General features: G+C 42.3%; 2 protein-coding genes across 6 annotated transcripts; one reads left to right on the forward strand and one right to left on the reverse strand.

Moving 5' to 3' along the window:
- The first annotated feature begins 3,927 nt into the window (after positions 1–3,927).
- On the forward strand, positions 3,928–29,276 carry CARD19 (caspase recruitment domain family member 19). 5 transcript variants are annotated; one of them, XM_074913873.1, is made up of 7 exons: positions 7,668–7,682; positions 8,431–8,523; positions 14,166–14,308; positions 16,210–16,363; positions 20,740–20,799; positions 22,625–22,696; positions 24,365–29,276. In XM_074913873.1, exons 3-7 carry the CDS (start codon positions 14,198–14,200, stop codon positions 24,475–24,477), a joined length of 510 nt encoding a protein of 169 aa, XP_074769974.1. In that variant the 5' UTR covers positions 7,668–7,682; positions 8,431–8,523; positions 14,166–14,197; the 3' UTR covers positions 24,478–29,276. The 5 variants fall into 5 exon arrangements, with proteins under 5 accessions (XP_074769972.1, XP_074769976.1, XP_074769973.1 ...); XM_074913871.1 differs by lacking the exons at positions 7,668–7,682; positions 8,431–8,523 and adding an exon at positions 3,928–4,026; XM_074913872.1 differs by lacking the exon at positions 8,431–8,523 and having other exon boundaries at positions 7,592–7,682.
- An 8,720-nt stretch (positions 29,277–37,996) lies between these two features.
- Positions 37,997–57,369, reverse strand: NINJ1 (ninjurin 1). Its single transcript, XM_074914538.1, has 4 exons — positions 57,150–57,369; positions 47,210–47,444; positions 42,275–42,436; positions 37,997–39,232 (listed from the first exon to the last, which is right to left on the reverse strand). The coding sequence occupies exons 1-3, from the start codon at positions 57,219–57,221 to the stop codon at positions 42,282–42,284; spliced, it is 462 nt and encodes a 153-aa protein (XP_074770639.1). The 5' UTR covers positions 57,222–57,369; the 3' UTR covers positions 37,997–39,232; positions 42,275–42,281.
- Positions 57,370–71,508: the final 14,139 nt, after the last annotated feature.

A 71,508-nucleotide genomic window follows, 5' to 3' on the forward strand; every position in this document is an offset into this window, starting at 1 on the left:
GTATCCCCTTGTGTATTTCATATTTTCACATGTTAAAGTGCTACAAACTACATAAACAAGCCCTCTCCCTGCTTATAATTTAATTGATGTATGTTACAGTAGGACAGGATAATTCTTCACAGATTTAAAAATGGGCAACGTCGTTTATCAGAGCAATTGCTTATGTGCATTCCCTCACCTGGTATTTTGAAGCCGTTTTCCTAGAGTAGGCAGATCTGCTGAGGCTATTGCACTGGTCTGTTAATCTTTGACTGCGTGCAGAAAATTGAAACAGTTTTTAAGATCTTATGCTAAATACTAAACGGGATGGTTTTTAAGCCAGCTGACATCCTATTTGCTATAGGAGGGTATCTGATCTTTACTTCCTTTTCAATGAAAATTCATTCTGTGAAACAAAGGAAGGAACGCGTTTGCCATTCTGGAAACCTGGAGTGCCTGAGCCTGGCCAGTGCCGAGTACTCTGCATGGGGAAAGTCCTTATAGAAGTATCTCCTGTGGGGAACATCTACTTGTATTTGTGGGATATCACAGAGTATAGTGTTGCCAGATCCTGTGACTTTTGCACAAGTCTCATGATATTTCTTATTTTCTTAAGCCACAAGTGGTAGAGTTGGATGAATATGTGAAAATCACAGCTTCTATTTAAAAATAAATGTCTCACACTTGTATTTGAAGGGAGAAGTTTCCGTCCCAAAGTGTCAAACAACAGAAAAAACACAGAAGTCTTTTAAGTTTCTTTGATGGTAATGACATGATTTGGGGGAGGGCTGACTCATGAATACCTGAAGTTGTCAAATGTATGTATAACCTTGACATGTCTTCTGTGTTTGAAAGAAAAGGACAGACTACATTTTGATCTGGATGGAGAAATGAAGGTTGAGGTGGACAGCAGAGTATCTACCGTAGAGTTAACATTGCTTTCATGCAGCCTTGCACATGGGATTTTGGCCATGTAGGCTTTCTCCTGGACACCTGCCCTGTGGGTGTTATCCTGGAAGTCTCTAGAGATGTTGGTGTCCTCAGCATGTTCTGCTGCTGTCAGTCTAACTTTTGGTGAGGGACTAGTATTGTTCAAGGTTTCCATGAGAAGCCCACACCCAGAGAAGAGGCAGGACTGCAAAACTGATGGGGTGTGACATCCTGCAGGAGGTGGCCGATACAACCAATCTGAAACATCATGACCCAGGAAAGCAAGAGCCCTCTGGTTACACCAGACATTGTCTGTAAGAACAGGATGTAAATGGCTGATGGTTTGGGATGGAGAGGAGGCAGACATCTCTAACAATTTTGTATCATCCCAGTCATCAGTGATGATTCGGAAGCAGAGTAACTGAATGAATCTGCTCTAACTTATTATCAGATGTAAATGGCTTTTGCAACTATTTTTTTTTTTAACAATGTCATACAGTACAACTTTTTAATAACTTTAGCAGATGTAATTGAATCTTTTGTTTGGAAGGACTAAGAAGAAAATTTGGCAACATGCCAGCTTTTGAGATGACTTATAGTTGCATCCTTTCATAATGTTGATAGCTCAGCAAGCAGCTCTTAAACTGCGGTACGGATTTTATTTCATTTAGGGATTTCTTAAGGGTTCTGTGGAAGTTTCAAGGAAAATCCACATACATGGTACCTGATGACATCTGATATGGTTTACAAGTTATCTGCAGAATTTGCACTATATTTAAGTACCATAGTGTAGTAATCCTGGTGCCCAGAAAAAACACCTGAGGAAAGATTAAAAAGCAATGTCACCATGAGCACCTTGCAGGCAGAGGACCTCCAGCCAGTGCAGACTTGCATGTTCCTCTGAAGCAGGCTTGCTTCAGAAAGGTGGTTATACTAAACTGCATCTAAAGGACTGTTTAATCTTCAGTACATTTAGTAATTCTTGAGAAGTTTAAGAATTTTTTTTTTGTTTGGGAGTAGGATAGAGTAACTCACAGATAAGCAAAAGTCCAGAAAAGCTAGTGATATATGTTTAAAATATCCTTGGGACTCGTTTCACTTCACCTTGGGCCCATTTCCCCACAAGAAACAGCTTGACAAGCCAGACCACAGGCAAGAGCCAGATAACAACCTCCAACAGGCATGAAGTGAGGTTCCTCTATGACATTTTAATAAATTTGCTGTGTGGTGGAGCAGTACCTCTCAGATTTAGGGTGGTATTTTGAGCTAAACCTCATAACACATGACTGTGTAAAATCTGATCAAATCCTGTCCCCCTGAAAGTGACATAAGAAACCTCATTTGTTTCTTCCTTCAGTAACACGTGCAGGTGATCTTTTCTACTTATTTTTTAGGGACTGTTATGAAAAAAGAGACAATTGACAGAGCCACTGCTGAAAGGCTCCAGTACAATTATTCCACAACCAATAGCCATTTCTTTTGTCAATGCACCCAGACCGTATCAGGTGGTGGGAGCACTGCTAGCACCCTGCACATCAAGATGTTTTAAAAGCCAATGATTTAAAAGCTAACACTAATGCCATGGTGGAAACATGAAACTCCTCTGGCACAGCAGCAAGTGAGGCAGTGAAAGTTCATCTGGTGTAGAGCAGAGCAGAAGCAGCTTGTTCCCTGGATCCCTGATGCTATACTTAAGCATGTGTGTGTTCAGACTTCTCATGTGCTCCAAGGTCAAGGTTATACAGAAATGCTCACAGTAGTGTTTCCCACTAGTCCCATAGGAGGTGTGTTGCATCTCTGAGCTGCAGTCTGCAGTGGCTTCTAATCCATGTCCAGACACTGGCCTTTAATTCATAAAGCCTGTGGGGTTTTATGAATTAAAACTCCATCCTTTCTGTCCTTGCTGGCCCGTGGTGGTCAGGTGGGGCACTGAGCTGGCAGGGTGGTAACTTCCATGAGAAGACATTGGAGTCAAAGTGGTGTTGTTCCCTCCCTGGAGCTCTGTTGAATGTCAGTTTGCCAAATATGTCAGCTGTTTATTTATGCATCTATTTTAAGAGGAGGAGCTCAAATGGCTTTATTTGCTTCCTGCCTTCAAAGGATTTCAATGTTTTGGGTTTTTTAGGAAAAAAAAAAAAAAATTGAGTGTTTTTCCCACGTGTATCATTTGATTTGTACTTTACAAGGATCTGAATAAGTGTGGTTTTGAACATGTATGTGAAGCTGAATATTCATTATCCCATGTACAGCCTAACAGCTAACACAGTAACTTCCGTAATATTTATCAAGCTGACTTATGATCGGTATTCAGGGGCTTATTCTATATGCTGACTTTTCCATTGTGTCAGGAACAAGCACTATGCAGTTTTCCCATTATCTGTATGGTCTTCTTGGCTTACTAATGCTGTCAAAATTTCCAAGGATAGGGTGTCATACAGCAGAAATGGGGTGCATGTAATTCACTCGTGTAATGAATACAAGAAATTTAAACTGACCAGGAATTTCCAGACCTGCGGATGCTCCAGGCTATGATTTCACCCAAGTCAGTTGTGTTCACATCTAATAGTTTGGCTTAACTGGTCAGGAATAAAGAGCTGAGAACTTGCAGCACAGTTTCTGCCTTTGTGTTTGGAATCAGAGAATAGTTTTTCTTCCTCTCCTTCTAACAACTGAGGAAATAAAAGGTGATTATCCCAATAATAATGCTGTGACTATATAAATAAGACTGGAAAACTACCCATTCTATATGCAAAGCAATCGTAGATATTATAAGCACAAAAAAAAAAATCCCGTAACTTTGAGTAAACAGCCTTGTATTTCAGAGCTGATTACACGTCCCTTAAACCCAACAGCAAACTGTCGCTGGCTCCCAGGAGGGAAGGAGCAGCCCTGCATCTGCAGTGGCGGGGTCGGTGCTGCCGGCAGCCGTGACCCGCTGCCACCCGCCAGGCCTCCGCCAGCTGCGCACAGCCCGACCCGCCGCCTCCTGCTGCCTGTCACTTCTCCCGCTGGCAGTGACCTCTGCTCGGCCAGGCAAGGACGGCACTGCCCCGCTGCTGCACGGGTACGGGCGCAGCCCAGACCTGGGAAACCGATGGATGATGCTCTACAAGACATGTAAGTGCACATTTGTCATGAGAACTTGAGCAAAATGACCGGTTTGAAAAGTCCGGATCTGCAGGAACAGGAGTGCGGAGCCAGGAGGGGCAGTGGTCTGACGTGAGTGGCCGGCCAGTCGCTGCCTTCCCATTATTTTCTCCTTCTTAGAGTCTGTTTTTATAAATGATTCACTAAGACTTGCTGAAGGGAGCTTAGTGTGTAATCTGAGCTTTTAAGAAATATTTAATTCTATTTTCTTAAGCACAAAGAAAGACTTTGTTAAAGGAATTCCCTGTACTATCTGGATTTAATTTGTTCCTAAAGAGATCCAGTCCTCTTCAGCTGTGGGAAAATGAGAAACCATATTGTGATGTAACAATTAACAGATAAAACAAGAAAATGCTACATGCTGATGCTGCCAGGACAAGGGTAATATTTAGTAAATCAAACAATTCACTCACATAAACAAATCAGCCAGTTTATCAGGGAGGAAGCAGGAATGGCTTTTGGAATTAGCTAACCAGGAAATATATCTGCTCCCCGTTAGACACTGGGAAATAAAACATTGTTGGACAGGTCACTTAGCTTAGCCACTAAATTAAGAGATAGAAATCTGAACTGAATCACAGAGTTCCGGAAACAAGCCGGGCTCTGTCGGTGCCGCACGCCTGCCATCGGCAGGAAGCGAAGGCTCCGCACAGTGCCGTTCGCTCTGGGAGCCGTTTGAAAATCAGCGTAAGGAATTCCGCCAAGAGCGTGACGCTTTGGTCGTGCTGTTTGCGTAGGGCTCATGGCTGTCACCAGTACCGAGCGTGTGTCCTCCCTGTCCCTCTGTGCTCTTTGACTGTCATGGGTCACACCGTGGCAGGGCATTCCATGGCCCAGCTCTGGCCCAGCGTGTGCCTCCCAGGGACGTGTCCCACGCACGGAGGGGTGTCCCTCTGCCCCCTCTGCCGTGGCCGTCCCCAGGACCTGCCTTTCCCCTGCAAACCTAACGACAGGGCTGCAGAAGTCTGGCATGCCATGGGCATGAGGAGGAGATATATTTAACCCTTGATGCTTGTATCGTTTTCTGAGTCTACAGGACAAAAATATCTCCAGGCAATGTGGCACTGTACACCACAGCAGTCCTGAATGATTGATTTTCACTTCTATTTCACTCACAGTGCTTGGAAACACTGTCTGCTAAAAACATTTAAGATTTATATTAGAGATTTCAATCTATACCACATTAAGATGACCAGGTTTTCAATTCTGTGCCTTAGATTCTGGTAGAGATTCCAGGGAAACTTGTTAGCACTGAATTCACAACGGTATAAAATGGTCATAAAAACAAATCCTCAGCATGCCATACTACTGCTGCTTCTTAGTACTAGGCAACACCTCTTGCTGTAATATTTTAACATACGTAGGGAATGATCTTAAAAATAGATGATGAAAGGACCTATAAAATTACAATTTCCTTTCCACAAGGTGCCTGTTTCTGTTACTGCAATACATTGCCAAAAATCACTGATACAGGCATGATGAAGGACTCCATCTGCAATAATAATAATAATAATAATAATAATAATAATAAAAAAAATCTATTTTCATGCTGTTCAGAAGATCCAGATTCCTGAGGGTAAATGGAATAAACTCAGGATGTTTATACTCTATTAATCTTCCCAAGGACATGCACCATAAATGTCACAACATTTGACAATACTAAAAATATTTCATTGAGGTTTTTCCCCATTTTTCCCTTACTGGAGATAAAGAAGCTGCTTTTATTTGTAGTATGGAGGTAGAGGCCAACATTTTCAAGAATAAATGTGGGGATGCAGGTGTCTCCTTTGTTAATGGAGGTGCATATGATCATGTAGGTCGCCGCCGTTCAGGCTGTGCTCGCCAGGAAGGTCTCTGCAGTGAGCTCCTCGGAGCGCGGCACAGAAGGGGCAGGGGTGTGAGATGTGGTGCTGGGGGGGGACACCGCTATCTTTGGAGAGTTGTGCCAGGCTAGAAACTCCACCCTGGCAGGGAAGGCCAGGCACCGAAAAAAAAGGCAAGCATATCAGAGAAAGAAATGACCCAGAAGAGGCTTCAGAACTGTGTGGCTAACCCTGCCAGCCCAAATTCTGCCTCAGGACACGCTAGAAACACGCCCCAGTATGCCCCAAGCACATCTCTGGGGTTGTGCTGGACGTGACACTTCCTCCGCGAGACCACGAAGTGGCAGCACTCGCAAACTTCCAGCAAACTCTTTTTTTTTTTTTTTTTTAAATCTCCCGAGCTGGATGGAGCTGTCTCTCATAAGAGAGTGTACAGCACGTAACCAAGTGCAAAGTCAGGCCCTCACTAAATCCTTTCTTATTTCCCACTTGGCAGCTCGGGCAGCTTCAGAATTCCTGGCCTGTCAGTCAGGACGTGCCGACTTCCAGCTTCGGTGCCGCAGGTTCCCAAGAGGCCACAACACTCAAAGCAAGGGGCCGGATGCTTTATTCTCTCTGTTTCACCAGTCCAGGTGTATTGGTGTAGCTTTTCCACGTGCTTGGGTTAAGATGGCACGGAGACAAAGCTGGGCAACCTGTCAGGGTCTTGTGGACTAGCGGTCACCCACACAATGGTCCTGTTTCCCAGCTAAGGGTCCGTCTTGGTGCTCGGGGACTTGCTACTTAAGAGAGGCAAAGTGTTTTAGTGCTTGTGTGAGGCAGTTGTGTGCTTGAAGTGTTTTATGTGCTGGTCCGGAGGCAGCTTTCCCTACTGTGATTTTAATCTCTTCGGAAGATTTCTGTCCCTGTTAAACATTTTCTTCATGGTTTCAACACAAATCGTAATTACAAATCACCCTGTGCCTTTGCCCTTTCCAGTAGTATAAATCTGCCCTTTCCAATACATTATAGAAATACCAGATTTTGCAGTAAAAAACCCCAAACAACCAAACTGCAGTAATAAATAATCTATCACAATTTGGGAAGCTAAGGTTCAGCTTCGCGGCTCTGCAGCATTTATACCTAGGAAGGCATATTGTCCTCCATACCTCGCTGGGTAATTAAATGCTGATGAGATTTTTTGCAAACGGGAGTTTTTAAAATGCACGGATTTCATCGTACTTCTCCCCTCACCAAGTTAATCTATCACATTAATTAGTTGTTTCACTGCAAGCCGTTCTCCGAGGGAAGCTGTCCCCGCTCCCCGGACTTGAACACCCGGCCGGCAGATTTGCCTTACCCGTCGTAGCTGCATCTAAACAAACGTGTCCGGTGCTGTGGCACAAGAAAAACAGAGATGGCATTCGGATATTATGAAAACGTAGATGTGGTATTTTGAACAGTTCAATTACTTGTGGAAAACTGCGGCGTTACTAATTATGCCTGAATCGTCCCAAACCTGGCAGCTGTGCCAGCGCAGATCCCCCGTCCGCGCTGCAGGGCCGCGGGCTGGATGCAGACGGATGCGGCCGCTCTACGGGAACGAGTTTCACCCCTCGAGGCTGTCGGGGCCGCCGCACGGCGCGGGCAGCCCGAGGGCACCCCCGGTGCCGCCGCTTCCCGCCGGCAGCGTCCCCTCCGGGCCGGGAGGCGGTGCCCCGGCAAGGCCGCACCCGCCCGGCCCGCCTCGGCCCCGCCGCCATCCCCAGCAGGAAGGCCCGCAGCCCGCCGGCGGGCCGGGCACGGCCGCGGCTGCCATGGCCGGTGAGTGCGGGGCGGGGAGAGCCCGGGGCGGCGGCGGGGGGGAGCCCGGGGCGGCGGGGACGCCGCCTGAGGCAGAGGCGGGCGCTCTGTGGGGCGGCGCCGCTTCGCCCGGGGCCCGGGACCGCAGCCGCTCGGGGGCTGCCGCGCGTTCCGCGAGGGCGAGCGTTTTGGTGCCTTCCGCGCCCCGTACTCGGGCCGCCGCCGGCGCGGGGGGCGGGTTGAGTCGCGGCTGGCCCGCGGGGCCGGTAGCGCGGCGTAACCCCGGTGCTGGGCGGCCAGCGCCGCCCGGCCGTGCCGGCCCTGGCCGCAGCGCCGGGGCTCGCAGCTCGGCTGGGGCCGGGGCCGCGGCGTCAGGGCGGGCAGGGCCTGGCTCGGGGGGCGGCAGCCGGCAGCGGCGGTCGGGCCTGGGCCCGGAGCGGAGCGGTCGTGTCCGCCCGCCGGGGGCGGCGGCTGTGACCGCCCTGCCTCGGGGTGCGGCCGGGCTGGGCCGGGCTTCGGCCCTTGGCACGGCAGCCGCCCGCCGTGTGGCACTGGGGAGGAACCTGCCGCTGGCGCCCGGCCTCCATCTTCTGCTCGTCAGGGCTCTGCCGCTGCACCTGCCCGCCAGCTCCTCGGTGCCGCAGGGTCTGCGCCAGCGTGGTGCGGAGCTCGGAGCACCGGGAGCGTGGGTGAACTAGTGCCACGCCTGAGTATCGAGAGCACCTTGATATCTTGCTCACTGTTTTATTAGTTTTTCTATTTTTAAAAGATATTTCAGATAAAGATGAGTTACTGGACGTGCTGTGACAGACTCTTGATTTCTGGTTACTAACTTGCCAGTAGCACCAGCATGTGGCAGGGGGTGAGTGTGGCTGGGGAGTGGGGCACGTTGGCTTTCACCGCTGGATCGCTGCTTCCAGCCCAGGAGGGGCGTTTGGTAACCAGTGCAATCTGATCACCGTCTGTGCAGCCAGGTTCCTTCTCAAATCCTCAGCATCTCTTTCTCGGGCTCTTGAAGGGGAAAAGCCAAAACCTAAACTAGTGTTAAGCTTATGTTTTGCTCAGAGACTTTGACAGCTCTTTCTTGAGATGCTCCGGCAGGGAGTTTGCATGGACACATACAAATGGCAGGTCACATGCTTTCAAGGTTTTGGTTGTCAGCTTGCCTTTATCAATTTTTATGAAAATCATCCAGGAGTTTTACCAGGAAGTTGCAACTTGTTTTTTTGTTGCACAGCAGATAGCACTGAGGTTTCTGGGCTGGATGTTTACGAGTTACGTGTGTGTTATGGAGAATGTCTGAGGGATGTGTTGGGGTTTGTGTCTGTTGTATTTAAATTTATCTGCTTGTGATAATCCTGTCATTGCTTGGTAAATTAAAGGAGGCTTTTAAGGGGAAAAAAAATAAAAGATGGAACCATAATAAATATACAGTAGTGTCAGAGACAGTATCAAGAGTCCTTATGTAAATATTGGTAGAGTTATTAATCGGACAGGTCTACCTGCATGCCTTAAGGCAGTTGGCAGCATTTATGCTCCTAGGGCCCAAGTGTGGATGAGAGCGATTATATGTCACAGCATAGCGAGGAGGGGCTGATCGCAGTCTATGAACTTGAAATGCAGCTGGATGTCTTCATTTACTGTAATAAACATGAAGTGGCAATGCAGACCCCAGCAGGTCCCAGGGGCCCATGTGGTTTTATCCAGAAGGGCAGCAAAAGTAGATTGCAGGGGATGGTGAGAGAAAAAATCCCATTCGATATTTCTTGTACGGAAAACAACGTGGAGTCTTTTATGGTAAGAATAATTAAGCATCCTTAAAATTACAAAGGGGTTTTTGACAGCCACTGTAAACTGAAAGTTATGTTTTGTGTTATCAGTGTGTTGTGCTGGTGACTAGTGGCACCTTTCAGGGACTGGATGCCTCACCACAGGCGTATGGAGTAAGACTGCCAATGCCACAGCACTTGTCTGACGTCCTGGAGGCTGCCAGGGTCTGGTATGCCAGTGCCTGTGTTAGGAGCTGTCTCTGAAAAACTCTGTGAAAACACTCTGCTGGTAAATTAGGAAGAGCTTTGGGAAGGGTGGTTCTGTTGCCCTTCACATTTTTCCTGCAGGTGCAGTAGAAGACAGTCTGGCACGTTAGGGCGGTTGTTACTTCCAAGACCAGAATATATTTCAGCAGCCTTAAAATGCCAGCACTTAGTATAATGGCTGGGTCATTGTGTATCTATTGCCAGAAACCTAATTGCCCATTTGGAAGGAACAGTTGAGATGTGTCATTTTATGAAGAGTTGCAGTAGGGGTGATTTTTACCTGCAGGTGAAAAATGAAAAATTATGAATGTGTTGTTTAGTTACAGTCATTTGTTGCTTGCGCATTTATCATCACCGTTTTTATGTATATTACTCTCTGTTTGAGGAGCTGCTGACTACAAATAACCAGTAATCTCTTGCTTTTCTCTGATATCTCTTCACTATATGTTCCTTCCGTGTGTGTGGTCAGGTGCAGGCTGTGTATGTTAGCACGGCGTGTGTACGCTGTATGCCAGAGGCCTTTTGTACTTTGGATAAGAGAAAAAAGCAGTTGTGTATGAAGTGTTGTGGGCTTGGTGTAATCATGACATGAAATTATTAGTCATGTTTTCTTCTCAGCTGTCAAAGACGGTTCCTGAGTTTCCTGTCAGTCACTTTGTCAGGTTTATTTTCCCTGAGCAAATACCGACCTTTTTAAGCAACCTTTAGGTCAGCTTCAGTGAGGTGGTACCCAATCTCAGGTGTATTTGCTGTGTCTCTTCAGTGAGGCTGAGCTCAGTCCACTGCCAGCCCTCCAGCTGTGTCAAAACCTGCAGACTCCTCCACTGCAGCTGCGTGCTTGGGCAGATTTGTGGCTGGGTCCAAAGCCTGTGCATGGGATTAAGCCCAGTTCAATTAACGCCCTGGTGGAGGAGAAGGTGTAACTGCAGTAATATCAGATTAACAATTCGGAGTTAGGTGCAGTCCCTGTGCAGTCTGAGGGCGTTAAAATGATTGGCAGTGGCACGCCTGCCCTGTAAACTGTGGTTAATTGACTTGTTCTCCCGATTTTGCTGCTCTGAATTTTCTGGGCAAGTACTGGCTAACAGCACAACTGTCCTTGTAATGCTGGGGTGACACCTGCTTAAAAACAAAGTTTTCTTAGCATGAAGATTTCAAATTTTCCTCACAATAACTGTCGTCTCATTGAGGCAGTGGAGGAAAATCAAAACGATATGCAAAATATCCCAAACAGCTGCTCCCTAAATTCTGAAGACCTGACAGCACATCAGTAACCTTGCTGCAGTCATGAAGTTACCTGGTTTGGGGCTTCTGTTACTTTAAAATGTAAATAATGGGCACGTTCAACATTAAAAAGCTGCTGTTCGTGAACAGTGATTATAAAACCTCATAGCACGAACATGTTTATAACTGGGCCATGACTGACAGTGCATGGGAGCAAGTCCGTGCCATAACGAAGCTGCCGGAGCTCCTGGGGCAAGCTGGGCCCAGGAGCATTGTGTGTTGGCTTCCAGAAATACACACGCTGTGCTTTCCAGATACCCTTATCACTCCAAAGCAGGGTGCCATGTTCCAGCTGCTAGGATTGGTGGGGCTTTTTTGGTTTGTTTTCTTTAAATTTAGTAACTGGGGCACAATTCTGCAGTGTTGGGTGGTGTCAGTGGGAAGTTTCACTTCTCTGGTCTATGAGAAGCCTGAAGGCAGTTCCTTGAATGGTTTGGGCAGAGATTTCTCAGCGTTAGAGGAGAGACGAAACATTTCAGAAGAGGGAAGTGAGATACTGGAAGGGTGAGATATTTCTGCTCTGATTAAGCTAGCAGAGCTCGTGTGTTGAGCTTGATAACTGCTCTTATGGAAATTTTAAACATTGCACCCCATTCTAAATACTGTAATTTGGAGGAGGTGACGGTGCAGGCAGGTGAAATGTCTCTGTAGGAATGGGGAGGAAGCAGACATACTTCATGGCGCTTCTTAAAAATGGAGCATCCCATAGGATGGGACAAGCATCTTGCAGATGCCTGAGCCAGGCCTAAGACCTTGTCCTTGGCAGGCACAGTTTAGCAGTAGCCAGAGAGACCAAGAGCATTGTCTCATTTTCTTCTTGCCGTTTGGTTTAGATGTGAAGAAAACGGCCACTCCTGAAATCTCAGAGAGGCTTATGCCCTGTAATGCTGTGCACCCGCATGCAGGTTTCAGATGGCAGCAAAAAGCCCTCAGTAAGAGTGGTGATGGCTTAATGAGTGTGTTTAAATGAAAAGTACCGTGAGGACATGGAGTGCTCCTGACTGCTGAGAAAATGATCTTGGCTGAAATTCGATCCTCGGTTGGTCACAGTTAACTTCAGCGGTGTAACTGCTGCATGCTGCCTCTGCCGTATTAACAAGGCAGCAACAGAGCAAGAAGCAGGGAAGGAGGTGACACTTTAGGCCTGCTTTTATTTTACTTTGTATACTCGTTCTGCCGGATTCTTGTCATGCTTTTAGCACTTGCTGTGATTCGTTGTTTGAATGTCACAGTGTTGTTTGAAGTTTAATTGCTCTGCTAGCTGTAAGACCCCAATTTAATGCTTGTTTTTTGTAAGTTTGCAGAAGGTACAGAGTTGTGGGTGACACTGAGAATCACTGCAAATCATGTAGCTGAGGCAGAAGGAGGAGAAGGCTGCAGGGAGTGTGGCCCTTCATTCCCAGCAACTTCAGTCTCCTGATCCTTGCCTCAGCCTTTTGTGCATACCAATAAGTTGATTTGAAGAGGAGAAGTTTGATCTCAACCCTGAATCAGATAACGTGGAACTTCTTGCAAAAGAAGGGAGTTGCACAGCAAATCTGTCAGGGCAGTATGTTTCTGACAGTACACTATAAAGTTGCCTTGACAGCGAGCCATGGAAAGGCAAGGCATTAGAAACACATGGAAATAATATGGTGTTTGTATAAAAAGTAAATGTCACTGAAATCCTGTTGTGCCTGTAGAATCACAGCTCTCTGCAGTTTCAAATATGGTATGTTCCTGTTTGAATAGGAGTGACACTGGCGCTGGAGAGTTATTAGTGCATGATAGTCAACTAGATTTTCCTGAACCCCTTTCTTGTAAATGCTGTTAGTGCTTCACAGATACAGAAAAGGAACAGTGTAATACAAAAAAAACCAATCATGATATAAAAGGGGCAAGGGCTGTGTGTAGGTGCAGTGCATCATGCCAAAGTTTTCTGGCTCTTTTTCTTCATTCGTTTACAGGGCACAAAGGGCTGATGGTTATGTATTTTCTGGTAGCAAAATACCATAAAACCTATGCATTTGCTTTAAACAGGGAATGTGATGCGGGTGGTGGTATTTTGATTCTGTTTTCTATGCTGCTCACTTATAAAGTGCTGTACTGACATCTTAACACTTATTTCAGACATGGTCATAGATATTCTTTTTCTAAATCTGGTAAGGGCACAGTAACCTGTGGAGCCGCTCTGTGCCTTTATCTTAATCTAGGAACTATAGACAAGCAGCTATAGGGAAAGCGTGCTGCTTCAAAATGCATTGCTGTGAAATTGGAAATGGTGCCTAAACCAACAGCAAGTCTGGATTTGTGTATTTGCAGGTGTTTGGGTTAATAGAAAAAGATGTGGTTTATTTGTACGTGTATTTGAGTGTACTTCCATGGTAAAAATGTACTGCTTTTTGACTGCCCTTCCTCCCCACTCCTATGCAAACCGAGGGCAAAAGTCCTTCCCTAAAAGACTTCATGGCTCTTTGGCAGAGATGCTGTTCCTGATGCTCCAGTTCTGTTTCAGTTTCGGCAATTTCTGCTGGGCACGTTGCTGAAGTCTCCCGTTAGACCAAAGACAGCAATAAACTCTTGGAGGGTGGGGTGAAGTTAGGGCCAAATCTCTCCAGTCAGCCAGCCCCCAGTTTTGCCTGGCTATGCAAGCACTGTGCTGCAGTCCTCAGGTGCTAATCAGCAGGCAAAGACCAGCCTTGTGCTGTGTACCAGTATCAGTAATGTACGTAATTTTAACCCAAATGTATGTCCTTTTACCGTTCTACATCAGCGAGAACCTCTCTCTGTGAAGTATATATTTATATAAAAAAATTTGTAAAACACATTACTTTTAAACTCCATAATCTGTCTTCATAAATGATAGAAATTTTATCTTCAGTGATTTGACAAGTTTAGAACTCTATTTGATTAGATATCCATCAGTGCTTGACATCTTAATAATTTAGAACCTTCTCCCTTTGGAAAGAGAGAGGCAGCACAAGTGACTGGCCAGGAGTTAAGATGTAATTTTAAGTGGATGGGTCTTTGAAAGCATGTGACTGTGCTGTGTTTCCCTAATAGACAGTTGAGCTTTCTAAAATTACATGATGGTGGTAATTTTATTTTAGCTAGTTAACCACTGTTAGGAAAATGAAATTTACAGAATTTAAATGTCTTGCTAATTAACTGCTGTGGTTTGTTCTTTGTATTATTTTCTCTCTAGATCAGTCGTATTGTCATCGGCTGCAGCACGACATGTACTTTCTTACAAGCAATAGCCGACTGAATGAGCAAGTGGTTGATAAAATTATTCTTCAGCTTAACAGAGTCTACCCCCAAATTCTTACCAATGCGGAAGCAGAAAAGGTAACGATGAATTTTACTGTATCTCTGAATGTTGCATTCTTTTTGCCGGTCAGTAGCTCAGCTGCCCTCTTCCTGACTTGACTCTTGGTGTACCACATGAAGCCAATCTTCCTCACCTCTTACTTGCTGACCAGTTGTATCTGGGATCTCCTATCGGAGAAGTCACAGGCCTGGTGTGTTCCCTGTGCCCAGTGACTATGAGAGACAGCCCCTCTTCAGCAGCAGCTCAGTGCCATGGGCCCTGCCGTGATGTCTGGTGCCGTGCATGCAGAGACATGCTCTAGAACTGCTCTGTGAACTGCACCCGTTGGGTGACCAAATGCCCTGCATGCCTGCCCCCTCACATGAGCCTGCCTGGAGTGTCGTGTTGGATGATCTGTGCTGCAGCCAGCTGTGTCCACAACATCATCTCTGTGAGCTTAATCTGATTAATGTGATTAATAACTGACTATTGGTAGAGAAGGGGGTCATTAGTCCCACCTGTAAGTGTGGGAGCTGTGGGAAGTAGATGGAATTAGAAACATCTTCCAGTGGTGCTGCTATGTATGAAGGTGGGCCACCCTCCGTGATATGAAGCTTTCAAAAATGGGTAGCTGTTTTTAGGGAGAACGGTATTTTAACTTTGTGTGGAGTGAAAGTTAAAGTCGGTTAAAAGCTTCCCAGATCCTACTTACAACAGTCTGTACTTGCCCTCTGCTGACTTCATTGTTTGCACAAGGCTCAGGGTCTGGCATTTCCTATCTTAACATTAAGAAAAATAGGTCTAATTCTGTCATAACCAAACTGTGTGGGGATGAGTGGTGTTTTGGTGGTGTAGAGCAGTGCTAGATCATCAGCTGAGCCAGTCTAGCCACTCAGTTGTGATAAACAGTGTGACATGCACAATTAAAGATCATCTCATTCCCTCAAGAGCTTCAAAATAAGTATATAAAGAATCTGTGAAACATAATTTGCACTTAGGAGACAGAAGTGAACTGCCTTTGCATAGTTCTGGCAACTCTGAGTGTTTAGGAAGCTTACAATCTCAGCTTTGTCTGGTAGACCTTGGAGGGATTTTGTCAGAGTAAAGAGTGTTTTATAAGGTGTGTTGCATTTCTGTTTCCCTAGAGCAGGAATTGATCCTAACTAAGTATACTACAAAAGTTATCTACTGTAATGGTCTGAAATATAATGCTTTGCTGAGAGTGGCTTTGGATGTTTTCCAAATAAGCTGAAATCAGTTTGATGTGTGTCAGGCTAAGTACGCGTTTTTATTCTTTTTGTAAGGTCTCCTAATATTCATCACACTTGGGCTACAGAAAAGAAGTACTTTCTTCTGCAGCTGCTTGCCATGTTGCCTGAGTAATGAGAATTCGTACATGTTGCACTGGGTACACAGCAGTTAATTGTGCTGGAAACAATAAAACATGTAATCTTGGGATGATGTACACTCCGATATTGGGACTAATATAAGCAGTATAAAGTACCTTTTTGGGTGATCATTACAAGACATCTAAGGGAAAACTTGAAAACATAAAACTTTATTATAAGATTTGTTGATATTTTCTATCACCAGCTGTCAAAATCAAATTGTAGCATAGCAAGTATCATGTTAGTTTGAATGCAGAGAAAACCTCAAATGTGGAATAGCTGCCACTTTATCAGGTCAGAAAAAAGAATGAGGAAAGGCAGAGGCAACATGCTCTCCCTCAGTCAGTGCTGACCGGATGGAGCTCAGTGTCTTGAAGACTACTGTGCAATGCATGTATGTCCTTTCTAGATTTCCCTATTTTTTTTGGCCCATTCTTTAAGCAAATATAAAAGAGGCTCCATATCTTCACTCCCTGGCATACTGTAAAGTCATGTAAAATTGATCTCCAGCTGTTGTAATCTCTTTTCTGATGAGTGCTTTTCTCTTACAGTTCAGGAATCCAAAGGCATTACTTCATACCAGACTTTCAGATCTCATAAAGCACCTTCAAAAGAAAGGAGACAGACACTGTCAAGAGTTTTACAGAGCTCTACAGATCAATGCTGAACAGCTGTATAATGACCTGCCAAGCAGGAAGATCTTGAGTAAGTTGATGGAGTTGTAGATTTCCTCATCAAACTATTACTAAACCTCGTTTCAGATGAGGTTCAGGTTATTTAAGTAACTTTGGGGGTATACCCTAATTCCTTCTGACTGGAATTTTCCTAAAGCCAGAAGGGGATTTGAAGGGGATTTGACTGCATAGTTCTTGTTTGTTTGTCAACTAGTGTGTGCAATCCAAAACTCTTTGATTGTTTTGAAATATGAAATGTGTCTTTAAAACAGTTTAAGTGCAACAGGTAAGACAGCAATATATCTCCTGTGAAATACAATTTCTCTTTTCATAACCATTACTTCTTAATGGCTTGTTTATTTCCTCTGTGTTTATTCTGACTTGTAGAACGTAAGAACATTACCAAAGCTCAAATTTGTTAAGCTCAAAACTCTGGTGGCCCAGAAGCTTGGCTTCCCCTCAATCCATAAATCTCCTAGTTGTGTGTACATTAGCATGAAGCAAATATTCGTAGGCCCTTGCAATGCTGAACTGTGATGTTAATCACTTAGGGCTTGTTTTATGCAGCTGATGGGCCTGACTGATGTCCATAAAGCTGCCTCCCAAATATACGTGTATGTATGTATGTACTTGAGAAAGGCTGGGGCTCAAACAGATTTGATTCTGTACTGCAAAAGAGCTCATTTCTTTAAGGAAAAGTATCAAGCCTGACTTGCCAACCTGGGGTAATGCTTACTATGTGTTGGTGTTTCTTTTTTCTTTTTTTAATTTTTAAAATTTTTTCTCATCTAACAAACTGGAGAAAATAACAGTATTCCAAATGGCTGGGAAATATGTTCCGGCATCCTGCATACTGAAATGCCTTGAGGTTGAGGGAAAGCTCCCCCATTTAACTTAATGAAGCTGCAAAGGGACTGCAGTTCAAGACATTCTTACAAAGTATCTAACAGCACTGATGCTTCACTGGTCAATTCATTTCTAGTTGTAAGAAACTCCAGTTAGGTGCCAGGGGAAATTTCAGACATGTGGGTCAAACTCCAGTGAGATTCAAACCATTACACCAAAAGTCCATAGGTTTTAAAAAAACAGTTTGGCCTCTTTTGTTTCTGGAGTGAAAATGTAAAATGGTAATTACTTTTGAAGATACTGCATTGTCGAGCTTTGTTTCATCTTTCATTTTGAAGGAAAAGTTTTATAGGTACCCAGCACGAATATGTACCAGTGGAAGACTGCACCATTCTCCTGCCTGCCCAGGGAGGCTGCAAAGTTACACCAGGTCCCCACATCCGTACCTGAACCATTTAGAACAGGGAAAGTCTGGGCCCATCCGTGCCTCAGAATCTCAGAAGAGCACAAATCCCAATTGATTCAACCTCACAGCAGCTTCAAGGCAGTGCTTTCAATCTGATACTCAACTTGCAGAAGTCATGCCTTTTGAGGGACCAGGCTCTTAAATCCAATAGCCTTGGATCTATTGTTTTCACTCGAATAGAGCTCAAGAGCAACAGGTTTTTCTGCCAGGCTGACTAGAAGGCAGCAGACAGCCTTTATAAATTAAGAGGAACTTACTAAGTCTTAGTGTAGTCACTAAGAATAAAATTTCAAGAGTGTGTTAATGGTTTAAGAGTTTAAGCTCTGTTAATGTTCAGTAAGACCTTCTACAAGCCATTTTTGAAAATGTCTCTTAACATACATGTACACGGTAGCCAAGGCCTGACTACATCCCATATAGATGGTCTGAATTCACTTGGGTGCTAGAAATAGTAGAGCTGTGATCAAGTTCATCCGTAAAACTCACATTGGAAGTTCTGCAGATATTGTGAACGTGAACTCTCACACTGTCTCATGCTGTTGTCACACCTGGACAAACCAGCTGAAAGGAAACTTGTGTAGGGTGTCCGCATGATGCTTTCACTTTTAGGTAGAGCATAAATCTGCTCCTCCTTGCACCTGATTTATGTGGCTACTTCTGAGAGCTTTTACATGGGTTGCCCCATGAGTAGGCAGGGCTAGGGCTTCTCATGTTCAGACTGTGCATAACAAGTACATGTGCTAGAAGTGCTTCACAGAAAAAATAGAGCTGTTTGTGGTGCCTGAAACTGTTTTGCTCCTATTGCATTGTGCAAAGGGACTCCAGTAAGCATCGTAAGTCATTAAAGTCTCTGTATCTTGGTACACTCTCTTGTGTTAAAATCCTCAGAACAATGAGAATAATTTAAATAACTGAGTTAAAATACTAGTATGTGCTGAGATTCAGCAGTTTCCTTATATTGACCTGAGAAGGAAATAATGAGATGATTGTGTTAATAAGTTTGCTGCTTTTTATGAGTTCTGTAACTAAAACAAACGTCTGCATTCTGGATTATATGGTCAATCAACATCTGTGCAGCATTTTAAGCTGAAGCCAAACCCAACTTTATTCTTCAGGAAAAGCTTCCTTTTCAATATGAGGTATTATCTCTCATTTAAGTGACCTTGAACATTTTGAATATTAAAGGCATTATCCTTCAGACCTCTAATCTGTGAGATTTTATGTTACTCAAATGTTACTCATAGCGGTAGTTGTTAAATTTGCCAAATTTAGCACAGAGCATTTACTGATTTGACAATAGAATTTGTAAACATGAGGGAAAAAGGGAACTCCCTAACATGGGGACTTTGTTGTAAATTGAACTGAAACAAGCAGCTTTATATACACCTGGAGAAATTATTGTGAGGACACTGATGAACTGGCCAGGCAGATTTCTATAACAGATTGCATGCAGCTGTACATATGAAAAATGTTTTCTACGGAGGAAATCCTTTCAAAGATTTCTTTTTCATTTTAAAAACAACCTTAAAATTTTGCTAGAACGAGATTTCCTTGCCTCAAGTATAATATTGCAAGTGAAATGTTTAGTAATGTCTCAGAATTCCCACTAGAGGGTGGGTAAGGCACACAGCATGGGCAGCTTCAGAGCTATAAGCCAAACAGGATCTTCCCAGTGACTCAGAAGATGGTTTCATTTCTCTCAGTGCTGACACAGACTAGAAGGATAAAGGATCAGGTCAGCCCCCCACAGCAATAGCCTGACAAAAGTGCAGAGCTTTGGATGTGCTCTCCTGTGAAGTGTGAGGATTTCTTAGCTAGAGTACGTAGGGAGGACATCCCTCTGGCCAGGCAGGCTGTGTAAGCTTTCCGTGGCACCGCGTGTGCCGTGCATACTGCGCAGCAATCCTTTCTGCTTCAGCGACTCTCAGGCTTTGCAGCAAAGTGCTTCAGATGTTTCTGTTCTGCTTGAATGCCACACTATGTCGCCCCGCCGAGAGGGACGCGGTTAGCGTGGGAGATGGATGCTCACCATTATCTAATGTTGGCTGACAGGAGGTCCCCTTTGCAGACTTGGTGTACTGGGCAGTTTTCCAAGGCACCTCACTTGGGTCCAGATTGTCATGTAGAAGAAGGAAATCAGTTGAAACCAAACAGTCTCAAATTATTCCCTATTGACAGCCAAATTTGGAGCTCTCCCTTCCTTTCTTTGCCTTTTTTTTTTTTTTTTAAACCCTTTTGAACACAGAGTTTTGACTAAGAAAGTTGTTTTGCAGATTGGTGATACATTAAAGAAAAGTCATTCCTCTGCCATTTATGGTGGCAGCGGTGTTCTTTGGTGCAGCTCACATATTCTGCAGACAATGTTATCTCCATGTTCATATGGCAAAGGCACCTCTAAAAGAGCTGCAAGTCTTTCTGTTCAAAGCAGAAACTGCTTTATTGCTGCTAACTACTGAACACCTTGTCTTAAGGTCAAGCTCCTTCTCTACTAGAATTTGCAGAAAGATAGAGGCAAAAATTTTTTGCACCAGGTGTTAGCACATAGTACCTACAGACTTTGAAAGAAGCTGTCCATGTCTTTAGCTGAGATCAGAGTTTAAATAAATAATCTGTGCCAAGCAGTTTGTTTCAAGTGCTTCATCTGCCTGATATATTCATGCCCAGAGATCTACTGAAGAACAGAAAGAACAGTGATGCATTAAATTATAGGGGTGTTTTCAGATTAGCACATCTATTAACAAATAGTTTGTATTTATTACAATAAAAATTTCTGGCATTATGGAAGGATTAGCTCCTGCTTTTCTCACTTGGGAAACAAGTGTAATGTTACTTACATGGTTAGTGCTTGACCAGATCAGAGATGTTGCTGCAGCTATTTTAGTTGCATTCAGGTGGCTGTGTGACTATGTCTTTTGATTGACATATAGCCAGATGTAACTATAGCAATGATTTACCTTTGGAGGGGTTAATATTTTATGTCAAAATTGTATATTTTTCTGAAATGTGTTGTTTAGCACCATTTTGCATGTGCTGAGTATGTTCGTTTGTTTGCCTGAGCTGAGTACTAACTTTTCATGTGTTGCTTTTATTTCTAGAAACCACAGATTCCACAGAGATAGACACTGACAAGGAGACATATATGCTAAATGACAGGGGTAAATAAATGCATACAGTGTCACCGGATGGAATGGCTTTTCAGATTATGATGCAATTTATTTTATCATGTAATTTGCATTTCATGTAACAAATAGTTTGTTTTATGATGTCTTTACTGTCACAAGTTAAGTGGAATTAATGGAGGAAAACGTACTGAACTGCTGTTGAGGGAAACAGTGCCACGAAATTGAAGAGACTGTAGAGTTTAATCAATATTTACAGTGGTATTTTTACTTACACTCATAGCTAAATTCTTAATTTCCTATGATTTCTTCAATGCTTGCATAGTAGGGTCTATTCATCTGCTTCTGCTGTCATTTTGCATAAGGCCGTCAATATTTTTTTTATATAACTTCAAAACTTCTCAGTTTTTTAAAGCTTTCAATAAAAAGACTAGAAAGGAGGATGAGCAAGGGTGAACTTAAATATATTTTTCTTAGGAAAACATTAATTTTTTTCCCATTTCTCTGTTCAATGACCAGATTAGAGGCAAATATTTTATTCACTGAAAGATAGCTTGAAAAGAAATTGAAGATCTGAAAGAAAGCTAAAGAATTTTCAAAATTTATAATGAACTATTTTATAATTTAAGTTTAATTGATACATTATTTAGAAATTTGGATACAATTTTAAGAGAATAAAAGCACCATCAACTATGTCTTTTCGCCAGTTTCTCCCTGACAGAAAACTGAAATGAGGGGCAAACCCACAGTTTAACTCAATGTATATTTTTGCCTGTGCTGTTGTTACTTTAAATATTGAACCAAATTGCTATTCAGATTTTTCACATTGCTGTTGCTGACTGCAGCATAACAGTACAGGAAGAATAGAGAAAGTGCTTGGAAATAAGAAAATTAAATATTTTCTATTCTTACTTATGCTGATGAAAGACCTGGCCTCAGACCAGAGGCTGTCCGGCTGCTAGCCACCCTCGTTGGGAGGCTACAGCTGAAGGAACAGCCAAGTCCTTGCTCCTTTGCTGTTTCTCTGATGTGCTTGTCCATGCGGTCAGCTCCACTGATTTGTCAGTCTGCAGTACATTTGCCCTTAAATTGACAGATGCAGTTTAATTGTAGTAAATACAATGTTAGATAATAAAGGAGCAGATATAAATCTTTATGGGGTTTTGTCTGTGGATAAGTAAGAATTAGAAAGGTTTTACTGAACATCAATACTGAACATCAGCATTAAACTGCATGTCATTCCAGGCAGGCACATGAAGGAAATGTTTCCAGTGGGAGATTTGTTTTAGGTGTGCATGTGGCTCTGCGTTTCACCTTCCAGCAGAATTGTAAACAGGAACAAGAATATTTGCTCTTGTCATGAAAATGGAATTTGTGGAACATCTGTGGGGAAAAAACCAAAACCCTAAAAATCTGCTTCTAAGGGACTGCAGTCTTGTACAATATACTGTAACCCACAGGCAGTGCATTGGCCCAGCTGAGCTCTTTATAAAGTAAAATGTTACACTGTGTGGTGAGGTCCCAGTAGTCTGGTTGGTATTTTGTTGTAGTGTTTAAAGGAGTTTTTGCACAAAGTTTTAGAGCGAGAAAACATCTAAGGAAGCTTTCACTTAAATTTCGTAGGATATAGCTAGGTGAAGAGGCGAATGGAGAATGGTGTCAGAGCAACTGTAGTAAAAATTAATTATAGTAAATGTGCTTCATAGTACATTAGCTACAGAACATACATAATTGTGAATGTGCTAGCTTCATTTGAATACACTTAATTATGCATATTAATAACAATCGATGATTTATGAACGGAACTAAACTTCCACTGCTCTGGTCTGTTGTAATGTTTTTCCTTTTCCATTTTCTTTAGGTCCGGTGTTCTTCCTTGCTTGTTTTAGTGTTGCTGCAGGATTTGCGTTATTTTGGTATTGCTGTAACTCAGGTAATCTGCTCCAGTGATTTTTCTCTTGATTGCCTTACTTTAGCCTAGGATGGGAGAGCAGTGTGTCTCTTGATCTAACATAGCTTACTTAATAGAGCAGGTCAAGGTGTCATCATTCATTAATGAGGCTAGGATACAAATTGCACTTTAGACATGCTAAGGTATAAATAATGGATAGTTTGCCTACAGATGATGCCACAAATAGGGGCTCTTTTTAAAGACAGTAGTCATGTGAGCTCCTGTTGCTATAGCAGTGGGTCATGATTCCCAGCAGTCATGAGACATATCCAAACCTTCTGGCTTCTGCATCCATTGGGAGCTGGGTGAAGCATGACCAGTGCCAGGGCCAGAGGACACTGGCTCAATTTGCTGAGCCCAGGCAGCTACAAGCATTGCCTCTGTTGCTGGCTCTCTGTGTTAGCTCTGTCGCCTGAAAGTTGTCTGCTTCATGGCAGCCAGCAGAGCAGAGCTCCTGCTCCTCTTCACCATCCTCCCTTCCACTCACCCAACGCTACTGTGAGAGCAGCAGCTCTTAGCAGAGAGTGTGTTGATGTGTCCCCATGAATCAACTTCAGCAAAGCAGTGAGTCACTGCTAGTGGGAGAGGTCCAGGGGGAGAGAGTAGCTGATTCAGAAGTGTCGCTTTCTTTCAAGTCTTCACACGGTGCTGGTGCTGTGGGAAGTGCCAGTCTTCACGCAGGGGATGGGGAGCAGAATTAAAACTCCATGTTGGTTTAGTGCCTTCTGCTCCTCATACCCTGGTCACAGTAGACACAGTTGAACTTTGTTCTTTACTGTTTTTTCCCAGAGCTGTAGGCTACAGTAGCACCAGTTCATGGATATGTCAGGTGATGTGGGAGTCTGGGCTGTGTTACCATGGAGTCAGGGTTTAAGGCTAAAAGGGAACCATTATAACTTCGGGGCTAACCCATGTTTCCTTAGCTGCCATCACTTTCCTTCATCAGGTTCAGTCACCAGCATTTACTGGAAGCATTTTCACAAAAGCATTCAGGGACTGATACTGAAAAACCAGAGAATCCATCAGTTCCCTTGATTCTAGTTAATTGTCCATAGCGTTAGAAGTGTGATTTTATTCTCAGTTTGAACTGGTTTCAGCTCCAGCCTATCATTTTTGTTAAGCCTTTCTCTACCAGATTGCAGAACCCCTTAGCCCCTTGTTTCTGTGCCAGCTGACATTTCATATTTTCTCCCCATGGATGTCCTTGTGCCTCAAGTCAGCTCTATCATCTTTATTTTTGCTAAAATTACCAACTAATGTCTCCAAGTCTTTTGTTCCAAGACTCTTTTTTCCAGTTTTTGAGGCTCTTTCCTGTACCTTTGCTGTATCTCAATGCCCTATGTGTAACAGGGCCACCAGACCTGGATGTAGTGCTGCAGGCTTGCACTATCTGGTGCTGTGCCCAGGTGTAAAGCTGCCCCCTTACCTAACTCAGTAATCTCCTCTTCGTGTGTCTGAACTTGCAGCGATGAATCTTAACAGATTTGTCATTATCCTGTCTTGGCAGTTGATGTATACAATATTGAAGAAAATGGGCTTTCCTGTAAAGAAACTTTTTAAATTTTGTTTTGATTTTCTTTAGATGCTAGCTAGAATGAAACTTAACAGTGTTTGCTTTCTCTTTTTCCTCCCATCTTCATTCTGTTTTAGATACAAAAGTCATAGGAAGAGCCAGGAGAATCTTGGGCTTCTCTCCTATTATCATAGGAAGACACGTTAGAAATATTTGTATGTTGTATTTGGAAGATGTTTCAAGAAATTAAGGAAAAGCTGCCTCTCCACTTGTCTGTACAGTATACTTGCCAAGGGAAGACAACGGTGCATGAATATTAATGTACTATACTCTCATACCAAAGATTTTATTAACTAGCTTCATCAATAATTGTGTTGCCTCAAGATGTATTCAGAATTTCAGCTATGTATGTCCTTCCTTATGGGAATGGACCATTTATTTTTATAAATGCTTATTTTAAAATATTTATCATTTTGAGAAAAAATATTTTTAATACAAACTTTAAAATTATATCCTAAGTGATCATGGGTCTTAAGCCATGTTTGTGTATGTGTTTTATACTGAAATGAAGGATCACAACTGTTTAAAGAATGCTAGCCTGTCTTTTGTGATAATTAATTTAAGAAAAGCACTTAAAAACCCACATGCACTCGAAGCCTTACTAAGAAGTGGATCTCCAACTCAGGATTGTCTATTTTGTCTAGATCCTTTGTATTTACTGCCTGAGCTCAGGTTGGTGCTGGCACCTACAAAGTTTATCAGTGCCAGTTACCTCTGTGTATGCCCAGTACTTGCCGTGTTTTCTAATCTCCTGTTCCTGCCTTATCCCAGCCTGCCTTGTTAGTGTTCACACTCAGCTATTGGCCGTGGTTTGAATGTGCTGGAGCTGGTGCAGACTGGTTCCCAGCCTGTGGAGGGTCCCAGGGACTGGAATGTCTGTTCTGTAGCGCTTCAAACTACCAAGAAGTTTTTTCAGGTTTATTTAGCTTTTCCTTTTCCAGTGAAGTGTTTCGCAGTCTGTCTATCTAAAGAACTGAAGTAATCCAAGATACTTTGCAGGGACTTGAGTGCCATGATATGGGGATTTCTTTATGGCCAGAAACATATATACTTACTTAAAGAGTCTGAGGTTCATAATGTCATTTGATGATGTTGTGTTTTTCTTATGTGAGTTGAAACCTGAAAGACTTGCAGAAACCATCATAAGACTAAAATTCATGAGGGAGATGCAAGGAGCCAGTGCTACAGGTGAAGCAGCTCGGGGTTTCTTCACTTGCTCCTGCCTAGCTCGGTACAAGTGGCAGTAGTTCTGGGCTGTCTCTGAGAAACAATGGTTTTGGTGGATAGTTTGTCAGTTAGCTGCTCAAGAACATAAGGAGCTCGGGGAGACCATGTCTCTGTACTTGATGAGAAAGATGGTTTGTGGCTCTTCATTCACTGACTGACTGAATGAAGAGATTTCCAGATCAGATCAAATGTCACCTGAATAAAAACTGCAGCTACATTACAAATTACCATGCACTACAGGATCCCATGTGAAATTTTCAGTCATTTGGAGTTGGTTTTCTCAGAATAATCAGACTGAAAATTGTCTTCCAGCTTTAAACTTCATTCATGCTATAAAAATGTCACCATCTTCTCCAAAGAAAATCATCTTATAATAACAGTATTTCCTTCCAGGACAACATGCACCCGATGCAGTAGCAAGGATATAGTTCAGAGGAGGGATTGGGTGTAGAGCCAAATTTTGAAATAAAAGACCCAAAGAGTGTTTGTGAGAAATGTCTTGAGAGATGAAAAAAAGGGCCCAGAGGACTCTGATTTTACTCTTCTGATAAAATGGTTTTACCTAAAGCATTGGAGTGTGTTTGGAACACGAGCCAACCCCATGCAGAGGTAGGCACAGTCTTTGTTAGGTCACATCTCAGGAACAGATGGCACCTCTTTGTGGCCATCACTGGTGTGAGCGCAGCTCATCTTGGAACACCGGGGTGGAACCGGACGAGCTACAGGGATATCACTGTAGCTACACTAAGTCAGCGCAAGCTGTTTGGTTCAGTATTTCCTCTGGCTCTGGGAAGCCCAGCTCCCAGGTGCTGGGTTTACACTGTGAACAGTGCGTCTACCAGCCAGGTTAAAGCTGGCTTGGCTATTTTTACCCAGCTGCAGCAGCAAATTTGCCTGCAGAGCCAGCATTGCTCTAAGAGCTCCCTGGTGTAACTGTGCAGTGCTCAACACAAGAGTTGTCTGTGGAGACAGACAGACATACCCCAAGATCAGCAGTGGGCTGAGGGATATTAAAAGCCTGATTGCTGCAGTGTAAAATGTGGAATGAGACAAATGCCATGTGAACAAAATAACACCCAGCAGAGCAGTTTATTTAGACTTGTTTCCCCCTGCGTCCACCCCACCAGCTCTTGCGTCTCTTCAATCTAATCTCCACGGGGACTCTTATTAGGGAGAAAATGGTGACGCAGCTGAGTGCGTTTCCTACAAAACTGGCTAATCGTGAGACTCTGCTGCCCTTGTTACACAACGGTCTGCTGTTGTGCTGCCTTCCATCTTGGGAAGTGCTTTAATTATATTCTGTTGTTTTTGTCTCTGCCTTGACTTCTGTTTAAGGTGACAACAGTTTTGGGGTTTTTTTGTTGTTGTTTTTTTTTTTTTTCTCCAGCAAATCAGTTCTAATTTATAACATTTGAAATAAAATATTCCTTTCCCTGCTGCTGCTTACCTCCTGTATCATCCCCTTTTTAATGGAGTAGAAAAAATATATCTGAAATCTAAAGGGGTTTTAAATCTTTGCTTTGAAGCCAACTTTGAAACCTCATTAGATGAACGGTATTCCATTTTACCCAGAAAAAAACATTATTCAAAGTAATCACAACAGTCACATCTCATTTTAAAGCAGAAGCAGAGGCCTTATTGCTGCCGGGCAGATTCTTCCTGTTTAGATTATCCACCGTGTTACCCTTTGAATAACAGGTGGCAAATTGTTGTGAGCTGTTACTGAAATCTACAGATGTTACCGGTGCCTTATTCAATCTGAAGGTGAGAATCTGCTATACTGACTGGTTCAAGGATGCCTTGCAGTGCCAGGAGCCCTCTTCGGTTGATAAAACTGCCCCAGGAGCATGCTGGCTGTGCGGGAGGATGTAGTCCTCCCACTTCCTTAAACCAAGGGGCTTTCTTGAGCCTTGATAACCGCAGGGAATAGGGAAGCTTACTAAAGGCTATGGCTATGTTTCTTCCCCTTCTGATGTTGCTTGAGATGATGATGCCTCTCAGGGGAAGAAAAATTAAATCCAGTATGAGCTATCCCCAGGGTTAGGACTGGGAGGAGAGAGGAAAGATGAGACTTGGTTCATCCCAGTGTGGTTAGTTAAAGGTCCTGACAGCAAAGAATAGAAAATAATCTGTTCTTTTATAAGTGCTAGTTTTTAATTTAAAAAGGAAAAATGATGCAGCTATAAAATTGGCATGTGCATAATTTGGGAGACATTCTTTTTTTTTTTGAAGATTTTTCCTTCCAGAGCAAATACTGAGGTTTGATACACTTCTCTGCAGCGCATGCAGACAGCAGCTTGAAGTGGTAATTCTGGCTTCAGTTCCCAGAGGAAGCCTGTATGTACCTCTATGGGAGTCAGGTCCTTCTAGGCAAGCAGTGTTAATGGGAAATAAATGATGTAGGGTGGTCTTGGATGAGCCTATCTAGGTGCAGAATTCCAGCTTCCCTGTCATGTCAAGAATAGCTCAGCGTTTGCTGCTGAAACTGTACTGGTATTTAGGAACGTGCTTTATTTTATGTGCAGGGAAGTTGTCCTAACTGTGAAATTCAGCAGGTGGTTACATGTGCGGAGGAGAGAGGCCGCTCTTGTGAATGCAGACAGTAAATGTACAGGAGCTAATAAAAAGCAGCCATATTTTCAACATACCCTCTCCTGCCTTGTGCAACTCTCACTGAAAAAGTAAAACGTTTGCTTTTCCCTACAGCATAAGCAGCACCGTGGGCTGAGGAGCCAAATGGCTGTTGCATGGGTGATGCTCTCCTGGAGCTGGATGGGGCTCTCAGGAAAGAGATGAGCAAGGAGAGGCTCTGGTCTCTGGAGGGTGGGAGGGCGCAGATAATCGAGCAGTTGGCTGCCCTGACAGTTTAGTCTGTGCTCTGCAGCAAGTGCCTTGCACATGGACTTGCAGCTCCCACCAGGGACCGTCCCCCTGCTGCTCCGAGACTTGTGCATGAATCCCCAGGGGAAGGAAAGGGGGGTGAGCGCCACACTCTTCAGCCTGCAGGGCTCCTCATACCTAGCCAAAAATCATCTTCCGTCCGTGTGTTTTTTCTTATGAATGGGCTTTTTGACTTAAAGCTGAACTGCCTCTGACGGTCTTGGTGGTAATGCTGGGGCTGTTTACGTTTGAGGACAGGAGTTAGCTGGTGTGATAACCAGCAGCAGATCACGCAGGTGACTGCCCCGAGCCATGTAAACACTTGAGGCAGAGTGCAGGGCCGCCTGCCTGCGTGCAGAGAGCCCTGGGAAGCAAAGGGACAGATCAGACAATGAATTTGCACTATTCCATTTAAAGACAGACTGCTATTTAAAGTACTTCAGTGAAGTATGATGTGCCTGCAAGCCAGAGCGGGAATAAAGTGATGATTCATTCTGGGACATACTGGGCTACTTCATAGCTGCTGGCTGTAGTTTTTAAATCTGCCAAGGCAAAGTTACTCTTTTTGTTTCTCTCACTTGTAATTTTTTGTTTCTCATACTGTAATAAATTGAAAACATATTTCGTCAAAATTCGCAGTTGTGGATGCTTTTCGCTGCTGTTTTGTATGCACAGATGTTATTCTGGAGAGATGCCGTGCTGTAGCACTGTAACCAGTGTTGCTGTTACACTAAGAAATGCAGTTTGCTGTACTTCACAGGTCCTGTGTTTTGTAATAATTTCTCCTAACATACATCTTCATGGATCCTGCAGAAATTAATGGAATTTGTTTTTTAATGGGGCGAAGCTGGCAATTAAATTGAAATAAAATCTGTACTGAGAAAAAAATGCTGCCGTTTTTCTTGTAGTTAATGCTTTGCACTTCCTTCGAGAGGTGCCCCTCAACATGTTGGTCTCCCGTGGCTGCTGTCTGCTGACTGACTCCCTCCTTGTCTCCCTGCTCTGATGGTTAAATTTTTGTTTTGGGTATTTGTGACAAGACTTTTAATGTTTTCATCTACTGATAATGTTTTCATTTGGTTAAGCCTTGACTTTGGCAGTGCAATGAATCATTGCCCATCGAGACACACGTGGTGGCCTGCCCTCCTCTTGGTAGAAAGTGACTGACACAAGATTGATTTTAAGGGCTACTTTGACGACCCAAAATGGGCCTTCAGGTAAGAAAAACACGCAGGCAAGTCTGCTGCTGGCCTTTTGGGTAAACTTTGAAGTGGGATCTGATGGCCCAGGTGCTACTATGGGCAGCGTTAAGGATCCTACCAAAGCAACGTATTGCTGCAGCAGAAGCAGCTTCAGGGGGAACCACTGGCCTGCAGCCTGAATTGCATCACCTTCTGCAACAATTTCTTTGGGGGCCAAGAGGAACCCCAGAGACTTGGCACCTTCCCATAGCATGTGAAAGGCTGCTAAACAGTAGCTGGGTTGTCAGTGTCAATGGAGTATGATTTCTTGTTGAGGTAACTGTTGATCAGCAAGAGAGATCCTCTTCATCCTTTGCCCTCCCTTGGAGCGTCTCTGCCTGATGAGCTGGAATGAGTCTCTCCCCCTTTCCTACTGGCTGGCGTGTGGTTCTTCAGGGGGAGAGGGACAGGAGCAGCTCTATTACTGGGAGGCTGTGCTTGCATCTGTGCTCAGCAGACACATGGTGCCCTGATCCTCTGCCACTGCAGCAGAGGTCTTGTGCTTGGAGAAGGGACTGGTGCAGAGCTTTTCTCCATGGATGTCACCAAGGGTTTGATGTGAGTGAGAAAACAGCTTGATTAAACTATAAAACTGTAGGATTTGGGGTAGGTGGTAATTTTCATTTTCTTGAACTTCAGTTGGACTTCAATTTGTCCACTTCATAGGGACGTTATAAATGCAAAATGCGAAGAAGGGCTGGAGATGAGAGAGGTATGCAGCAGCATCGCTCTGTTTAATTCAGTGTAGCTGCTTTGGCATAAAGGAGCATTTCAGGTGAATCCTGACCTGCCCTTTCTATTTTGGAGCACAGGCTACTATACACTGCAGTCTTAAGGAAAAGCTTTCTGCCATGTTGCTGTTGATAAATCTTTAATAACATTGTGCCTAGTGAAGCAAAAACCCTTAAGACTCAGTCTGTGCTTCATGAACCGGTAACAGGGGAAATCAGATGCCAGCAGCCAGAGCGCCACAGCACCTGAAGCCAACTGGCAAGATGTGTCCTCACAGTGTGACTTATATCAAGTTCCCTCTTTTCAGTGGCAAAATATTTCACCACGCTCAGTGGGGGTGGGGTGGGGGGTGTTTCCCTCTTCTTTTAAGCCCGGTTTTAGCTACCCTAGGGGTTCCACAGCGCCCAAGCCCCACAGCCCCTGTCCAGAGGAGGCTCCGTGCCGTCCGTCGGCTGCCTCGTGCAGCACCAGCTCTGGCTATGCCTCGTCCCTACGGCTGCCTCCCTGCTGAATGCCACAGCACTGCCTTAACAGAAAGGGAGAGATCTAAGGTTATTTTTTCCGGTCTGCTCTGAGATAATTAATTTTAAAATCTCCTAGCAGAGGTTGAAAATAGGATGCCCGTGCCTGTTAAATATTCCAGATCCATAATGGTTCTGCATAGCTGGGTTATGCTTCCAAGCTCTCTATGGAGGAAGAAAACTACCCACTGGGATTGAGATTTCCAAATCTACCTGGGGCTGAGAAGCGCACTGGAAATCTCTGGAAGAGGTGTGCCACCCTGCTCCCATGGCTGCCTGGGAAGAGCTCAGCCCTCTGTCCCTCTCTCACCCCTCCCATGTCCTGGGCTGACCTTTCCACTTGCCTGGGTGTTTCACTTTTAGTAAAGATTTATTAAGAAGGTTCCCAAGAACAGAGAGGATTCTGGGTATTTTCATGGAGGGAGAAGAGGCAAAAACCCCTGCACTCTCTATCCTACCAATTCCAGCTTGGGGCTTGTCCTGGTTTGGAAGGACCACATGTTTTTTAAAATTCACAGTTCTCAAAACCAACGGGTTGCTCCTGAGCAGAGCTGGTGCTTCCTGCCCCTTTCTGCTGCCAGACAAGCCCACAGGAGGGCAGGGGGAGGCCCAGCCCTGCTACAGCGGTTACAGGCCCTGGGCTGGCGCTCGGGGTGCTGCTGCCGGGGAAACAAGGGGTGACACCAGGGAGACAGGGGCTGTGCTGCAAGAGCTGGGAGTCACTGGCAAAAGCTCTGCTCTCACAGTTTTTCCTGCACACCAAGAAGGAAAATCCAGAATTCATCACTACTTTCAAATGCAAAACTGAAGCCATTATGCACAGACCCATTATGGTCAGAGGCTGTGCTGGATGCTTCTAGATGTGTTACAGACTCCAAATGGACACCTTCAGATGCTCTTGGTAGCCTTTGCTCGCTGCCTTACAGAAGCTGGCTTTGTTCTGGGGGATTAAGGGTCCTGAAGAGGGGACATTCTTGTCCCATCGCTGTGAGCAGGGACTGGACTGGCTTCTGAGTATCTCACCTCAGTCTTTATGAGGCAAGTACAGGAGTTTGTTCTCCCATTCTTACCTCACGTACCACTCCATGCCTGCTTTGCTTTAGCTTTATGCCATTTTATAGTTAGGCAGCAAGTTGCAGTTAGAGTGGCTGGAGGTGAGAGGAGGCTCATCCTTCACTCTGAGGTCCCATGTGTACTTCTTAGAGCTGGCTTGAGTCTCCCTGATTTATCACTCCTGCTTTTTGCAGCTCTGGAAGAACTCCATCCTGCCAGGAGGATAGTTTATGGCAGGTAGGGACCAAATTCAAAGTCCAGATTTAACAGGTAGAATGCTAGAAGGAAAATGTTGTTATTATTATCATTACTATTAGTAGTAGTATTTAGATAGCATTTTTCTATGAAAGAGCTGCAAAGGTGTCTTTCAGGGTATTCTCAGGGAGGGAGCACTGTGGAGCACAGGTGAAACTTGTCTTGACTAGCACAGAGTCATTAAGAAAACAAGTAGGGCAGAAATTCCTCATTCAGACCTGGATGAAATTCAGCCCCGGATGAGTCTAGGCTGGTCCTGAGTCTGGAAACACGAACAAGAAGACTCATTATTCCATCACACCCTGTCTCGGTAAGTGAAGGGGACATGCAAATTAAACCAAATAGTAACAGTGACATCAGATTTAACGATGCTGGCATCTCTATTTGGTCGCTTGGTCTCTTCCAGATCTTATGAGACCTACCAGCATGGCTGTGAGATGTGGGGGTTTCAAACCCGTTTTTTTTATCAGCATGAAGAAAAAAGAGTTTTTACAGAATGTGAAGAATACTGACCAGCACAGGCCCGTCATGCCTTGCTCTGACACTGCCCCGTTCAGTGCACTTCGCACAGTTTGATTTCGTTAAGACACATTTCCAGAGTTTGAATCTCCATGGGCCATGGAGAGGCCCAGGGGTAAATACAGTCATTTCTTTCCTGAATGATTCTTTCCCTGGCATGCCTGATGAATCATATTTTCTGACACAGGAAAAAAAAAAAAAATCCTGTTTCAGGGTAAATAGCTGTCTCCCTCCATATCTTCCACAAGTCCAACACAAATGTGAAACATAAGGCCTTTCCAACACTTTAAATTATTTTCATCCTTGATGCCAGAAAACTGGGGTAATGTTGGGTGGTGATGAAACCAATTTATTCTCAAATATTTTTGGCACCAGTGAAAATGGTTGACAATGTTTCAGGAGTCCTGGTTTGGCTTTTCATACCATGGCACTAGATTTACCACTCACCTCCCAGCTAATTAAAACCTGTACCCTAAAAAGGGGATTGGAGCTGCCTCTGAGCTGGAATGTTGGAAAACGGAGGAGGAAGAGTGGAAAGCATCGTGAACGATGGAAGAAAAAGTAACTGGAGTTTTTGCTGTCTCCATTTCTGACAAAGCTCAACTTGCCTGATGAGCAGGCATAGGAAAGTGTCTGTTCCCAGTTGGGGAGATGTGGCACACTCCTTGGGAAGGCAGCCAAGTTATTAAATAGTTCTCATTATGAAATAACCCAAGGGGGGAGAAAATTAACCATGAAAACAGATCTTCAATTAACTGCGGAAAAGGAGGAAAGTGAGTTCAAAATAATCCACTGCATCCAATAGCAGGGAGGGTAATTTTTTGTCACCAACCTGTTAGGAGGTTGGATAATAATTGGTGAGATATTGTTCTTGAAAAGAATGTATTCTGTGTCTTCCACTATTTATCACAACATATCCTGCAGTAACACGTAGGTAATGCTTCCAGTGTCACAGCCAAGGGCCATTAGAACAGTGGGGCTGAGGCTGAGTGCATGCATTTAATACAGAGTAAAGAATTCTATCAGTGTGAAAATGTGAAATTCTCCTTGCAGAAGAAAAAGAAGCCTTTAAACACCACATTTTTTCAGACTAAATGATAGTGGGGATAAGGGTAAAACTGGGTACAGCTGACATACCCTGCTGCAGTATTTGACCTTTGCTCTAAGAGCCTGCTGTGGCCATGCAGTTATCTTCCTCAAATGCTTTATCTCGTATTTCTTGTTCTAGCAATCTCTTGTCTTAGCTTTTGACTCTAGTTCAGCCTTGCTGATCACCTGTGAACATTGAAGAGCTGCAGCAAGACCCCTGCGTGCCACTAGGGTGAATGGGGTCCTCCCTTTAAGGAGCTGAGATTGGCTCCTCTCCTTATGCATTTCAGCTGTAAAGCAGCGACCTCTCCTTTTTCCAGGGGAGAAAGACGGCCTGCTCCCCAAACATGTAGCTTTCCCAGATAAAGGCAGTGGGAATTTGGGACACAGCAAACTCTCCTCTTTTGCATATGCTTCCCAGTGGGTAGTTAGCCTGAGCTTAGTAGCAGTCCTGAGACACAGTTTGCCTACTTTTCAGGACTTTTGACCATGGTGCTTTGTGCTGTTGTATGTGAAAGCTTTCAAAATCAAAACAAAGTGCTGAAAGGTTGTTTCACAAAGGAGAACATCATCTCATTTCCCCATCACTGTGGGAGGTTTCTTCCAATATAGGTACTGTCATCTGGAGTAGTTCCCTGGGGCAAAATCTGCATCTGAACACACTGGTGTGGTGGTCTTTGCAATGCGTGAGCTTCATTTAAGGTCATTAAATTTGGGTATATTTAAGTGATGATAGCCATGTTCATTTCTACTAGAAAAAAAGTAGTTTAAAAAGAGCTACCATCTAGTGATATCTGGGGTACCATTTGTTTCCGGACCTATTCTAAGGGAAATGTGGTATCTACACTGTTCTTCTGCAGTATCCTTTCTTGGATATTGGTTTAATAGTGATAATACCACATGTGTTGTCTTAAGAACTAAATGGGAGTGCTTCTGCTCTGTTAGATCATTTCCCTACAGACAGCGTAGCAAAACTACTGGGAGTATTCAGAAGCTCTTGGTTTATTATTTTTTAATTTCTTAATGGAAGTGTAGGGATTGTGGGGATGGCCACGCAAAGATGGGAGGCTCCACCTCTCACATTCGGATATTATGCTTATGTATATAACCTGCAAATCAGTTATTTAAAAGCAAAACATGACCATTTAGCAGCAGTGTGGCTTTTTCTTGTATGCAAACAGCTAAGGAGGAGAGCCTGCTTCTTTCCAGGCTCAGTGCTTCTATGTGCTCTACACTGCCTCTAAACTTATGGGAGATTTGATGATTTATTTTCAAGGGGTGGTGTGTTTAAATGTGCAGGTTATCAAAAATATGGGTTACACGTCTGAAAATATATTATCAGTTACATATTCTAAGTGTTCCCACTGCCCTGTAGTAAGTAAACACACCTTCAGTAGCGCCTGCTCTCCTGTGATTTGACAAAATTATATTGCAGAACAAGGTCCAGCTTTTGACAATTTTTTTTTAAATGCACTCTAAAACAGTGCATAAATTGGTACCACTCATAGCATTTCCTGAGCCTGATATATCTTATAATAGCAACACCTTTGGTAAGCTAGGAAATAAGCAGAACTTAGTGTTTGGATTCTGTTACTCGTTTCTGATAACTATTTTGTAAATATTTGAATGATCAAAATTATCATGTTTCTTTCAGCTGTTAACAACAAGAGAGTATCCAGGCTTTTAGGCTAACATGTAGTCATAAGTCTGTGCCCTGGACCAAGGGAATGAGCGCAGAGCACCGGTACCTCTGGTATAGGACAGTGCCCCCAGCTAACTAGTGCCTACAGCGAAGCAGTGCTGCTGCGGGAAGACATGTCAGAAAACAGGATAAAGCATTTGTTAGAATAAATTAAAAGGAGTGACCAAAACCTTTCTTGTTCAGTCCATTTTATGTAATACTCAGCTGCAGAATAAGCTTCAGCAATGACCTGATTTAGAAGACAAATACATCCAAGTCAGTTCCAGTAAATATAGTTGTTGTCACCTGCTTCAGTCAATACAGCTACACTGAAAATTCCAACCCGGGCAGTCCTAGATGCTGAAGGGACTAATGAGAACGACCAGAGCAGCACATGTAGTTCTTCTTACTCTGCTTGGCAGCTTATGAAACAGAAGTAAACGGATGACCTGGCCTGAACTGTCTGCCAAGGCAGCCTGTAAAAATTCATCTCGCTTCATTATTGATGACCTCTTTTTAAGTGAAATGTTTGCCTACAACCAAGAACTCTGCAGAAGCACAACAAACCAAAGAACGATTTAAACCAGTGCATTTGTTTGCCACCCCTAGGAGGTATTCACTAGGATTTTAAATAAGTATCTGACTTGAAAGAATAACAGTCATGTGATTAAATTATTTATACTTGAAACTAACTTGTAGATGCTTTTGTCTGCTAAAAAATACATGATCTCTGAAGGCTTGAGACTTAAAACACAGATTGCGTGTTTGAGGATGTTTTGCTAATCTTACTTAATCAACATGGTAATAAACCAGCATCCTATTTATTTAAAAAAGAGACATCCAGTTGCAAGTTGAATACTGCCGATGCCCAGTAGTCTTGTAGTCAGCGGAATGCCTTTCAGATCAGGTTTCTGTGTGTTTAGAACCAAGAGACCAGGGTCTCTGAAGTTGCAAGTATCTCCGTTGTGATGCTCCAGTCACACTTCCAGAGCTCAGGAGGCAGAGGGACTCATGGGGGTTTTTTTGGTTTTGTTCTGAGCCTGGCTCTGGCAGACTTAGTGAGCAGACACCCACCCCTTTAATGCAGATCTCCACATCCAGCCCTTGGCACCCAACAACGTGTTTAAGCTTGAAGTATTCCTTCTTTCCCTCCTGTATGTCTCAAAACCTGTGTCTTGCAAAGTCCATTGGAATCTGTAGTTGACAAGTCATTGCCTGGTGAGTGTTCCCCACCCTGGCTTTGGAGCCAGCTAGTTCCACAAGCTGCTGGGGGATGGGATATACAGGCTTTGGTAGTTTCTGTTGGACAACAGCTTAGCAGTAAAGATGCTGTAAGAACAGCTATCACCTTTTTCAGAAGAAACCTACTGTAACAGCTTGTTTGCTTGAGTAAACTGAAAAATTATGGTCCAATAATGAGGGGAATAAAATGGGAAAAGACTTGGTATGTCTGCACTGCAACCCACTCTGACTGCTTTCAAGGGTTTCAGTGCAAGACAAACATGATTATGCTCATAAAAAAGGACCACAAGTAACACAGGAATGGAAAACTACATTCAAAATTGGGACAAATCACGACCAGGTATAAATATGGTAAACGTCAGCAGAGCCTGGGCATCTATTTGCATCTGCCTTTGGGGGTAGTAAGGACAAGTCAAAAAATGAGAGTATCACCTAGGTGGCAGAAACACATTTCTTCATATTTTTGTGTCTTGCTTAAAAAGTAGAAAGATGCAAATCTGGCTGTGAAAAATACCTAGTACTCATACCTAAGTTAAAAGTAACCAACTTCTGGATGGGTAATGTTTTTAGGATAACACAAAGCAATTACTTCAGACATCTAGCTTAGGTACAAATTTTCCTGTACAGAAGAGAAGTACCTGCCTCCAGAGAGCCTCTCCAGACTGAATCAGAAGCACAGATGTGCAAATACTCCAGTGAGTAAAAAGTTGAAAGGTAACAAAGGTGGTACAGTCCAGAATCTCATCAAAATTACTGCCTGATGTTGAGCCACAGATAAATTTCACACTTGGAAGGGCTCTGCCTACAGTCACCTATTTTCTCCAAAAGAAATGCATTTTTAATGTTTTCAGCACTGCTATTTGGCCAGTCAGTTCACTATACTACAGTACCATAACTGCAATAGCACAAGTCTGTAGGAATAGTCCTTCAACAATTCACTGGTTTGTGAAAAATAAATAAGGAAAATTATCCTGAATACCTTATTCAGAACTTATTCTGAGCTATGTTTAAATTAGTACAACACGCACAATTAAATCCTTGCTTGCTAGATACTAGTTAAATACATGTTATGTTGGCAAAGAAGCAACAAAAGATGAATTAAAAAATAAAAATAATGTCTATTCTATTACTAATCACACAAGTTTCTGATTTGTTTTCTGTTAGTAATTCTTATAGAACATATAAATGAAGATATGGTACATCAATGGGCCTTGAGACACGACTAAAGAGAAAAGTGATCAATAAAAATTGTAAATGAGATGAGACATATGGAAGTCAAACTTCTATTAATATGTGCAAGGGAGCATTTAAAAATTAACAGTAAGGAAATATATTAGTACAAATCTGCAACTACAAATAAGCGCAATCTAGAAAACCAGGATTTTTCTGATTGCAGACACTTTGGAAATAAAATGACTGAAATGTTTCTGTTTTAGAAATTTTTATGACCTACACCATTAGAAATAGTGTATTTAGAAAAAGTGTCAGTCCCTGAGCTGGCAGGTAAGAACCTAGAAGATATTTATATCTATATATATATTTAAAAATAAAAATTAAAAAATCAGTTATGCTTTTAGCCATAAACTCATAAGAGTAACACAACTGCAGCAGTCAATCTTGAGAAGAGGGAAAAGTAAGTTACAAAGGGATAAACTTCTTTAAATTTGCTACTTGAGTTGCTGACAAGCACTCAGTACCTGTTTAGCAGACAAAGTTCACCCTGTATCCTCTAGTTTTCTAGTCAGGCCTAGAAAAGGTAGCTCTTCTAACAGGGTTTCCAGAAACATACGTATCCACAGAATACAGACTATAGCAGTTAATATTAAGAAACTATTAGCAATTAGGTTATTTGTGTGTCTGTGCACAAAGGAGAGGAAATTTTAAATGTGGTCCAGAGATGACGAAACAGATGAGTACCTGTGAGCAAAATTGGACAAAAGATAGCCTGCTGTTTCTGTTTGTCTCATCTTTGCTTTAGCTAGAGTGGAAAAAAAGAAAACAAGGCACAGCGCTCTCTGCACACTGCAGAGGAAGACCACTGCTGAGCTATGGAGCACACAGATTTGGTACCAAGCAAGTGAAATGAAGGATGATGTCACTGTGCCAGAACTGAAGGCCTGCCATTTTGTACCACGGCAGGAATGATAAATTGCCACACAAGCAAAAGGCACAGAAAGAGGAAAGTCCTGTGAAGTGCCACCAGTTGATAGTACTTTGATGAGCTTATGCCGCTTTCCTGAAAAACAGTTAGTTTCTACAGAAATTGAAATTACAATATTCCAGAAAAACAATGTCCTTGGGTCATAATCAACCTTTCCTTAGATGCCAAACAGTCTGAATATTACCACATGGGAAAAATTTAGATACACAAATGTGCTGGTTCTTGGAAACTTGAGAAAGCTGCTCAGTATGTCCAGCTTCTTCAGATTATTTTTTTCTTCCCTACTGTGTCCAAGTGTAGCTGGCTCAAGTGCAAATGGCATCTAGAATGAATACTTCAGGTCTCTGAAATACAAAAAAAAAAAAAAAGATATTGAGATGTTAGTGGTACAGGAATTACAGTAAATGACAAAATTGCCTTAAAGGGGGAATTAAGTTTTCTTTGAAAAAGTATGTATAATAGTAAAAGTGAAGCCAGGAAATGGTGGCCACTCACTTTTCTCAGGAGGTTGTGGCAGCAGACTGAAAAAAATTTGGTTTTCGAGTTACAGATGACTGGGTGCTTTTAGCACGGGCAACATGTACAAGTGAGCGAACAACAGACGTAATGTTCCAAAGCAATGAAGAATTTCCACATTTAACAAGTCTGGAGCAAAAAGACACAGGTCCCAGACACTGAATTTGATCATTTTATTAGGAAACTGCACGTGTGAGCAGCATGAAGGCAGGATCACAAAGCTGCTGGTTTTGTACAGATGTAAACTTGCTTTAAACATCCTTTGATGTTGCCTCTACCTGAGGTGACATAAACCAGCTACTGTTTCTCCTTTATTGAGGCAGTGCAAGTTTATTAAACCATTTCAGCAGTAGATACCAATCATGTTTAGGTATGTGAACTCTGGCTGTGCATAGCTCTGTGTGCTGTATGATATAGGGCTGTATGAGCTATTGCCATCCACTAGGCAGAACTGTGTTTCATGCTCTCATGACAATCTCAGAGAAGCTACATGTGAACTGGTTTCTCATTTAGGACCTAGCTTTCTAACTAGGGATTCCACAATCCTAGTCACAAGTAAGCCACAAACCCCTTTGGGTTGACAGTTTATGGAGAGCAGAAGGAATGGTAGAGAAGAAACTCCAACATAAATGCTGTGAAGAGCCCCCTTCTTGCCAGACGGTGCCAGCTAAGCAGTAAGACATTGCACAAAACCACTAATGTTTCCATAAGACTTAGCCACACATTTGTGTGAAGGAAAGGGGAAGTAGACAAAGTCCGTGGATGGGTGGGAGAAATGTGCAGGGGGACGCACTTCATGAGTTAATGAGCACGGTAACATTCAGAAGCCAGCCTGGCATGTTAGTGCTGCCCGGAGCTGAATTGGTTGGTAACACACAGCACACGTGTCCGGCAAACTCTGTAGCAGCTGCAGGGTTCTTCAAAGCACTTCAGCACTGGGTTCCGCTGCAGAGAGATACAGCAGCCGTGTTTGGGAAACACAGCAGAAGCAGCATCTCCTAAAAGCCAGCAAGAGATTGAAAAGGGAGCAGAGCTGGCACTGGTACTGAGGAGACTCAATAAGACACCTCATTAGAGAATGCAGCACGTAGAGAAATAGCAGATGAGATGTGGGTGACCTCACCCATCCAGTATCCTGGCAAGGCAAGGTGTGTCTCACCTGCCCTCTGGATATCAGCTGACATCCATATACCATTGTATTAAGGCACTAACTGCCCTGGGATTGGATTGTCAACCCATCTCCCTCCCAGCACACGTCAGTGTGATGAGCAAAAGCTGCTTCTTCTCTCTTCCCTCTTCAGTTTTTCTTCACTGAACCAAAAAGAGGCACATCTGGGATCCTGGTATGCCACGTTGTCCATTATTTGAATTTCTTGATGCCTATATCAGATTCTTGTATCTGCCTCTGTTCCTGGCTATTGTGCATGTTTTCTTCTGTGAAGGCAGCTAAAATTCCAGTAACCCTTCCTTCAGTTCTCTTGGCTTTGCCAGTGCAATTTTGTGGGTAGTGTTTCAGTATTGTTTTAATACGTACTGCTGAGAAGGACATTGTACCTCTAATTCTGATAATATCTCAGATAATCCATGTGCTCCTTGCTGATAAAATTCAATGTTTATTAGTTTATTTGTAGAGACTATGGTCAGAAAACACAATAAAACTATCTTCTTTCACTGCCAGAATTTCACAGGTTTTGGTTAAAGCAGACGATTCTGCCCACATCCCAAAATATATGAATTTCATTCTTCATCTTCCTAGTAATTCGTTGTGCTGATTTTCCCCACATGCTGTTAAGAGTCCTGATAAATTTTGGTCTGGTCTCCATTCTTGTTACAGATTTTTGTTGCGCCATTCATCTTTAGAGTAGAGGTTTAAAGGCCTTTTTTACGGAGAAAGGGTTTCATATAGAAGTTAATCCAAACTGATCATGTTACATTTATGGGCTGTCTGTGTAGTAGCCAGTATACTACAGCTTGCCAGGAAAGTCAGCAGGCCTTCTGCACATGATTTGAGATTTGGAAGATAAAGAGCCAGAGCAGTGTTGGCACACACAGACTTTGCACCGCTATTTTTAAGGCAGATGCTGGACTACAGTGCTTCTTGGGCTACAAGCCTACAATTTAGGTTTATCTCCTCCCAAATTGTTCATCATAGTTATGATGCTACAAAGATACCCATTTCGATTCCCACAATTGCCATATTTATCCTTCTGTATAAGTAAATAACAAACTTTAAAATGCAGGTAGAGCAAACAGTATTGTTCTAAATGACTGCATGTGTCAAGTAAAGTGATAGCGCACAGCTCTGTGGGCTGAGTCTCCAACAAAGCAAAAGCCCTGCAGCTTGGGAGGATAGAATAGATATACTATCTGCACAGGAACTGAAGGGCTCTGGTGATGTGTAGCATTACATGTTGGACTTAATAGCTCTAGTTACTTGGATAAAGATTAAGTCTTCAGTGTTGACAACAGACTGGATGTAGTATACTGCAAAACTTTCTTGAAGAAAGAGGCATTTGGAGGAAGCAAAACAATCCTATCTCTCTTCTTGGCTTAGTCAGCAATGAGGAGAAGGAGTGGCTAAGACAGAAGGACAACCTTTACACTTCCCATGCATGATACGTGCAAGGGCCCCCTGACAAAGTGAGATGATGCCATCAACTTTTGAACTTTACATTTACAAACACACTGCAATAACTTACCAGTTTCTAGTAGCATTTGTTTTTGCAGTAGTCTGAAGAAAACCCCCTCCTCTGCAAAGGCTAGAACTGTATAGATAACCTTGTGGCTTTTTTTAAAGCTATGCCTTAGTTTGCACTGCATTTATGTATGCTGTGCCCTACTACCTTACAGTGCAGAGAGACCACACTCACCTTGTGCTTAGTGTCCTGATGCTGACTCGGCAACTGGCTTCTGCACTCCAAAGGCAGTGATAAAAATATTCACAACTACTATAATGAATACTAGTCCAGTTGCAAGGTTGTTGAGGAAATCCAGCTTTCCATGTTTTGCAGGGTTGTTAAGGTCATATTTTACTTAAAAAGGAAAGGAAAAAAAAAAGTTTTAATTACATGTATATTTCAAAATCCAGAATAAAAGTCTTCACTGGTCATGTAGTTCAAGAATTTCTCTCACACTGAGGTATGTGCATCAGTCATACTTAAAAGGGAAGTAAGATTCTGCAGTGTCAGTAAAACTGCTAAGGAGAAGATCTTGAACCACAAGGAGCCTATTAGCTTCCAGTAATTAACACCTAATCTCTGTGGATGCACATGGGATACACAAACATTACTAGAAATCTTCTGGGTTCTTGATCTTTTGAAATCTAATTTTGTTGCAGACTTTAAGCAAATTATTTCAGTCTTGAATACATGAAGCTTGAAGCCCTGACAGGATAGAATGCAGTTAAATCTACTACAGTTACAACGCTACAGGTTCTTCGCAGACAGCCCAACCACTGCTTACCACTGCTGAATTTTTTTTGTACTGGTGCCCTTCCCCACTTGTACTCCCTGCTTTTGCAGCGATTCTGTTTTTAGAAAGTAAGGGTATTGTATCCGTTAAACAGAGGAAGACTGCAAAGCAGTGTAGCTGCAGTTCTTTTTACAGAGAGCAACAGCTGTGTAAACACTTTCTTTTGCTTCTTGCAGTTGTTCTTTGGTTGAACTGCTAATGGGAGTGAGGGAGGGAACACACCAGGGAGAAAGTATTAATTTGGTTTAAGCTTTGATTCCAGACCTTGTGAAAACATACAGATGCATTACACTGGACTGCTGATAGACCCGATGACAGAGCAAGGCACGTGCCTGTCCAGGATGGTGTGAAGTCTGGGGGCACCTGCCTAGTGTCATGCAGAAACTCAAGGTTTGCTTCTGTCTCTGTTCTTTAGCAGTAAGGACTCTGCAACTGAGACCCTCTGCTCCATTTCTTTGATGCTGGTGGAATGAGTGCTGATGACTTCTGGAAAGTGTTAGGAGAACGGTTTTTGTCTGTTAAGACTCCTAGTTCTTAAACGAGTAGATCATCAGAGCTTGAGTGTGCATGTACAGGACAAGTTTTTACAGCAACATAAATAAAACTTTGAGCTCATTTTGATAGGCACATACACAGATGTAGCTTATGACTCCACTGCATGAGATAAACTTTGTTATTTGCTTTTAACGTAACTACCCTGTCCACAGTGCAGAACTTAACCACAGAACCAAGACTCGCTTGCTTGTTGAAGTAGTTAGGTAGAAGTGGTGGCAAAGACACTCATGATGCTGAAGTATTAACAACCAGGTTCACTTGGTTTCCCTAACTAGGAATTCTAATGCTGTTTTTGTCTCAAAGATTTCTGAGTGCCTGTTCAAGTCCTGTTTGCTAAAGCAGTACAGTCAAACATCACAAGCCAGTCAAAGCACTGAAGAACAGCGTGGGGGAACTATCTGAAAAGCTGAAGCTACTGCGCACCTGTGTAGGCATGAAATAATATAAACTCAGCAGTACTTCATCCTGAAAATGAGTTTATCCATGTCTGTAAAGCATCTGGAGCTATGTGGATGCTTGCATCCCGACAGTACCTGGAAGGACTCTAGTACCGTCATGTGAACGAAGCATAACAAATGAAATGGAATAAATAATTCTGAAGTTTGGAAGAAAAGCATTTCAGACAGTTGGTTTAACAAAGAAAAGGCAATAATGGTCTAATGTGTTTTCCAAGTTAAAAGAAATCATGCTCAAAGGAGAAATGACACTTTCAGAGCTGTCCCTTTCTTCAAATAAGGGTCAGAGAAGACAAGTATTGCTTGTCAGTTTAGGCGGTGTTCTAAATTTTGAAGTCAAATTGCAGTAATCCTATCCTTGTGGTGACAGTACGTAAGATGAGGGTGTTTGTGAAAATGTTAAGAACAGTTATTCTTTAAGTATTTTATTATAGTTGGATTAGATTACTATGATTTCATGCCACTTAAACTACTTCAAGACATTCTTTGCTTTTCTTCTAGAAAGTTAAGATTACCAAACCACTTTCAAGGACAAGTTTGCTGAACATTTTTCAAAATGTTTTTGTGAAAAGGTCTTTTGAAGGAGGAATTTTAATTCCTAATAGAGACTGTGAGAACTGGTAGCTCCTGGGATAAAACTCAAGGAAAGAAACTGGAAGTTGCACAGATTTTTTTTTTTGACTTGTGAGAGTTTATAAGAAGCAGAATTTTGTGACTAGACAGAAGGGAAAACTGTTTCTGCAGGCCAAAACTACCAAATACACTTTGTGAAAAGCAAATTCTTGCTATGATGCCTACATCTTCATATCCTGTCTTCAGTACTTTTGGCCTCAGCACAACAGCATCACTCCAACAGCACACCGCCAGAAGCTGAGAGCTTTGTCCCCCCTGGTACACCAAATTTACAGCCACGTCTGACTGTGGGCTGCGGGCTGAACTCCCAATGAATCTCACTGTTTTCTAAGTGGTCTGTGAACTCCACTGCAGCGCAGTGTTGGAGCTGGGACTCTCTACTCTCCATGTGACGAAGATAAAAATTACAGAGATGGAAGTCACTCTGGTAATAACTGGCAGAAACAAGCATTAAAAAGCAATGTCTCAGCATATACTGAGAAATTATTGCCCAACAAAAAGCAGGGAACTTGTTTGCAGCCTCGAAGCCTGCTTAACTGAAATAACCAGCAGGGAGATGCCTTCAGCCAAGAAACATAGAAGTGTTTTGCTGATTTTTCCATGACTCTCTTCCCACATTCCTCAGTATCATCAGGTTGCTTTTCCCAGGTCCTTTCTGGAATCTCCTCTGAGCCAGGACCCGGATTTTGCTCCTGTACCAACTTTACCAAATGCAGAGACAGCTGTATTCTGCCTCTGTCATAAGAAAATAAAAAGCTGCATCAGCTGCACATCAGTATCACAAGCTTTATGTATCCTGGTTTCCTAGGAACTTCCTCCTTGAGCTGAAAGTCGTTCAGTAAACGCCATGTGTGAACTCTGGCTGTCACCTTCAAGGCTTTTCGTTTAGGGTAGACAAGATCTATCAAATAGTACCCATTAATTTAAAGGGAAAGATTTGAAAAAAGCGACGAGAATAAACGTTCATATACCACTAGCAGAAGAAGCGATCCACAGCTGCTTCCTACCAGCGAAGGTGTCATTTACTTCAGGGAATAATGGGGTTCAACTGATGCTGAAACCTACACATTTCCTCTGATTTCCACAGGTATCGTTGATTGACTCCCCAAAGTTATGGTCTAGAGTTTTGGGTGCTGCTAATGAATGTCTCAGGCTTTCAGCATCTTTGCAAAGTGTCATTGGATTCTTTCTGCATTTTGCCTTGCAAAATCAAGGGGGAAAATATCACTGTAGGTTAAGATAGCAAAGAGAAGCACTGAAGACTTGTTTAAGGTCAAAACAGAAAACTTGGATTGCCAGAAGAGTGCTGTCTCTCCACTCTCTGTGGAGCTTTAGTTGGGTTTTTTTGGTAATTCATGCTCCCTTAGTGACGACATTGTAGAAATGAACCTGGTTCTATAGCTAATTAGATAAATATTCTGCCTGACAGAGTACAGCAGGGGGTGTAGGACATATGTGTGCTATTAATCTAGCAATACTAACTTAAAATACCTAATTTTTACTGATTTGTACTGGTTCTTGTGCCTCATAGCATTGTACCTATTAATACTGAATAGTGCAACCTCTCTTTTTGAGAACAGCAAAGGCACTGCATTGAACTTCTAGGAACGTGAAGGTCCATGATTCAAGACTGAGATGGAAAGTGGAGAGGGGGAAAGGCAGGGAGCAGGGAACTAATTCTGCAGCTGTCTCGTTAAATGCATCCAAAGCACACACTAACCCAACTCCTATTTGAACTCATTCTCTTGAAAAATTATTTCTAGCATATGTTAAATGTATTGCATCACATTTCTTTGGTAGAAAGTAGAAAAGGTTTCCCTAGCAACAAGCAGAATTCAAGACAATCTATCTGTAGTCCCAGAATGCAACTCAAACTGTTTTTTCACATTGTACATAATTTCAAATTTTTTGACTGAAGTCATAGTATGTGGATAAGAGACGAGGTTATGTTCTTACAGTGAAATGTTGCTCCATTTTTCTTTTTAGCTTTAATTTAATTTTAACACAAGTTTTCAAATTAACAAGTACATTTCTACCGCACCCCACCTAGACATTTAGGATGCCTTGAATAATTTCCTAAATTTAAAACTAAGAGCTTTTTTTTCCATTATTGTCAAGCCTTTTCTACCAAACCTTTGATTTGATTGCAGAAACACAAACCAACTGAAGACAATACGCCACACCAAGATAAATACGGACATTTTAACTTTCATTTCTGTTTCGGGGTTCTATGTTTGCAATATATTCTTGTAAAATTACTTATGATATGACCAATATGGAACAAACACATTTCGGTCATAAGATTAAGTAACAGGTCTTGCCAGAAACAGTATTATGAAACTGGGCAGGCTGCATGATCCTATCTGGCCTATTAATGTTTCTTTTACAGTATTTCATCATTTTCCTTCCTCCTCAGGCTTTCTGGAAATAAAAATATTCATGCTGTGGGCAAATGAGTATGAGGAAGTGGATCAAAAGCAAAGATTCCACATAGAGTTGCCCTTACTCCTTTTGTTGCAATATTTCTACCGTCTTAAGAGAAAACTTTAATCAATTCTGAGGTAAAGACTTTCAAATATAACAGCTTTTTAAAAAAGAAAAGAGGAGTCTACATACCATCTCAAATACCATCTTATAGGTTGCATCCTGTAAGGAAAATACATGTCAATGGTTCTTGTTGTTGCTACATACCAAGGAATATCAGGAGCACTCCCACCATAACTTGCAGTGTGAGTGACAGGCTGATAAGAATGATAAGTGGGATGTAGAAGGAAAAAGAAGGTCCTTGCTCCATCACGGCTTTCAGCTGGGATGCGTTAGCCATCAGCAGGGCAATGTCCAACATGCTCTCGGCAGCGCTCTTCTTATTTGCATAGTGATTGATATTCATAGGTCCATTTCTCTGAAACCACTGTGACACTCTGCGCTAAAATTGGGAGAGGGGAAAAAGGTTATTCACACCTCTTTTAATTGGTGGAATGAGCAAGAGATGACTTGGCCCATCAACTGATTTCTGTAATCATACTGCAAGAGTAACAGTGGTACTGAGACTGTCAGTGCTGCTTTCTCACTGTTACCACTGTCCTCCGCCTGATGAGAGAGCAGTACCAGTGTCTGTACTGTACTTTGGCAGACACACTTTTTCCAACCTGTGGGATCAGTTTAAAAAGAAATATGCTTCTACTCTGAGAAAAGGTAAGATTGAAAAAACTGAAAACTTTGCACTGAGAAAAGTTGGGAGAGAAATCACAGAATCCTCTAGGTTGGTAAAGACCTTGAAGCTCCTCCAGTCCAACCATTAACCTCACACTGACAGTTCCCAACTACACCAGATCCCTCAGCACTATGTCAGCTCTACTCTTCAACCCCTCCAGGGATCCCAGGGACTCCACCACCTCCCTGGGCAGCCCATTCCAACGCCCAACAGCCCCTTCTGGAAAGAAATGCTTCCTAATATCTAGTCTAAACCTTCCCTGGTGCAACGTGAGGCCACTCTAAAAAACCACTGTAAAACAATAAAGCAAACAACAAATTGTTGCTTAGGAGTGAACAAATTTACTCCTAAAGGCATACTTAAAAATACAAATATTTATTAAATTCACCCTCTGTCATCACACATCTACATAGCTCCTTAATTACTCATGAGACTTATTTTGAGAATTTATGTGGAAGCTGGCCACTGTATGAGCTTTACTTGACCTCTTTCCCTACTGCTTCTCACTCTGCCATGCCAACATCCATGTCCATCCATACACAGTGAACTGTTTTTTTGTTTAAATATCGTAGGATCTGTGGTTGCCAAGCACTGCCCAATTACAAGGGAATTTTTCCTTCCATTTTTGCATCAGCAGTTGGGTGGGGTTTTTTTAATTCCTCTGCAAACAAACAGGAAAATAAAGACTAACTGCAGGGCAAAACCAAAGCTAGTTAACCCAGCAGGATGAATAAAAGGAGTTTTTTCTGATGACGATTCATGTGACTCAGCTTGAAATCTGATAGCTCGTCTCCCAGGGGTGCCTATTTCTCTATAGATTTGATGCAGCTCAGGGTGATTTGGTTAGGCTTAGCTACTTAACTGAGATGAAGAAAAAACAGGTAACCCTCTTTTCTGCAGTCTCTGAACAGGTTAGGAACTTCATTCTCACTGCTCTTAATTCTAGAATTTATTGTAAAAAATAACACACAAATATATTGAGTAATCTTATTCTAGCTGTCTTCTTTAAACCTGCTTGTTGGAGACCTTCTCACTGCACAAATGTGTTCCCGCTTGTCAGAAAATATGGAGAGGAAAGTCTCTCTTTGAAGGTTAGTTCAAATGCAGAAAACACCCTCTAATTACTCTTTTCAGCAGCACTAATAACTATCAAATTTCCAATCCAAAGCCAGATTTGCCACTGTCCAGACTTAAAAGTCTCCTTTTAAATAAGACAGATATTAATGTAGACAGCAAACACATTGCCAGTTTTTCCAGGGCATTCAAATACCAAACTTGACCTATTTTCACCAGAGACTTTTGTAATCAACCACAGGCTAAATATTTTACTGAGAAAAAAATATGATGGGGCAGCAGCAGATTTTTTTTTTCTTCAAAGAGAAGGAAAACATTTAATTGTAGCTCCGTGCAGACAGCTTCTTTACTGCGACCAAGATCCCGGGAAGAAAATGGCTCTGAGATGGATACTGACTTCAGCCAGGAAGAACTCAAAATTCATTTGGTTTTGACTATATCCCACAATTTAAAAATGCAGTTTGGCTGGGGAATCTGTCCCCCCATTTGTCACCTTTTCTCTTGCCAAGGAGCGTGTCCTCTTCCCACCCCCTGCCTCATTAAGCCACTATAGCATTTGGGTGCTTCAGAAAAAATACTGTAGTTCCAGTTATCCCCGAGAAACACTAACCCGGGTGTGGATGGTCATTTCCTTATGGAAAACAGCATGGAATATATGCTGGCAGTATTCAGTAGAAAAATCCAGACTCACATTTTTCACTGTTTATTGTACAGCAAAAAGCCAAACGCACACATTTAGCTCTGGGTTACTTAATGCTAGCAGTGTAAGGGGGGATGGGGAACTACGTGTGTAATAGCAGAATTCAATTTCTGGGCATGAATTTAAAAGAAACTCTTCTCTGTAGACTGTAGAAGTAATATGATCTATTTTGTCACAAGTGCATAACCGAGGAAGTTTCTTCCTATGCCTAGTAGCTAATTAACTCCTTCCTGCCAAAAATACTGACTTTGAAGTATCTATTGGGTCTACGAGGCAGCAGTGCGTAACACAGGAAAAACTACACGGGTAGCTGTGACTCAGGGGACTGCAGTGAAAACATGACAACTAGTTTCTTTCTTTTCACTCGATGTAGGAATGTGATCATGTTTGATGTAACTTTTTTTTTTTTTTTTAATAGCTATACAAAAGAGCACATAGTGCAGGCTTCATCTTCATTTCAGTTACAACTGTGACTACGTGATGTAAGACAGTTTCTACATAAACAACAGAACACGATCTTTTCCTTTTCCTGGGGAAATATACCGCACTTTCAGGACCTTGCTTTTTGGTAATTTTCTGCATGGTAAAGTTGCAGGCAGAAGTAGTAGGCTATGGCACTTGAACTGCCGTGGAAGCAACGGTTTTGAGTCACTTCTGAACTCCGGTATATGGAGAAGACTATTCAAAGTAGGGTGCTGCTAAGGCTAACTAAGGCAAACCTTCTTATTTCTGGAATGACAACTCAGCTATCTACTATGTTTAGATTCTGAAAAACGGCATTTTACTCTGTTAAGAGGCTTTCAGCTACCGCTCCTGAAAGCAGACTGGTTCAGAATTGGAATTAGGCATATGGAGAACTGAAATGTCAGTTGTACTGTACAGAGCTTTTTCTCAGCCTGTGATCTTCCTTCTGTCAGGAAAAAGGATCTGTAATCACGAAAGCCCCAGAAACAATAACTTCTCATCTCCTGACTGAGAAATGGAACCTCCTGACTCACGCTGGAAAACCATAAACCACACCAAAACAAAAGGCAAATTAGCCTTGCCTTCTGGAAGCAAGTTGAAGGCAACTGCCAAAAGTATTGAAACAAACGCAGTCAGTACTATGGCGGCAATTTTTAAGATCAGACCACATGTTACACAGCGATACATAGACAGGCAATGAAAGGAGACCTGTTGCCTTAACCTCAGCATAATGAGAGTCATGTACAACAGAAATTATATGGGAACTTAGTTATGTGGTTTTATGGTTTCATGGAGATTCCAAGCCTGTGGCAACACATGCAGCCCGCAGCACCGAATGACATGCATCGTGCTGTTACCACCTGCAGGGCTCATGGAGGGAAAGTGAAACTGCCAGGGATTTTCTAGGATGCAGGTAAAGTAAGTACGGCTTCTCCTGCAGCTGCCACTGGGCAAGAGAACAGTATGGATTGCACATGATCTGTGTCAGTCTCAAGGTAATCCAAACACCTCATTACACACTTCCAGTATTCAAATTACCTGGAACAGACAAGCTGGTCCCTTCGGTTGGTGTCGCCAAATGAGTCTGAGGAAAACCAGCATGTGTGTTCACGTGTGTGTATAGAGACAGGTGTAGCTGGAACTGCTGTATCTTCCTTTCCCTGTGGGTAACAGCACGCCCTCAGGTCTGCCATCGCCCGCAGAGTGTCAACGCCTGAGCACAACAACCCGCCGTGCTGGCCTATGCACAGTTATAGAGAGGAGAGGAGTAAAAAGACTCCCCCTCTTGCCCCATCTGTGACTGGAAGAATCCCCTGTGGAAGAGCTTATTTTCAATCACAGGATGCTGTCCCCACAGACAGTATCGCTCCGTGTCTCTGCACAGCAGCAGGGTCTGTTGGCTTGCCCAGAGCACTGCAGTTTGAGAGGAAAAAGCTAAGGTGCCACATCAGAAGCTGGCACTTTTTTGCTTCTGTAAGACCAAACCTTCACGCTAGAAATGAATGGTGTGGGATACATAGTCTTACTGTGCTGGTACAGACTTGGTTGCTGCTTTGCTTCACTCGTCATTTCAGCAGTACACCCAGAAGAACTGAGTCCTTTTGACAGACAGAAAGGATTTATTGCCATATTTATTAAAAAAAATAATAAAAGTGCTACTGAGGCAAATGTCCTTAGACGCTGACACATCAAAGACCCACCTGGTGATGCAACAGGAAGGAAACAGCACTGAAAATGGAAACATTTGAAAACAAATAATAAAGTATCTTTGCTAAATACAGTAACTTCCTATAGTAAGGATTTCGGGTTCTATTACAGCATTAAATTGCTACTTGTGACAAAATTTATACTTCTGTTTGTTCAACAGAACATTTATCAAACACTAGTGACTGCTGGAGTAATCAAATTCACGTACTGATAGTCTGACCAAAAAAAAGGAAAGCCCAAAACTAATTTTTCTTTTCCTTTTCCAACTTGACTCGAGTTTCCCTAAATGTACCAGTTAGTCTGTCCAGAGAACAAAGGTTGGGTTTTTGACATGCAAGCCATCTGTAATCCACAGAGAAAAACAAATATTAGTGGCAATTATGCCTATTTTGCATTTGTATTTAGAACTTAGTTATGTACGTTTCTGCCACTCTGCCCTATGAATGTAGGAGGAAAGAAATCATTTGGGTTTTGAGTGCAAGTTTTTAAGATTCATTCCTTCTTATTTGGTATCTTCCTAGGTACTTTACTCAGCCTCTTAAATGTCTTCCACCATATATATGTTTCCCTATCTCTTGATTGTTTTAAGAAAATGTAAAAAAAAAAAAAAAAAAAGAAAAAAAAAAAAGCCAGAAGAAAAGCCCCATAAAAACTGTAAAAGGAAAATATTGCCTGAACCAATAGGACCTTGAAATTTCCAAGTTAAGAATCAGGTATGTTATAAACACTGAATTTACTGTTCTTGTAATGAAGTTAACAGATACTTTCAGTAGAACAAGACTGATTACTGTTTGCTTCATATATCCCAATAGAAAAAACAGTATTTTGCAGGTAAACTTCCAATTTCCTGAATAAATACTTAAAACCAGAAACTGCAAAGTATAAGCCAGAAGTACGGCCTGGGTCTCTTTAATTTTGATTTGCAATTTGTAATTGCAGCTACTTAATACCAGCTGGGACTGCAGGACCCAGAGCTCAACGTGTGTTGCATGTCAGGACCAGAGTCTCATATCTGCGTTCTGAAGACACATGAATACTTTACTGGTATTGCCACAGTATTAGCACAAAATACTTCCATGGTATTCTAACTTTAAATCATTATGCAGTAGAATGCCTTCATTAAATATAGGAGACCCACAGTTTGCTGTGGGATAATTGGGAAAATAATGCTGATTATTATTTCTGTATTCCAAACAAGGTTTCTTGAACTGTGCTTGTGATTAATTATTAGTTAATTAATTAAATAATTTCTCAAGCTGTCAGAAGGTTCTTCACCTTCAGTTACATTTATTCTGAAATACAGTCTTCATACTCTGTGGCTTGCTCTGACTCCATACAGTTTTCTTTCTATTTGAGGCTAGTGATTAATGCAATTTTATGACAATTTTTGGAGACTTTTAATAGCCAAACAGCCTTGATTCAACATGAGGTCAGACAAGCTTGTTGGTCAAGATGACCTCTGAGTTTGTAATGTCACAGAGAAAGCTTCCTTAAATTATTGTGTTTAGGGACAGTCCTAATTTTAAAATAATGTAAACTTGCTATGTAATAATGAGGCTGTGGAAACATAAGGCTGAGTCATACTGACCTTACAGTGGACTGTTCTGTACTGTGTTTTGCAACAGTCTTTCTTATCAAAAGATGCTAAAAGGCTCTTTTGTTAAAAAGTAATTTTCTATATTCTTAAAGTAAGCTAAAATTCGTTCCCGTGTGTTGCTTACTCATCTCTGGAAGTTCACAGGGAACAGAACACAGTATTCACCTTTAAGAAAATACTGCACAGCAAACCTTTCCAGATCTTTTAGCAGTAATTTCATGTTCAGGAAAAAGTCTAGTTATATCAAAAAAGAGAAGGATCAGACATAAAAGGAATAACAATACAGGACTAAAACAGAACACAATTTCAGAACTTTTTTTTTTTTTTTTTTTCCTAAGATTAACCCTACAGCTACAGAATTGCACTAGTAACTTTACACAGTTATTTAAGATCCTCATAGATTTGGAATTTCTGCCCACATCTCCATCATCTGCCTAGTGAAAATGTAATGGACCATACGTGGCTGCTCTGAAATTGGACTTCCCCTCTGCCTTAGGGATCTTGCTGATCTAAAACAACAGGGAAAATATTCTATGAAGAAAATAAATATTCTTCCAACAAAAATATTTTAAGTTGCATCAATGATGCAATGGATAATTAGATCTCTGTACACCTCCTCAGAAGATACTATTTCTTTTCCCCCAATAAAACATTAGGTCACTTGTTCAGCACAGCACTGACTCAGAGAGAAAACCCCCCATATCTGGACTGAATCATCAGTTACAATTCCTGTAGGAATTTCACAGGGGGGGAGGGGAGAAGACTGTCCATCCAAGCACCAGCCCAGAGTAACATCAACTAGCTGTCAGACTTCTGCAGTCCCATGTTGAGACAGTGTGGCTGCAGGCAATGAAAAAAAAAAAAAGGGGGGGGGGGGGGGAGGGGATCTCAGGATCTCAGTCTCTGCTCATATTTCATAGCCTGCATCAATTTTCTAGCATCTTTAAAAGCCTATGCTTAAGAAAAGCCACCTGCTATACAAACACACAGAAAATGTAAGTATGACTACACTAAGAAAGTGGTAACCACGCTGATTCCCAAGAGCTAAAAAGTTAGTATGAAAAAAGGGAAAAGTACAGTCATGTTAGCTCAGGGCAGAGCACTATTTTCCTAAAACTATACTGATTCCAGGACCGAGTTAGAATACTTTCACGCCTTAAACGATTTAAAAATAATCAGCACACCTGATGACTAACTTTGTGAAATGAAGTAATAACATAAAAGTTGTTCATACAGCTGTTTAAATAGAAGCTTTCTCCTGTGTGTTTTTTTTTTTTCTATCTTGCATTACTACTGCTCATTCCAGTGATTTGGTCTTGCTGCCTGTTTTATGTTGTTAAAGCACTGTTTGTTTACTCTAGCTACTTAAAAAACCAAGCAAACAAAAACTTATCACCAATAGTTTCAATATTTGGAGTATATCAAGTACTCCAAATTCAGTTTCCTATAAGCAATGCTTTAGAACTGCCATTTCATTCTATATGCAATAAAATAAAGTTCCTACAGATTTGAAGCTTGTTACTTGCCATTTGATATCAAGAAACTACCATGTCCCAAAATTACTTCTGAATTAATATACAATCTTGAATACATTTTTAGTAACATGACTATAATAGAGGCTAATTATTTCAGAGCTGTTCTTTTCTACTATCCTTGTTCACCTTTTTCATAGTTCTTCTTTAACTCTTTCAACGAGCATTTCCTACTATCTTGGAAACATTAAACTAGATTTTACAACACTGTGAATCTAGACTGTTTCAGTATGGACCATGAACAAGGAAAGCAAACAGAGGAAGATGGAAAAACAGTTACTATCTGTATTGGTATGAACAGATCCTTTGCAGAAGCAGCCAGACACTTCTGCCAAGTGTAATTATTCACATTAGCCAGTGAGGTGTGCCAGGACAACACAGCATTAGAAGTAAGGAATTTCTTGCTTCTGAAAGTTTGACAGCTGCTAAAAAATTTTATCCAAATTAACAATGATGCTAATATAAACCACATTAAACCATTTTGTGACCTCTCATTCACAATTACAGTGGGCTTAACCAGTCTTTTTTTAATTTGTGTGCTTCGAATGCTCTGAAGGTAAGATAACTACATCTGCATTTGATGTCAGCTCCTCTGTAAGAGACGGTAGCAGTCTATTGCTGAAGACGTGCAAGAAAGTCTATTCTGAGGAGAGGCAAGATGCTCAGATGGGCAGGAAGCAAACCAGGGTGGTCCAAATTGCGATGTCTGCAAGCATTCCCAAAAGCAGACACTTACGCACTTTTGACTCCAGTACTAGAGACTCAGGCACCTGTGGATCTGTGGTCTCTCCAGGTTTAGCTCGCTGCTGAGTTGGGGTGTTCTTTAGTTTGTGTGAATTGTGAACTTGGTCAGATTTTTAAAGGTATCTCCTATTCACAGATTGGGTTTTAAGAAATCTGTCCCCATCTGTTTTACCTCACATGTACTTTTCTCTTTTTTTGGTGAGAAAATTTTAAAAAGTGTCTGTATAGTTCTCTGAAGTGCTACTGTATATATATAATACAATATAATAGTATATCCTTCCGCCTATTCTTCACATGATGCTCACATAAAACTTGCAGTTTCTATGGGAAAGATGACTGAGTGCAACTGAAGATGAAGCAAAACAGGAAAGTTGCAGAAAAATTCTTGGAGCAGATCATGTTAAAAAAAATAAACCCCCATGACTAGCACTTGTGATGCAATCATATGTATGTTAATAAAAAAAGAAAATTACTAAGAACTCAGTGGCTTAAAGCAAATCCCTTCAGGCCACCTGTTTGATCCATATATCCCAGCCTCGATTCTGTTTAGGTACTTTCCAGGATTTATTAAAACCAGATTTTTTTTTTCTTGGTATGACATTCATGACTACAAGGGTTTGTCAGGAAATGAGGGAGGAAGGAGAGATCTGCTACACAATCAGTCCAGTCTGTCTGAAACCAGAAAGTTTTACCAGTGACGTAGAAGGTGGTTTAGAACTGTTTCTATGTGGCAGTCTTAGGTTGGAATAAGAGCTGCTTTTTAGTCCTTTCCAAAACAACATAAAAGATGCTTTTTACCAGACTGGCTTTTCAGATAAGTGGTGTGCTTGGAGAACATCCTTTATGCGTAAACAGAATATGGGATGAAATGCTTTCCAGTGCAGATCTCTGGTCGTGTTTTGACAACAGGGAGTAGTAAAAAGCTGGGTATTTCTCTTCTTGTTTTTATTTGGATTACTGTATGGAAAAAAAAAAAAACAACAAACCCCCAACCAAAAAATAAACCATACAGGCTCAACCCCTGAAGTAATTCCTTCCACTTTTCTACTAATTTCTATCCTGTGTAGATACCCTTGAGTAACTTTTCCATCTTCTCCCAAGTCATCCGGATGGAAAGACCCTCCCGGGTTCAGAGCGGTGCCGGTGCGCTCCGAGCGGAGATGTCGGGGGGGGAGGTCACCGCCTTCCACCGGACATGTGTAGGAGCTAAGGGGTCGGCGTGCCAAGGGTCCTCCGTTGGCACTTGCCTATCTTTGGAGCGAGACAAAACGGTATGCGTGCGAGCAGCACCCCAACCAACCGAAAAAGAAAAAAAAAAAGCGCTGAATGAACGGCAGACGCGTAAAGAACAGCGGTAGTGGAGCAGTGCCGGTGGCGGGAGAGCGGCAGCGCTCGGCACACCGCCCCTCCCCGGGGGCCCTCCCGGCCCGCCGCTGCAGCCCCCCGCGGCGGCGATGGGCTCCGGGCCGCCCCCGGCCCCGGCCCCGGCCTCCCGCCCCGCTCCCGCCGCCATCTCCTGGCGCCGCGGCAGCCTAGCCCGCTCCGCCCCCCGCGGCCCCGGCCCCGGCCCCGGCCCCGGCCCCGGCCCCGGCCCCTACCCGCTCGACGGCCGCCGGCTCCGCGCCCTCCGCCTGCCCGTTGAGCTCGTGGGTCTCGGTGCCGGAGTCCATCGCGGCGCGGCCCGGCTCCAGCCGCGCCCGCCCGCGGGGAGCCCCTGATGTCCCGGCAGGGCCCGGCGAGGCGGCCCCGCGGCGGGAAGGGCCGCTGCGCGCTGCGGAGGGGGTGTGCGGCGAGGCGGCCCCCGCAGCCCCTTGCCGTGCCGCCCCCCTCCCCTCAGACACGCCGCCCCGGGGGTGTCTGTGCAGCCCGCCCCGGGGAGGTCCCGTTCCCGCGCAGGACGGAGAGCGGGCGGGCGGCGGCGACACAGCGCCCGCCCCTGCGGCCGCAGCCTCCTCCCTGCCCGAAACCTGCCTGCGGGGACCCGGCTCCTGCTGCGCCGGGGCTGAGCGGGGCCGGGGAATGAGCGGGGCCGGGGAATGAGCTGGGCCTGGGGCTGAGCGGGGCCCGGGGCTGAGCGGGGTCCGGGGCTGAGCGGGGCTTGGGGCTGAGCGGGGCCTGGGGCTGAGCAGCCGCCTCGCACGGTCAGCTTGGGTTTAAGACCCACGGCTGGCCAGGAGCCATGGTTTGTACAGTTCTGGCGAGGAGTACAGATAATTAGCCCTCTATACAAATGTTTCATTTTAGAAAACTGGATCTGGACAAAATTAAAGTTGAAGGCTTTTGAGTGCTCTCGGCAGCACTTTAACGTTTTCACTTTTAGTGTTGTTATTTTTCTCCCTAGACTTATTTTCCCACCTGTACCATGGCAAAGGATGCATGTAAAAACAATTAACGTACAGGTTTGATGGTGATGGAACATCGGAGGAACACTCGGATGCACAGAAACAACACAATTGGCAATAAGAGCAGTAAAGTCAGCCTAAAGGGTGAAACAAAACAAAATAAATTAGATTTTTAAATGTTATTATTATAAGGAAAGCTTATGCTACTTACACTTAGCAGTGTTCAGAGCAAAAAAAGTTGGTTTTTTTTTTTCTAAAAAGATGTGTGTTATATGATCATATGTAATCTCTTTTAAGGCTAGCAGGAACTAGCTCATCTGCACTGAAAATGTTCTTGAATAGTTGTTCAGCAAACCTGTTTCTATGTTTGGTGTCCAAACATGTATTCCCCATGTTAACTCCTTTGAAATCTATGGAAGGAATTGGTTTTCTCACTCTCTCAGCAGAATTAAAAGATAATCTATTTACAGAATATAAACAAATGTACAGAATGTAAATATTAATAAATAGACATTGACTTTTTTAGAAAAGGTATAAACGGGTGTGGGCATCTACATACTTCACTGGATCCAAATGTTTCTGTCTCTGTGTGTCTGTTTACATATATACATTTTGATTTAGAATACTTTATGGTAAGTTAGCGTGAATCCTGTCATTCTCAAATCTGTAATTAAGTCACTATCTTAATCACAACATATTCCACCAGATCACCTTTAAATCAATCAGTTATTCAGTGCTGCTAGAATCACCTTTTGATCTACTGCACACCATTAATAAATCTTGAATTGCTGCTAAATCATGACCATGTCAAATATGAGGTCATACGCGGTCTTGGAAAAGCAGGTCCCGGGCTGCCCTGTTCCTTACAGTTGGGTCTGCCAGGAATGAAGACTTGGGCTTAAGGACTGCGCCACATGGAATAAAAATCTCTGCCATACACCGTATCGCTGCAGCCTTTTCCCTGCAGCAGACGAACACACCTCTCCAACGTGTGATAGCTACTGAGCAGGCTTGAGAGTGGAACTGTGGCAACCACTTTAACATTTTATGTCTCTGACTGTTTAGTCCTTTGGAGTTTCTCCAGTGGGGTTTGATGGGAATTCGTATTCACGTTGGCATTACACTGCACTGACTTCTTCCAACTGTCTTTTGGTTTTGAATTCACAGTGATTTTTTGCTAAAGCAGACTTAATTGGTGACTGAATCCATTTTTAGAGTCTATGCAAAAGCATGTGGACAACCAGATGTGGTAAGCATAAATTAAGCACATGTTAGACTTCCATTTTTAATGCTAAAAGTCACCAAAGATTACATTTCACTGTACTCAGGAGTGTGTTGAATTGATCATTAGGTTTCGTCTTGTAAAACCCCCTTGACACCGTTATAAAGTTATAATACTTGCAAGTTATTGTCTCCAGAAACTGCACAGGAAACATTTATTTAATTAGACTTTATAGGAAATTCTCATCTATCTTGATTCCTAGTGGCCTTCTCTGCCTCTAGTACAGTGAGCTAGAAAACACTTATTTAGAGAGAGAAATAAAGAGTTTTTATTTCAGTCTATAGAAAATGGAAGAAATGATGTATTAAGGGAGGAAAGATATATATCTATCTTTTGTTCTTATGCTGAGGAGAGTATACAGCAACAGGACATAAACTGAAAAAACTGTTACACTATTTTAAGGCAGTGTGATGCTGAACCTGCGATGTTTCCAGTGGATGGGAATATCATAGTAATTGCTCAGATGGAGCAAGGGTGGGCGCAATTATTTTGTCAAAGAGCAAGCACAGTAAGGTGACACAGGGGCACTCTGAAGCAAAGCTACAAACCGCACTATGTTGTCAGTTTTTAACAAGTCCAAGGCTTGAAAAAGCACAAAGCTTTCCTTAGTTTTGGGGTTTGTAGTAGCTGAACTTTAGTAATGCACTCAACTAGGGTAGCCTTTATCAGACACATTACTGGTTAATTTAGTAGTCATTAAGTATACTTTGACTGTAAATGCCACAGTGTTTGGACCCCAAGAAAAGCTGGTCAGAATCCACTCTGGCTGCAAGTGTCCAGTGGCATTTTCAGAGATACTGTTATATTAATAATTGCCCCTTCTTCATCTTCTGTAGCTCTTTGCAAATGCATTTTGATAAACTTGTTTGGCAGTTGTAAATGCTTGATTCACTCTAGTGAAAATATTCTGCCCTTAATCCTAAAAATTAGACGTCTGCTCTCTGTAGGTGACACTTAGCAGTGAGTAATTCCTTCTCTGTGCTAACTCACAGTTGTACTGCACAGTCACATGCCAGAGAGATCTGTGAGAATAAGACCTGTGTTAATCTTATGGGAAATGAGTGTAATTTCAGTGGAACTGAGGAACAGCTTAGTCTGAGCTTGTGAAATGGCCTGTGAGCCAGTATTCACATATGGTCCAAAACAGTCAATTCTCTGTTGCATCGTTATATTGTTGCCCTTGTCAGTCCAGTATCAACTTTTTAACAATAAATTTTCCTGTTATCCAGCCTTTGAATTACTTCTGCTAGGTGAATCTGAAAAAAAAAAAAAAAATTTAAAAAAAAAAAATTGCTGCTTATGAAAAGGATCCTGCTCTCCCTATAGAGGAATAGCTGCAGGCTCAAGCTAGTGGTAAGAGAGGTACTAGACTGGTGATGTGACCAGTCTGCAGCTGTGTAATGAAGCAACAAGACAATACTGTGTGGTGGGTCATTCTTGTTTGTGTGTGAATTTGAGCACAGTCATTATAAAATGAGAACTCTACAAGTGTTATCACATGAGTCTGAGTCAGGATTTTTGGTGAGTGCCATGCAGAGCACATGTTGGAGGGTGCAGAGAGGGTCCTTGGGGCCACTGTTGGAACAGTTGTTGAAACCTGGGTGGAAATACTCAAGGCAAAAAAGACCCATTGCACTGCACCTTTGCATCTTAGCCATAAAATGAATTTGCAGTCTGTATTATAGTCTGAAGCTATTAATCATTACTAATTTTTTAATGGGGCTTTTTTCCCTCAAAATCGCTGTGATGACTATGTGACAGGCACAGAATGATCCTAGAACACTAATGAAACCTAACTAGAAAGGACAATGTTTTGCATTTTTACTAAGATTTCGATAGTTTTTTGGTTCGATTTGATTTTGGGGACAGATTTTTGTTGGTTTTTTGTTTGTTTTGGTGGTTGTTGTTGCATTTTACGTTTGATTTTTTTCTTTTTTAAATCTAGGGATTCATCTTCTCTGAGTCAATACTATTTATGTGGCCAAAGAGACAATCTGAAGAAACCCAAAATAAAAAGTACATGGTGCTACCTGGCATTTGTGGTCTCTATAAAAACAAGTCATTATGCAGACTTGTACTTCCTAACTAGAGCACAAGTTTAAGTAAACAAAATGGCATTTGGTATAATCTCTCTGGGAAAAACAGATCAGTCATTCAAAAACGCAGAACAAGTGAAGGATCTAAGGAGGAGGTGACTGGTGATGAAGAAACAAGACTGCTTGAGCTATTTAACATGGATAGAGAGGTTGTGGTTCCCAAACGGGTACTTCGTATCAGTTACAACAGCATCACCTTTTATAATCTCTTCCTACCCCCCTCGGCACATCCTACTTCTTTTCTTGCTGACATCTAGATTTGCATACATGAAATTTTCATTCCTTGCCCTGGCCGTTATTCTCAACAGCAACAACAACAAAACACAAAACCAAAAAACCAAATCCTTTCTATCTACTTAAGGTATGTGTAGTTTGATTATGTGTTTTGGAAAGAGGTGCATGTCTGTCATATAATTGAAACTACTTGGAGTGAAACATTGTTTTGTGCTGTTTCTTCCTCTTTTGGTTTCCTGTTATTCCTTCAAGCCTTGCATTATGCCCTGCAGAAAATCACGGTGTTTCAGAAATACTTTTAAAGGTAAATACTTAATATAGGCAGTTCTTACTCCAAATGCCTGACTGATTCTAATGAAAATAACATTAAAAAATAGCTAGCTGTTAATATCTGATATTTTTTTTAGTTCATGTCTTCTGATAGGTGTGAACTCTAGGAAAGAAACTGACTTTTTTCTTTATATTTTCACCTGAATTATGCATTTGGTTGTTTTCTTGTGGTGTCCTATCATAATTTCCTGCCTGATGCTCTTTGTGTTTATGTGAACTACTTGGGAGTTGGGAGAAAATAGACAAAAAGGAGTTTCTATGACGCTCTCTGTTAATGACAGGATGAGATGCAGTAGGGAGGTATTCTCCACCTAGAGGCAAGAGACCTGTCCCACTTTCCCTTTTCAAAGAAATATTCAGTGGATAAAAAAACCCAAAGCATTAATTTGGAGAAAAAGTAAAGGAGATTTGAAGAGCCCGGCAAACAGAGGGCCCAACAAACAGCAAACAAATAGCCTAGCAGCAGAAATGCAAAATTCCCTGCATCTTCCATTCATCTCTCTAAAATCAATCTTTGCTTCATGTGCTTCTGTCTGCTAGTTCCTAGCAAGGCAACTTGTTTAAAATAACTTCATCCTGTGTATGAAAATGGTGCTGTTTTCTATTATGAATGATGCCTGTATGGAATTACCGCTCTGGATCTGGACATATCCAGTGATGTAACTGACACCACTAGCTAATCTCTTGTAGTTCTTTTTGTGTCCAGGGGTCATGATACATAATTTAGATCTGACCTCTTGCATACCCTGGCTCTTTAGTAGATCTGTATTGAAATGACACTGTTAATTCCGTAGAGCCATAAGGTATTTTGCAATACTTATGTTACAAAATTACTGACTTCCCACAAACAGCACCTTAGTCTGGAGCAATATAGGGCAGGTAAGGCTGGAAGATCTGGTGTGATCACAGGTATCAAGCACATACACACTGCAAAAAGAAGTTTAAATTGACTATCTAGACAAGGTTATGCATTGGAGAGAAAGAGGAAGAAACAGAACTGTTTTGGGTTATGGCTACAGCTGTCTGGTTGTGGATAAAGAAGTTGATTAGGCACGCTCACGGAAAGATATTTAGATAAACTGAAACTTGTCAAAGTAAAGTTTGATTTGAGAACTAGTTGCAGCAGTACATCTACTACACAGTCAGAGAAGCAGGCCATGAAGGGCACTTTAAGGGCTGTAGCAGCATCAGGGGAAGAGGGGTTTACATTTGTGGGTGTATAATATCCATATGACAGAGCAGTATTGTAGGCAGATAACTAATTCTCTGCTACTTCAGAAACCATTTCATGATTACCATTGCATAAGGGGTATGGAGATTGAAATGCTGGGGTTTCAACCCCAAGCCCCAAATTAAGGTTGACATGTGGGTGATTCCCACAGCCCTTCACAAAGGGGGGGTGAGTTTACCGTTAGGCTTCCCTCCAGGGTGGGCCGGCCTGGCAGGGAGAGCCGTTGGGTAAAGGAGCCCCAGGGGTCCCACACTGAGTAACCAAGGGTCAGGTGTCCCACTGAGGGATAAAAGCTGGGACCACTCTGTGAGGTGGATGCCCTGTGCAGAGTTCCCTGCTGGGGAAGGACCTCCCGCCTCCCTGGGACTGGGCACCTGTCAGGTCTGGCTTTTGTAAATGTGGGCTGTGTAGAGATTCAGCATGTGGCTTCCTTGGTCTTATGTGTTTGGCTTGCTGACTTGGTTGTCTCCTGTCCCTTCTATGGGAAACTGCGTTTCACTGTTTATTCCACCCATTGCTGGTCATGCAGTGTCATCGTTGGGGTCAGTGGGATTGATGTCGATTATGCATAATCTGACTTGTTTGTATCCCCAGCACTCACCCATGTACTGACCCTTTTGTATCAAATACAGTTTGGTTATTGGTTCATCTTTATGCTGGCTGTGTCCTTTATGCTAGGCCTGATAAGTGGCAGAACAGAGGTTTATTGAATCCACTATATAATAGCTTACTTGCATTGCAAGTGACTGGAATTGCTGCAGAATAACTTAAACTGTGGGTCTGCCTGGCCTCCCACAGGAATCAAGATACATGGATGGTCAATATGAAAGTTCTGAAAGGGGCCTCAATGCTTTGGTTTACTCTGAGCTTTCATGAAAATCCAATGATCAATGCAAGTGATGGTGCCCTTCACTTCTAGCCAGTAGATTCTGGAAAAACTTTTGTCCTATTCACATAGAACTGGTTGTGGGCTTGGTGCATGAAGGCTGTAGGGAAACCTCTGGCCTCTGTTACTCAGAAGATCAGATTCAGTGATCACAATTGTGTGATCACCTTGGATTTAAAATCTGTGAAACCATTTATTAAAAATATTCTTTTGCTTAAGATGTGCTGGCTTGCTTGGCACATGCATACTTGAAAGATACTTTTTGAGAAAGAGAAGGTTTCAAACAGCACTGGATTCATGCCAGAAGGAAATGAGTAAGCTCCTACCTAGAAATATGCAGAAACATCTACGCAAATGGTTTAGCATTAAAATAGGGATGTTTGGAGTTTGTGAAGATGATCTGACCTAGGATATACAATTTAACAGCACTCTTGAATCATTTTTGATGCATTTAGAAGTGTAGGGCAGTTAATTTTCTCAGTAAAGAGCAAGCACTACCTGTTACGTAAATGACTCGTCCATGCTGTAGCATTTACTTCCCTTGGGCTTGCTGTCCTTCACATTTCCCTACAGTACATTGTATTCACAATACACATCAAATTAGCTGTACACTCAAACCTCTGAACTGCTTTATTCTGCATTGTGCAAACAGATGTTCACGTAGTATAACGTGATTTGTATTGTTTAGTTAAGCAGCTGGCGTGACTAGTACAGACATTAGCTAGGCTGTGCCTGGCAGGATTGGCTACAGGAAGGAGAGGGCCATGGTGGCCTTGGCCCCCCCACGCAAGGGAGGTGCCTGGGGTGCTGCACTGCATCCAGAAGTGGCTGTTTCTCATCTGAATGTGGAGTTGAAAGCACGGCCACATGTCAGCTGGAAGCTGGAGATATCTGCATAGGGTTGGCATTGCATGTCAGCATGCTGTCTAATTACAAACCATGTGTACGTAGATAATGGTGTGGTCCCCTAGCCTGGCCCATCAAACAAAAACCTGTGTGTTATAGCTTTGTAAAAATCAGTGTCATTCCTCCCTGGAGAGTCTGCTGATTCCCCCCCTCTTTTTTTTTTTTTTGAGATTATGACAGACAGCCAGGTTGTCAGGTGGTTCTGCTGTTCTCTAATTCCACAGCTCTGGCACTGTTGGGTTAAGCTCTGTTAACTCCATCCTGGAAAGATTGCTTCAGTGTGTGTTGGCGTCACTGCATCTGTCTTTCCTGCAAGGGGACCGTATTCACCCTTCCAGAAGGGTTACCGTACGCTGCTATCTGAGAAACTAGTTTCAGCCTTTTATTTAAGATAGAAAATAAATGTCAAGAGAGTGGGTAGAAGAGACTCAATAGGAGGAAATAAAGCTCCTATTTTTATCTTCAGTCTTCAGAACTTCATAACTTTTACATTTTCAGGCTGAGATAGCTTAGCTCAGTCTATTTCTATACATTAAGTTCTCTTTTTTAAAGTCCCAGTAAATTCACTGCACCTTTTTAACCACAGCATATATGTGTGTGTATTTACACGCGTCTACAATTAGAGAACACATTATTTTTATGCAAAAGTTGTTGAGAAAAATTGTAGACTGAAATGAAGTGGGAAATAAGATTGAGTTTGGCATTGTGAGGCTAGTGTAAAAGTTCTGGTGAGCTTGAACACTTTCTTTATTAAAATTGTTTGTGAAATGTACTGTGATGTGCATTAATGGTTTATCTTAGCTGGTAAAGCACCAAGCTAAGAAAAACATGTTTGCGTGTCTGAAGCTGCATAAATTAGCTGCATAGTATACAAATAATGTACAGATTTAAGAGGTGGTGTTGTGTTTCTAGAGGGTATACTGGTAACTGACCTGAGAGGTGATGAATCTACATCTAGGTAATAATGAATGTGAGATCAGGAATCAGTTGCATCTAAATTTTCAAACTGTGTTGTCATAGTTTTATTCTAGCCAACAAGATCTTCTTATTAACATTAAATTATTTTTATAGATTTTATTACATAAAATAGATGGAGGATGATTTAAAAATCACTATGTGCAAACTCTGGAAAATAATGTTTATTTTTGAAAGGTTAGTTTTTACTTTTTTCGTCAAATGTATACTTGGTGATAGGTCAGAGACACATTTCCAGTAATACATTCCAGAACAAGGAATTTAAAGAAAAAGCAAGCCTAATGTATTTTCCAGATGCTGTCAGCAGAGATGGTGCAGTGCTCTAGAAGAGAGAGTGACAGGAGGTTATCTGTAAACATGAGTAAAGAGTAGATCTGTTTAAAATACCATGTCTTTGTACAGCTGTAAATCTAAATTTTATGTCCTTACATAGCTCATCAGCAACAAGATAAATAAGAGAAGAATCAGGCCCTGGAGCTACTATTGGCAAAGTGCAATTCAGTGAAAGGAATAATCCAGTTAAATGAAAAGGCCTCTGTATATGGAACTACTCCAAAAGGTAATTCATAGAACAATATGTGCTATTGAAATGGAGGGGTTTAAAAAAAAAAAAAAGAAAAAAGGGAAAAAGAGCTGTTCAAAAGGATCTTTTGTTTCATGGTCTCATGCTTTTCGGAGTAGTTCCCAGCTCGCAAGAGGTACAGGGAGGGGAGGAAGGAAGGAGAAAAGAAAATCTTTCCACAAGGTAGAGCACCAGCTCCACAGGTGCTATGGCAGTGGTGAGGTTCCTGAAGTCCTGAAGCGCCCACCCTGAAATGGGCCAGAGGAAAGAAATGAAGAGCGGAAAAGCAGACTCCATTACCAAGGTCCAGCCCATCCCCATTCACTATTTATTTTATTAGTTTTACTGTGTTGTTTTTTTAAATAAGTGATCCTTGCTAAATACATCTTGCAGCAGTCAAAGTTTTTAGAGCTCTTGTGTTTGTGGCTCTGTGCATGGCTGCACAGGCTGTAGGGCCTGAACTTGCTTGGTTTTGTCTGGACTCTCCAAAGACCGAGTTCAAGTTCCCCTGCGTGCAATGGGATTGTGTATTACAAGTGTACTTATATACTGCAAAAGGAGTCTATTAGTATGACTAATGTATGCAACAAGAGAGACCATGTATCTCGAGTGTGCAAGTAGTGAGGCTGTTTTCATTGTCTAGTAAGATTCCCTACTTAAGGATGTTTTTTCCAGAATTCCTGGAGATTGTATGTTCCTAGATTCTTGGGGTAATTCAGGTGGAAAGACACATTAGGAGGTCAGCTACTCTAACCTTTTGCTCAAAGTAGGATCAACTGTGAGGTCAGACCAGGTGACTAAAGTCTTTACCCCAGCCTGGTTTTGAAAACCTCCAAAGTCAGAGACTCTCTGGGTGACTTGTTCTGTGGCTTGTCCTCATGGTGAAAAAATAATTTCTACTGTCTAGTCTGAATCTTTCTTGTTTCAGCTAATGTCTGTTATCCCTCATCCTTCCATGAAGCACCACTATGAAGACCCTGGCTCTGCCTCCTTGGTGGGCTCTTTGTAGGCTGCTATGAGGTCCTCTCAAATCTTCACGTTGAACAAGCCCAGTTCCCTTGGCTTCTCCCTCACAGGGCAAGTGCTCCAGTCCCTTGACCATCCTGGTGGCACTGTGCTGAACTCACTCCAGGTTACTCATGTCTGGTTTGTACTGGGAGCCCAAAATTGGATGCAGTTTTCTACAGGTGGTCTCCTGAGTGCTGAGCAGTACAGGGGGATAATCACTTCCCATGAGCTATTGGCTGTGCTGCTGTTAACACAACCCAGGATGTTGTTGGCCACCTTTTGCGGACAGAGAACACTACTGGTTCATGCTTATCAGCCTTTAAGTGGTTTTTTTGTACTTTCTTTGTCATGGTTATGTTCCAGTACAATCTACAAATATCAATTTACATCCCTTTCACATTTACTTTCTGCCAGGTTCATAGGCAAAATTTTTTTGAAAAGACAGGAATTTGACAGTATATTGCTTATTTGTTTGTGGAAACCACATGAAATCTTTAGTTTTATTTTACTTTTGTTTACGTCCTTGGCGTTGCTTTTAAAACTGGCATTGAAGGTATTCAGTGTTTTGGGGATGTGGTAAATGATTAGCCTACAGACTAGAGTGGATTGAAACCATTAAATATGATACATAAGGATTTTTTTAAATCAGCTTAGACCTGAAAGTGCTGAGTGCCTTCAGCAGAACTTGTAGACACTTCCATTCCACCCCTGATCTTCATTCCCCCCTGCAGTTATGCTGAGCATTATTGTCTGTCTGTAGAACCACGGATTTATGTTGCGTTTTCCTGGCAGACTATCAGAAACACATTGCAAATGTTTTTTTTCTTTTGGTTCCTATCTTCAGGAATGCATGCATATGTAAGCGATTTGTTCTTTAGAGACCTGTTGCCTAAAGAAAGCAGCGCCATCTGGCTTTTTGTTTCTTCTATCAAAGGAATATTTGATGCGGTATATCAAAAAAATTTCCAACAGTTTACTAGTACTGTGTTGCTATATTTTCTTTTAATTAAGTGCTTATGCTTGCAATTATTTCCCATTGTTGGCTTTTCTTCTTTGTTGAGTGTCTTCTGTATTCCTATTAAATCTTGATGGTTGTGCTAGTTGTGAATGATCTTCCCTGACTTAGATTATTATAATCAGAGAATTAAACTGTAAGTCATTAATAGGTCATAAAAATAAATTAAAAAGCTATCAAGAATATCATAATGTCAGTTACATAGCCCACAGATATAAAAACATCTTTGTTTACAGGGTATTTGTTGCAATTCACTGGTACCTAGTTTTGTTGTAAGCTTTGTGAGGACCTCACATGGAACCTGAATTTAGGGTAACTGCCACATTAAGATGTATGTTTTATTTCTTAAACTTTGTTGGCTGTGTCAGTTCCTGCCATCTGCTGAACTGTGCGGCAAACATCTCTGTTTAATGCCTGCATTACGCATATGAAGAAGTTAAGCATTGGTCCAGAGTTACAAACTGAAATACTGAGATATGTAGGAAATGAACCAGAACTGATAAATAATGTTTTAAATGAGGCATAGATGGGTGGGTTTTAGATCCAAAAATGTGATTTTTTTTTTTAAAACCCCTGCCTAGTTGGAGATTAAAATAAATAGTTGTGCTTCTACCTGAAGTCCAGAACTGCTCACATTGATCATCCTAGTGCTGAAGCCAGAGTGAAGTCTAAAGGCTGGTTAATTCATCTCCCTGAGGGCTCTGGGATGGAGCTCTGTTCCCCATCTATGCCAAGGCATATGCAGTTTGTATTGACAAGACTGGGATCCCTCTAAAGTGCGGGGGTAAGTTGCTACTTTACTTCAAAACATGTCCTTAGAGGAGGCAACTTGGTAGTTCTAGGTAAAAACTTGGAGTTATGCCCAGAAGTGGAAGGTCCAAAGTCTCAGCCCAGCATGGAGCTGCTTTGGGGAGCACAGGGATAGCCAATCTGAAATCACATTTTCCCTGATCCATCAAATCTTTCCAGGAGTGGTGGCGTGACATCAGCGTGAGAGGTGCTGAGCACCCTAACATGGTGTGAAGGACATTGTTATAGTCTTTGGGGCACGCGTTTGAACCTTTGTACTGGGAAAGGCATCGAACATAGCTAAGTACTCCTAACAACTTCACTGTTACAGCTTAGAAGGGAAACCCTGTTGTTTCTTTATTTTAGAATAAAGAATTTCACCCACCTTGGAGGGTTGGGGAAAGTCATTCTGATGTCTAGTCTATGGATCTTAAATTAAATTAAGACTTCTTACACTGTCTGAGGATAGAAGGAGGAAAACCTGCTAGTTCAAAACATTTGCAAGCCAGGCATAGTCATAAGAGTGGGCCTCAAAAGGAGATCTAGCATGCTGGCTACTTTGAATCCCACTTTGATGGACCAGTTAGGTACCAAACACAGAATCCCCCTATCTCCTTTAGGATCTGATGCTTCAGGATGAAGTATTGCTGAATGCAGTTCCTGTACTGGATCTGGTTCCTAAAGGAACATTCTAGTGACTAAACACAGGCTACATCTGTGCTTGGAGCAGGATCCAGGTGTTCCCACCTGCAGGCCTGTGCTCTTATTCATGGGAGCCTCCACAGTTCCAGGGAAGGCTGTTTTTAAGGCATGGATGCAGTCTTTTGGGCTAGAACCATCTCTGTTGTAGGACTGTAAGTGAATGCAGCTGGTTGCCAGGAGGTCTGACTGTGAAGCCCTAAATTTACCAGTCAGTGTGATGGATTGTAAAAGGGTTACAATAAAAGGGGAAGTCATTAGTCCCTTCTGAGGATTTCCTTCTTGAGCACCACCAAATCATTTTCCTGACTTCCTAAGTATGCAGAAGGAGTGAGATAGGAATTTATCTTTCTCTCTGGCATTGCTTTTCTGCAGGATTGATATACAAACAAGGGGTAATCAATGACTGAGAGACAGGAAATGTTCTGATGCTGAGGCCAGGGCAACTGTGGTTTGGATATTGCTGCGTGCTGCATTTCTAGGCACTTGGATTTCATTTCAGAAGAGGAACTCTAATGGTCGTGTGTAAGAATAATGGATGCTTATACTAACACACTGGGCAATCTCTGAACTTTTGTAAAGGCACTGCTATTAGAGACTCAAACAACAGAAGACAAATTTTGAAATGGTTAAAAAAGAAAAGTTTGACCAAGTTGAGGTTTCTGGATGGAGGTAGAATAACCACCTTCGCATTTTTAAGAAAATAAACCAGAGTCTCAGTCTTGCTTAGAAATGCTGCATTTTTTCCTTATATGTGGCCTAAAAAGATGAATCAGGAGGATGGGAAGGAAATCTGTATCTGAACTCCTTAGTCTGGCTGCACCATGCACTAGTCACCATGTTCTAAAGCCCTGGTTTATAGGATTGTGTAAATATTTGAATTATTGTCATCAATTTTGGCTAATCACTATCTTGGTAAGTAACATTGCAAATTTGCTTGGCAAATGCATTTGCAATGGTGCTGGCTGTATGGGAAGTGAAAGATTATTACTCTGAACATATATATTCTTAAAAATCTGTTGTTAGGATAAATAAAAATGTGAGAAATAAAACTGCACTGATGTACTTAATTGCTACTGGTCTGTCACTTACCCACATAAAAATACATTAACACCTCGCAAACCTCACATGAGGATGAAACGCAAGTGCTTAAAACTGGTGCTGTTCTCCAAACCAATTGACTGGAAATATTGTAGGAAAACTAAGAATTCAAATTTATCCTCATTTGAGAGATGGTAGCTTCTGATTATATGTATGTTCCAAATAATTCTTGCCTTATAATGCATAAAAAAAGACCAGAATTCAAACTCCAGAGAGCCTCAGGTTTGAGACCTTCATGTCAGATCTATTTGCAGTATGAAATCCTACATGATTCAGTCACCAAGATGGACTTTAACATCCCAGTTCAGAAAAGCACTAAATTTTTAAATGTTCTTAACTGTTTTTTCAGTCTAGACATAATCGTGTACATTCTTTTATTTTGGTGGAGGCTTAGAAGTGGCTATATATCAGGGTAAAATATAAGAGGTATGCATATGAGCTAGCATGTGAAAAGGTCCATCTTGTTCTGTTCCTCTAGAACAACAAGGTCATTAGGAAACT

This window comes from Athene noctua, chromosome 10 (genome assembly GCF_965140245.1).
Source record: "Athene noctua chromosome 10, bAthNoc1.hap1.1, whole genome shotgun sequence".
Taxonomy (NCBI): Eukaryota; Metazoa; Chordata; class Aves; order Strigiformes; family Strigidae; genus Athene; species Athene noctua.

What these genes read in the sequence shown, in the direction of transcription:
- CARD19 (XM_074913871.1), top strand. An exon ending in GCCAAGCAGGAAGATCTTGA is followed by an intron (nt 16,364 to 20,739) that starts GTAAGTTGATGG and finishes TTTTATTTCTAG; the next exon opens with AAACCACAGATTCCACAGAG. An exon ending in TTGGTATTGCTGTAACTCAG is followed by an intron (nt 22,697 to 24,364) that starts GTAATCTGCTCC and finishes ATTCTGTTTTAG; the next exon opens with ATACAAAAGTCATAGGAAGA.
- NINJ1 (XM_074914538.1), bottom strand. Translation starts at nt 57,221, where the DNA reads ATGGACTCCGGCACCGAGACCCACGAGCTCAACGGGCAGGCGGAGGGC. An exon ending in AGCCGGCGGCCGTCGAGCGG is followed by an intron (nt 47,445 to 57,149) that starts GTAGGGGCCGGG and finishes TCCCAATTTTAG; the next exon opens with CGCAGAGTGTCACAGTGGTT. An exon ending in AGTGCTCCTGATATTCCTTG is followed by an intron (nt 42,437 to 47,209) that starts GTATGTAGCAAC and finishes TTCCTTTTTAAG; the next exon opens with TAAAATATGACCTTAACAAC.